Here is a 72,089-nt window from a genome sequence, read left to right as displayed (position 1 = left end):
AGTTTTAACTTCTACATTCTATTTGTGACGTGCTTGCCATTTTTAGGGGATGCAAATCAGGCTGCTGTGCGACCACCCTTAATTTCAAAACCTTTTGCCAGACGCCAACTGCACTTAGCTCTCGTGAATTGCATTATTTTCGTGTGTAAACAACCTGGTTTATTAGTGGTCTTTTTCTTGTAACTGTTCGTTTTTATAACTATCATTTTAACGGAAATTCCTGTTTTACCAAAAAGCAATTTTGTAATTTGTAGTTAGAAACGTGTCGTCCATCTTCAATTTTTACTTTGGCGGCCATCTTACCAGTGGGGTTGTTAGTTTTAATCTCTGTGTTCCAGTTGTGATGTGCTGGGGATTTTTGGGTGATAAAAACTGGCTGCTGCACATCTGCACAGTGGGTGCACCAATGTGCACCAAGGGCAAGCCTGTCTACACCCGTCCAAGCCCTCCACTCTGTCAGATCAAGAACTTTTTTTATATATATTTATTGACAGAAACTAAACAAACTCTACTTGAGGCATGCCAGCTCATTCTGAACTGAAATTAGTGCCCACCAGAATTGATAGCTTCCCAGCTGGAAACAATTTTTTAAGCTCAAGCGCATACTCTTTCAAACCTTGCCATGACAAATTGATAACCAGTTTTTTGGATATCTTAAGTGTGGTGATCAGCCCCTTAAACTCCCTTACCAAGCAGAAGGGAATAAGTAGAAAACCTAACCCTTGCTATACCCTTGAATTTTGCCTGCTAAAGTTGACTGCTCAACAACTGGAGAGTTAATGGTTGAAAAGTTATGAACTTTCACTTATGGAGGAACATGAACATTTTTAACAAGCATTATCAATCAGATATTTAGAAAGCAAAGACAGAGGGCCTGATTTAGAGTTTGGCAGATGCATTACTCCGTCACAAATGTGACGGATATCCTGTCTGCCATAGTTCGACGCCCATAGGATTTAATGGAATTGCAATACGGCATACGGGATATCTATCACATTTGTGATGGAGTAACCCATCCGCCAAACTCCAAATCAGGCCCAGAGTATTTTAAGGAGTGTACCATGAACTCTTCAAACATCTCAAAGGAGCTCTTTTAAAGGACCTCCATGGTCCGGATTTTGTGACTTTATATGCTTTACCTCTTCAAATCTTTGTGAAAATTTAGCCTAGTTTTTCAATGATAAAATTCAGAAAATGCGATCCAAGATATCAAATAGTAAAATTTCATCTCCTATTTGTTTGAATTCCCTTATGTTATCAGCTCAATTAACTGAGAAACACAAGCCATTTGAACGGTTATCAGGGAGAGACTTTTAGCAACTGTGAACACAATGCAACACTGGGTTTGTATTCTGCATGGTTGTTGAAGAGATTGACTACATTTGAATTTAATTTAGGAAACTTTTTTAAACTCTTTATTTGATGGGATGCAACGTAACATGATAATGCCATGGTAATAAGTTTGGTTTAATTTCAGCAGTTGTTTAGCATCATGATGCTTTAGCAACCATGTGCTTTATAAATACTCAACAAAGACAGGAGACCATTGCTTTATCAGATGAATATGCTGATTTTTCCTGTTTGTTTTTGAAGGAGCATTTCCTGGTTGCCCCATTTTGGCTCCTAAAATGTGAAGAAGCGATGGTTATTTTCCTTTTGTAATTTGTAAAATACATTGTTAAACATAGTGTACTGAGATATATTAGTAAAAGTACACAATGAGAGTTAACATTTATTCAAGCCACATTAATACTCGCTTGCAAGAATGTCAATGTTGTAGTATTTTAGAAATTTTATTTGTTATAATCATTTTATATTCAATGAGTTAGACATTTAAATATATGTGAACTAAAAGTATATTTGTGTTCATTTGAGTTGGTCGGAGTGAAGGCCGCATCCTTTTTGTATGTTCTAATCTTCAACGTGAAAGCTTGTTTTTCCAATGCTGCAGGTGCTGGAATTAACAGATGATATGGTCCTAGAATATTGCAAAGGACTAGCTGATGTGGTGCAATGTCTCTCATCAGGTCAGATCGGTGCCTTAACCTTAGTCCTAGCAACTGGGTCTTGGTAAAGAAACACGTCAGGAAAATGTGTCTGGGACCTTGGTGGCATGGACCTTTCCAAGTGATCCTAGTGACCACGACTGCTGTGAAGTATAGAGGTCTTTCCAATTGGATCCACGCTTCCCATGGTTGCAGAATTGAGTGTCCCCTTGATATGACAGCACCTGTCCCAGAGGAACCAGCGGTGCTAGAAAGACAACCAGACCAGGTCAGCCAAGCTGTTGGGGACCAAGCAGAGCTGGAAATAGCACTAAATCAAACTGAAGAGGGTCCTGAGCAAGTGACGACTAACTCTGAAGCTGAAACAGTAGTCATGTTTTGTGGAAAGTGAGTCAGATTCATAATCAGACCCCAGAGAAGGAATGAGTACTGGAAGAAAGCGAGTGGCAGCTGGAGATTGTTGGCCCAGGAGACAAGAATGAGGCAAAATGAATCTTCCTAAAGAGTGTGTGCCATCAGTGATTGCCGAGGAAATTGAGAACTCTGATCTGAGCAGAAGTGAAGACGAAGGTGTGGCATTAAGAAAGTCAAAAAGAATAAGAGTGCCTAGTTGTAGTTATTCTTCACCTGAGTGAACCTACTTTGAAAATGACACAGATGAAGAAATCGGGGAGTATTGAAGTCAACATACAGGTTCAGCTGAACCTCCATGAACTGAACATTGTGACTGAACTGTATCTTTAACTTTTATTGCCCATTAGAGAGACATTTACATTGATTGAGAGTTTGGAAGATTTCCTAGGCTCCAGTAGAAGAAAGAGGGTTGTTACTTAGAAGAACAAAGAGTAGGAATAGGGAAGTCTCACTCTTTCTATACTGTTGATAAATGAACTTTTGAACTTTCTTTTGCTGCTTGCATTGGTGAAATCAATAAAAAAATACTTTGCTGCTGCCATATTTGCTTAATAATAGATCTGACTCTAAAGAGGTACTGAAGCTAAACAAGAGAAATAGATGTAAATACATAGTAGGTGCTTTATTGCTGATTTCCTTTGTAATACTAATAATTTTGCTTGTAGGCGTGTTATCTCGGACCAGTCCTGTAGAAGAGGAAATATCTTGTAGTGATCCCCCGAATTGTTAATCCTGAGAAAGGTAGTAAGTTAGATGAGAACGCATTACACTTAGATGCATCTAGGGGAGATTATTCTGCAAATGTATATATTTCAGCTTATTATATGAATATGCAGAGACTATGGAAGCCGGGGATTGTTATGTATGCTCTCAATTGTCTGCTTCCGATTAAGAAGGCATCACCTATCATCATATTCCTGTGACATAGCATTTTATGTAGTCTTTTGTTTAGTTTGATTTTTGGGACAAGACATTATCAGTATTATTCCTCAAACTATGATTTAGTTCTTTCAGAGTTCTCTATTATTGACCATTTGAACCATCTTCTAGCTCCCTTGGAAATAAAAAAAATTGCAAGATTTTTCAACCCTGATTTTCCACTCTAGACACAGTTTATGCACACCAACACCATTTAACGTGTATATTATTAGATGTTGAAAAGAAATTTCTGAATTTAGTTGAGAACAGAAGAAGAGGGTGGGAAGCGAGCTCACAGTTAGGTGAGCATTTCCAAAATCAAACTAAATGGACGAAGGAAGAAATAGAACATCAGCTAGCCGGAAACGTACCTGCCTTGGCTTTAGATTAGGAACACAAATGATGTTTGTGAATTTAGATGGGAAAATCGGAGACTGATAATGTGTTTGTTGGAAAGAGTGAATTTGAGCACACTTTTTGAAGTTCAAAAGAACACTAACTTGTATTTGGATGGAGAGGACGCTGTTATCCCTGGTATTTATTTTGTTTGTTGCAAACGTGCTTATTTTAGATTGACAAAAGGATGGTATGGAAGGTGTTATTTGGGGATTGTTTTTCCCAAACTTTATCATGTAGAACATTTTGATGATCATGTTTGGACTCAAGGTTCTGGATCTAGGCGAGATGTGAGTGCAGGAGAAGTGGTGGGAGGCATTTTTGGCACTTTGATCCCATCTGTGGGAGTGGTATTGAATGATTTGAAGATTAGAAGGCTGTGCACTATAGTGGATAAACTAGCTACTAGTATCGCTGGAGTGATACTGGTCGTGAATTCTGAGATGATAGTGATCAGATCAATGGTTTTGCAAAATCGTCTTGTGTTAGACATGCTGCTTGCAAAAGAGGGTGGAGTCTGTCGGATGCTTAAGGTCAAACAATGTTGTACCTTTATTCCAGATAAAAGTAAGGATTTACAGAAGTATATCCAAAATATTCCAGAGTTGACAAAGGGTTTGAAAGAGTTGGAAGTGACTGGTGCGTGGGAAGGGATTGGAAAAGGATTTTCTGCTTTATGTAGATGGTTTGGAAATTTGGGAAGTGGAGTTGTGGGGTTCGTGTTGAGACCATTGCTGATTATTTCCTTACTGGAAATAGATCTGTTCATTGAATATGACATTTTATGAGGAATGAAGGTTCAGCAAAGCAGAAAGAGAAAGAGAGCAGAGGTTGAGTTGGAAGCTAGTCAGTTTAAATACTATGATGACATGATGCGTTTGAAAGAATCAAGATGAAAGCTGTTCAAAACTGTTTTACACAGTCTTATTCAAGAATGAAGTGGGTTTGCAATGACATTATACATCATCAGAGGTAGGGTAGAAAGAGCATAACCTGGCTGCTCCATTATTCTTCTTAAAACGTGAAGAAGAAGGGGTGGTTATTTTCCTTTTGAAACGTGTAAAAAGAATTGTTAAATGTAGTGCACTGAGATATATTCGTAAAAGAGCACAATGAGAGTTAACGTTTATGCAAGGCACATTAATACTCGTTTGCAAGAATGACAATGTTGTAGTATTTTAGAAATGTTATTCTTTAGAAGCATTTTATATTCAACGAGTTAGACATTTAAATATATTTGAACTAAAAGTGTATTTGTGTTCATTTCAGCTGGTCGGAGTGAAGGCCGCATTCTTTTTGTATGTTCTAATCTTCAACGTGAAAGCTTGTTTTTCCAATGCTGCAGGTGCTGGAATTAACAAGGAGCTCTTTGTGCTCAAAAGATAAGAGGGTCTGAGAGAACACCACCAGATAAAAGGAGTATACTGGCAATGGCAGCTATAGCTTTTGAGATTCCTGAATGTGAGGGTGCATCGAGGTCGGGAGTCAAAGGCTTTGAAAGACTGAATTATTAATTATGACTGCCTTACAGTTTTGTTTTTCAAATTAAAGTTTTTGTCATTATGTCATTACACCTGGAAAAAACATGATTTAAGAGTAGTTTAACTGGTGAGAGATTCAGACTCTCTCTGTCCCTTGCTCAGAGCAGATCTTTTTGAGATATAGACCTCATACTTTCTATGTAGCTTTATGCCACCAAACCTCTCTAAAACGGAATTTTCTTCTGAAGTTCTGTTTGCTAACCTTTCTCAGATATTCCTTTATTATTAGAATAGTTTAGGACCTAGATTCATTGGTTAGGCAAGAGAACTTAATTTTAGAATCCAGACATCAAGTGCTTATCCTGATTTTCTGCATTGTTGCTATTGAAGTTTTGGTCTTTTATATGTTGCTTTTATATAACATTTTGTGACACCTTAAATCTCCATTGGTGATTTTGTATTTCTATACTATGGTTTTGAGACTCACCTCTGTAGCTTTGGCTTTGAGTCTGTTATAAAGCCCTTTGAAACTTTAACTTGGACTCTGAGATTTAATGTGTGACTATTGAGTTGAACTATAATCGATTTGAATAAATGGGTAAAATTATCACTTCTCCCATCGGAACAGAGAAGAAAAGATCCATCTGAACCAAGATGAAAAGATAGGGCCCCAGGCTCCATCATTTTCATTCTTTATTGTTCATTATCAGCTACACTTAAAACGTCTGCCAAAACCTCATACTGATAGACAGATATGTGTAGCTTGGTAAGTAAGGCGGTTGTTGGGGTGTGAGCTTCAGATTTTCTAACAATCACACTTGCATATTATTTTAAAATACATTATGTGACAATCAGTGTGCATGACAGGGGGTTAACAGGCAGTGGAAACAGAGAGGAGTGTGGATTGATAAGAGTAGTAGGTGAGAGAAAACATAATTATGTAAAGTAACTACCATTTTTTGTAACTTTCAAAACAGAGGGAGGGAGAAAGTGTGTGTACGGTTTTGTCTGTGTTTCTATATAAAGAATTCCTGATGAAATCCGACAGACACCTCGCCATACCTGACTGAAAGCCCCTGCACCCAACTATGTATAAGACAATACATATATTGGGGGCTGTAACAACCCAAACACCTGCCTGAAGCTACTCCCCTGCTGATACAGAAAAATACCTTTAAATGTTTTATAAAAAAAGATCTGCGCTGCCACTTTCATGCTAAAACGTTTCTCTTATTTCTGATTGGAATGAGTTTTTAACCCAGTTCCAGCAGTGTTTGAAAGGTCTCACCTAGGTTATGCAGCAGAAACTGGACCCTTGACATCATTATCAAAATCTGCTCTGCTATATGGCACACTCTTTGTGATTACAGTTTCATTTTAAGTACCAGGGCAAAATTGGCTGCAAAAGACACCTGGGAGGAGAGGGCAAACATAGGATTACCATGCAGTCTCAGGTCTGTTTTTATATCTGGCTTAAGAAAACTATTTCCTCACTTACAGCCTTCACTTGAAAACTTTCTCCCAGTCATTTGTTCGTGATCCTGAGAGCGTTAAAACCGCATGAAAAGGGTTTTGAGTTCTTGGAGTATCTCGATCTCTCTGTAATTCCTTCTATACTTTTAGGTTGGCGTAGAGGCAAGTTTAGCATTCTCTTCAGTCTTATGTTTCCCAATAATTTCATAACAAAAATACACATGTGTACTCACAAACTGGAGCTCTGTGTCAACCTTCTCCCCATTTATCTGTTTAAGTGTCATTCACATTTTCATTCCACTCACAACAGCATGAATTATGACTCAATGGGGCTGATTTAAGAACCTCTAGTGCCTCCTTGCATCACATTAGCATATTTTTTTTTTACGCTAATGTGGCCCAACAAGGCCAAAATTGCCACGCCAAATGGTCAAAAGCATGCATTGTGCCACTTTGTAACTCTTTGCACTACATTATACCTGCGCCAGACATAATATATGCAAAGGGGGCGTTCCCCCATAAGGGGGGGAGAAATGCTGCAAAGAAATCTAAAAGGTTTCTTTGCGTCATTTATTTCGGCACTTTTATCAGAGCAGGCATTAAAATGAGGCATGCCATTGTTTTCAATGGGCCTCAATGGGCTGTGCAGGATTAGCGTCAATGTTTTTGACGCTAATCCTGCAAAGCTCCGAACTCGCGTCAAAAATGTTGATGCTAGTTTCCCTAATTATCGCCATGATGCACTGTGTCTTAGATACGGTGCACACATGGTGGCATTAGGGATGCACTAAGGGGCATAAGAAAAGTGGTGCTGCACTGGATGCAGCACCACTTTTCTTAAATCAGGTCATCCCACTTCATCTATTGTCTGTCTTGTACTGCATTATGGTATTTTACCTGATCGAATGTGAACAGCAGCCTAAAAAGACAGAAACGTCAGTGCCATGGTTGGTGTGCCTGTGCTGCAAGACCACTTCTTTTATTTTTGCATCCTGGCATATTTTTGCATTTTCCAAATGTTTGCAGACAAAAAAGAAAAATCAAACATTGCATGCTTGGAATATCATGAACTTTATTACGTATTTGTTGCTAACCATGGATTACTTAGTCAGATATGATGTATGTTATACAAATGGACATAATATTCACTAATAGCAAAATACTTCTATGATGTGCGAAGCATTTTTGCACTTACAAATGACACTTACAAATACTTCTATGATGTGATGATTCACAAATTCGGACGCTTTGTGATCACAAAAATGCATTGTTTTATGTACAAACCACAAATTGCAATTCAGTAACATATTACATGTTACTGAATTGCAATTTGGGTTTGTAACCCAATATCATCTTGGTATTTGGAATGGGCGTGTTTAGGGCATCCCTTTGAAATACCAATCTGAGTATATGTATTATTATTTTGTGTCTGAATTTCGGTCACAAAACATTAATGTTATACCATCTCCTCAAAAGAGCCATTTCCTTGGGGGACCACTTTTGCTTTGTGAAAATTGTCAAAAATATTTTTTGATAGTAGGCAGTGTTCCTATGACCACTGCCTAATCTTAAAAAATGAGTTACACTTTTTAAACTTTGAATGCATGCCATTTATATTAAAGAACGATATTTATAAGCAATCAGAGACATGGTGGTCTGCTGATCTAAGCAGGTCACCCTCCCTGTGATAGCTGTGATCCTAGTGGGTCGCAATAAGCGACCTACACCATTAATATTTATGAAGGAGGTCAAATTGCATTGGTCGGTTCACAAATTACAACACTGGTCACAAATTCTTAGTTGATCGGGTCCTTTGTGTTGTAATAAAACATTTGTATAGCGCTAATTAAGAATAACAATAGGAATAACGTGGGCTTTACTGTAAATACATCACAACCGGATTCTGTAAACCCTTTGACAATGCAGTAAGAGTCAGTATTGCCCGGATGTATTTTGACAACATGATTTTGCTTTACTAGATTTTTAAACAAATGTAACTGGATCTCTACAATTGAAAGGTCACGCACAGGGTGATTTAAAATGCTGTCCTCATGCTGCTGTGTCTAGAAGTCGTAATGAGGGACCATTGTCCTTGGCTGACCTCTGTTTAGGAATCTGGATCTCTACAAGTGAATATACAGGGTGTAGGGATGCCTCCACCAGCACAGAAAATGGTCTGCACTGGTACCTCATTCTATGTGAGCAGTGTTTGCTAACATTCTAAATTTCGTATGCACACACACTCACCATACTCACAGATCACACACACACACACGCACAAACACACCCCTCACACAAGCACGCGCACATTAACAATTACTTCTCGTGCCTCTCAGTTCACAACACTCTGTTATCTATCATCTCCTTCCTGCGGTCATTGACTAACACAGCAAGTGTCAGGGATTCATGTAACAGCATGGGACGAGCGCGAGTGGCCCAGTGCCAATAAATAGCTCTCCACTCGTGCAGTTGTGCGATGACAGCCTTGACATCTTGGCACTCGTCTGTATGTAGTAGAAACCCAAGTTGTTACACTAGCTCAGTTCGACTTTTAGAAACAGAATGAAGATTTCGTTTTCTGTTTTTTGCAAATTGCAGTCTCAGGTCTCCTTCAAACCTGACAGTGATGCATGCCTAGTCATTTAGAATGGGCATTTTGTTCATACTAATATTACCAAAGTGCAGCAACATTGATAACACGTCTTTTTATTCAGGTTTCATCAGAACTGCCATATAATATTTAATGTTACTGTTTTTTGTAATGGTAAGGATAGTTTTTGTGCGCAGTATTTGCTTATATAATTTGGGGCCAGATGTAGGAAGAAACCAAATTGCGACTTGCAATTTGCGAGTCTGTGCGACTCGCAAATTGCAAGTCAGTATTTGGTATGCAGAAAGGTGTCTCAGACGCCTTCTGCAACTTGCAATGGGGTCGCAAAGACTCACCTCATTAATATTAATGAGGTGGGTCGCAGTTTGCGACCCCATTGCGAGTATGGGCACTCACGGGGATGGTGGCCTGCTGGAGTCAGCAGACCACCATGTCCGTGACTGCTTTTTAATAAAACAGTTTTTTTTTTTTCCATCTGCAGCCCGTTTTCCTTAAAGGAAAACGAGCTGCACTTGGAAAAAAAAACGAAACCTTTAGTTTCGGGTTTTTTCAGGGCAGGCAGTGGTCCATTGGACCACTGCCTGCCCTGATTTATTTTATTTTTTTCCAATCACTGGGTTACCATCCACTTCAATTGGATGGTAACTGCGATTTCGCGGTCGCAAATGAAATTGCATTGCATTGCGAGTCGGAAATAGGAAGGGGACACGACTCGCAAAATGCATTTCTGCACAGCAAAGAGGCATTTGCGCCTCGCAAACGGCGTTTTTCGATGTTTGCGAGGCGCAAACACTTTGCTACATCTGGCCCTAGGTGTTTCTAGACCACTGACACGTCCCTTCATGGCGCCTCTAAAAGCAGAGTTTTGTGATCATTGGTATTATTGGTCTAATGTTGGGCTTCGGTCTCAGATGCACAGGAGACAATTGCCTTTTTTTAACTTATTGGTGTAATTTTCAGTTATTGCAGTTACAGGTCTCTTGGGAGGTGGTGGCCAAGCCTGACTGAGGGCCCTGGAGCCTTAAAGAGGGTTTATAGCAACAGTTGGAAAACTGAAGTAAAGTTCATGTTCTATGTATCTTAACTTTACATGGTTCTGCATGATTCCTATTAAAATGAAACAAAAGCAAATCCCAAATTAACCTGTGTTTACCCCCTGGTAGCTTGGCACAACAGCAGTCAGGCTTAACTTAGAGTCAGTGTGTAAAGTACTTATGCAGCACTTAAAACAGTAATAACATGAAAACACAACACATGAAAAATACCACACAAGTTTAGAAAAACAGTGTAAAACAATAAATGATTTGAGATCAAAGTGAAAATAGTGAGAGAACGTGATTTAGTGTTGACTAATTGTGTGATTAATAAATTAAACTGATGTATGTTTAAACAGTGCACAAATGAAATAACATGAGCACATGTTTGACATGTGGCCTACACTTTACTAATGAATGCACAATGTTATACAAATGTATTACTGAAATAAACACACTGTGAAATGTATTTTGTATTTTACTAACTCTGCACAATGATTAACTAATGATTTATGAAATGAAAGTGTTTTAGTTCAGAAACTGTGAAATGTTTATACTGCACATTTTAAATGAGTGTTTTCTTTCAGCTGAAAGCCATGTTAGGATAGTTAGCTCGACATGTAGAGCTAGAATTTATGATGTGAAGGGAAGAAGTTATCTCATTCTTTCCCAGGGCATGCGCAGCACATGAGAAATGATCCTTAACTGCAACATATTTGTAACTTTCAGTGTGCCAGGGGAAGCACAATGGAGTATAATCTGCACTCTGTGAACACCATGAGAAGCAGTTGGTGAAAATCTCTGCGTGAGAATAGGAGCCTGAAAAGATGCCACATAGGAAAGCTGTTACATTATGAAACTTGTATAAATTTTATTGGTCCTTTCCTGGTCATTCTTAGTAATTGTCCAATGGCAGACAAGTTAAATATTTTCTGAGACTTTAATAAAAGACCTCGAGTGATGAGGAGTCTGCAGATCAGTCTATCTCACGCTGTCTCCTGCAGGTTCAGTCTCTCTAGCACCTGCCCAGCTTTCATTTCAGTTGCTTTTTAGATTCTTTTCTGTTCTTTCATATTTCAGTTACTTTGCATTTCTTTTGCAGTATTTTCTGTTCTGTTCTTGATGCTTAACCTTAGTTTATTGCCATTGATGGTTCAGGTACTTTAAGCCCGCTTTTTACTGAACCATGGGCCAGATGTAGCAAAAATAAAAATTGCGACTCGCATTTTGCGAGTTGATGCGAGTCGCAAAATGCGAGTCGCAATTTGGAATGCCAGAAAAAAAAACGATCCGATTTTGCGACTCGCAGCCGGACTCGCAACGCATTGTGCGAGTCCGCAGATTGCGAGGTCGCTTTTTGCGAGTGTGCAAAAAACAAACTCGCAATTAGCGAGTAGATGTCGCAAATTGCGATTACCTCGAAAATTGCTTGCAGGTGCAGCAGAACACTCCAGAAAGCACACCAGAACACTCTGGAAACACTTCCTGGCACATGATGATGACATCACAGCCAGGAAGTTTACTAATACACCTGGGAGGAGGGAGGACCACACCCTTTTATAACTGCCAGTCTTCACACAGAACAAACAGCAGCTGCCATGGAGGGAACCCCACGAAAAAGAAAACTCAAATTTTCTGAGAGGGAGCTGGAGGTGCTGACAGAGGAATGCTGTCAGCACCATGATGAGCTTTTTGGGAGAGCAGCCCTCAATGTTCCTGAGGCCACCAAAAAAAAACTCTGGCAGGACATCCAAGATAAAATCAATTCCCTGGGTGTGAGCCACAGGACAATCGAGGATATTAAGAAGAGGTGGTATGACCTCCGCTCCCGGACCAAGGAGAGGGTGGCTGAAAGGCTCCGGGAGATGAGGGGCACTGGAGGGGGACCATCATCTGTGCCACCACCCACACCCCTGGAAGAAAGGGTGGAAGAAACATTGGACCAGGAGGCAGTGTGTGGATTTGGGGACCTGGACACCATGTGATAAGCCTGTACCCCTATCAATGTCAACCTCCACCCACCATGTACACAGGTGCATGCACAACCAAAATAGCTCCATTTCAGGGTAGAAATTGCCAGAATGATGCATTATGGGAAATGTAGTCAAATAGGCAGTTCCTAGACAAATGTTTAATAGGATGTGTGCAATAGATAGTAGACACTGACAGTCTGTTCCCCATGTCCCACAGGTCTCCAGCAAGACACCCCCAACACCCCAAGCACCCAGGCCCAGGAGGACACCCCAGGACCCGCCAGCACCCCCACCTGCACCGTCAGCAGCATCCCTGCAGTAGTAACACCTGCTGCAACTTTCACGCCAGAAGCTGCCCCAGCAACAGGCAGGGAGGACACAGGTGGGAGCACAGGGCAGCCACCGCTGCGCAGGCGTCGCAGGGCAAGACCATCTGGGCTGCTGTCTGCATCCAGGAGACTTCCTCCAACCAACAGTGAGGCACATCTGCTGCGGGGTCAGCGCCTGAAGAACAGAATATTGGGCAGGATTAGTGGTGTGCTGTACCGCTTTGTGAGAACCAACCATGCAAGCATGCAGCACCTCAACAGACGCATGGACATGATGTGCTGGGGACATTGCCCTTGCCATTAGGGAACTGGCGGGAGGACTGCTGGCCCAGGCAGAGTCTGGGCGGCGCAGAGATCACCAAATAATGCTACGACTGGACAGGATGGCCACATCGATCGGCAGGCTCGCCATTAATACAACAGGCCTGTCGAGGAGGACAGTTGGGCTGCAAATAGAGATGGGCCATTTTGCTGGGGATGTTGCCAGGGGCCTGGGACGTCTCACCCACATAATAGAACTTATGGAGACACGGGAAATGTCAAGGGCCACAGGGGAAACACCCCAAGACAGTGAAGAGGGCTCAACAGTGAGCAGTGTCTCTGCCACTGACAGCAGGGTGCTGAGGAGTGGTAGGCAGAGCACCATGGACGCAGCAGGGACCAGCCAGGCTGGCAGGAGGGGCAGGAGAACATAGATAACACTCAGGACCATTAACTGTGGCACATGGCGTTAATGTGCCACATGACTGGTTGCCATTTTCCTGCCCATGGACAATTTCTACTTGTATATAGTTCTTAATTACAGTAATAAAACAGTTATTTTTGTTCCACTTAACAAATGGATCTTTTGGTTAATAGGTGAGTATGGTGGGAGTTGACACGTACCGTCCAAAATATTGTGTTGCAATGTGGTCCCGTCTCAGTCTGCCTTGATTAGCTAGACTCCTATCCCCATGATGGCGATGTGGTTGTTCTTGCTCTTCATCATCAGGATCTGGGTCTGCAGGGGTGAGAGGTAGCCCACGTCGGGTGGCTATGTTGTGGAGGATGGCGCATGCAACCACAATTTTGAATGCGGTAATGGGGGTATATTGGAGGGCACCTCCACTGCGGTGGAGGCATCTGAATCTTGCTTTCAGGAGTCCGAAGGTGCGCTCTATGAGGTTCCTGGTCCTCTTATGTGCATTGTTGTATTGCCTCTCTAAATCATTGCTGGGTGATAAAAACTGAGTCATGATCCAAGGCCTAAGAGCATATGCACTGTCACCTGTTGGGCACAAAAAGAACACTGTTAGGAAGTCCTGATTGTCGTGCACAGTGACCTGTGTGTATGTCTGCAAGTGTCTGTAGCTGTATTGGAGGGCGCCTCCACTGCGGTGGAGGCATCTGAATCTTGCCTTCAGGAGTCCAAAGGTGCGCTCTATCAGGTTCCTGGTCCTCTTATGCGCACTGTTGTATTACCTCTCAGATTCAGTTCTGGGTGTTAAAAACGGAGTCATGATCCAAGGCATGAGAGCATAGGCACTGTCACCTGTTGGGCACAAAAGTACACTGTTAGGAAGTCCAGATAGTCGTGCACAGTGACCTGTGTGTATGTCTGCAAGTGTCTGTGGCTCTACCTAGGAGGTAACCGTCTCCGAATTCCCCACGTTCCAGGCGTTGATGTATCCCACTATGCCTAAAAATGTATGAGTCATGGGTACTGCCTGGAAACTTAGCTACGATGTCAGTGATGACATAATGGGCATCGCACACAACCTGTATGTTGAGTGAGTGGGTACACTTCCTGTTGCGGAAAATGTGTTCCAGATTTGCAGGGGGGCATATTTGAATGTGTGTCCCATCTACACACCCTATGACATGGGGAAAGTGGGCAATGCGGTAAAAGTCCAGCTTGGTGCTGTTCATTTCTGCCTCATTCCTTGGTAAGTATATGAAGTGAGACATGTGCATGACTAAGGCATCTAGGAAGGCCCTGAGGAACCTTGATACTGCACTTTGGGATACCCCACCTGCCACAGCAATGATCCCCTGATAGCTCCCTGAGGCCAAGAGGTGCAGTGAGCATAGTACTTGCACATGCGTAGGAATGGCGCAGCCACGCAGAGTCTGGTGTTCTAGCTGTGGTTTGAGTAAATCTATTAATTCTAGAATGGCTGCGCTGCTAAGGCGGTATTTGTCATGGATCTCCTCTTCAGTTTGCTGAAAAAGAGTCGGCCTGGTTCTATATATCTTCTCCTGTCTGTGGCCCCTCCTCCTCCTCTGCTGGGCTGCGTAGACTCTCCTCCTCACTGCTATCAGGTATATCTCCGCCATCTTGAGTAACCCAGATGGCTTCTGGGTCCCCTTTTATACTTTGGTAATGGTTACCACCTGCTCTGAGTTAGTGGTAAATGGGACATGCAAACTGGGCTTTTTGCGACTAGTCGCAATTTGCGAGTTGCAATTGCATAAGGTTTGCGACTCGCAAATTGCGACTTGCTATTTGCGGGTCGCAAAATGGGGTCGCAAGGGATGCGACTCGCAAACGGGTCCCATCGCTTTTTGCGAGTCGGAAATGGGCTTTTTGCATCCCATTTCCGATTTTGCACTGTCGCAAATTGCGATTCGGCCCGTTTGCGAGTCGCAAACCTTTGCTACATCTGGCCCCATATCTCTTATGACACTGCCCATCTGAAGCTGACCGTGAAGATGCTCTGCTGAAGAAAATCCTCGCTGCCTGCTGAAACCAATTAAGGACAGTTATAAATGTGTATCTGTTTTTCTTGTAGGTTTTTATGTTTCCCATTTAGAAGCAAACCGCTCATTTTTGTTAGCTCCATATGTAGATGTTTTCCAAATTATATTTTGGCCTGATTTTTTTCCTTTTGCATGAAGCCCAAACGTGCAATCTGATTAGGGTAATAGTTTAGGGTGCTGCATACCCCAAATTTGTCCGTTAAATGAACTGATTGCTATTGATTCATCTGCCATAACTCAATCTATTCTGTTTCAATAATTCTTTTGATATTGTTGTTATTCTGTACAATTATTCTTGAGTGTTTAATAATTTTAGTTTTGCAGAAGCTGAATTTCTTTAGGAGGTTTGGACAGCCCGTGTTATTTGTGTAACGTTTCATTACAGGGGATGACAGGCAAACAATTGACAGATTGGCTAGAAAAGTTGAGCGAAACAAGGATGAGGACACTTACTGAAGGGGAGAAATCAATGAACATGACAATGCTTAAATTCGAGTTAGATGAAATAATTGAAGGAACGATCAATGTACGTAGGATAGATACATACACTGAAGATGAACTACGTTACGCATGCAGAGTGATAACACACAAGGCAGGACTGACTCACCGAAAATTAACAGATCTGGCAGAGAAATATGATGTAGAACTTGACAAAACAAAGCAGTTGAGGAGAAGTTATCAATTAGAATTTGACTCAAAGGATTTTGAGAACATGAGAATACCAAGAATGAAAATTCTTATTAGGGAATTAATTCAATGTATCCAACTATGGGGAGAATTAGATAAGTGGGAAGGCAGATGGGTGATGAAGAGAGACAAAAAGAAAGGGGAGCCTGTAGACACGAATACTCCCTTGAATTTGAGGAGGAAGTTTTGTACATGTCCCTTGGACCAGAAGTTATATTTTGTTATTTACAAATGACCACCCGAGATTGAGAGAGAAGCCGGAGGAGTGGTACCAGCAAACAGATAGGTTTGTGAAACTTGCAAAGTGTCTGTGGGAGGACTAAAAGGCATTAATAGAGATTGTGGTTCCTGGAGACCTGTGGGTCGAATGTAAAAAGGTGTGTAGATTGACCAACAAAAGAGCCTCCATGAGATCCAGTCACAGGTGCACTGTCGCCTGAGGTAATGAAGTCGTATTATCGAGAGGTTTTGTTCCTGAAAACAAGAATTTCCCCCAAGAGCATTGATTGGCAGACAATCAATAGGACAGCACAGGAAGAGAAAGAGTCCATACATGCTTTCTGTGAGAGTTTGCTGCAAGTGTTTAAACATTATAGTGGAACCGAGGCAATTGAGCCGAAAGATATGATTCACTTTGTGTTTAGATTTGTTGAAGGTCTCAGACCTGAAATTAGCCAGATACGTAAGAGTCATTTGATTTGTTGGCAAGCAAAACCGGTTGATGAGGTGTTGCAGTTCACAAAATACTGTAGTGATGGGATTGAAATGAAGCAGAAGAAATTAAAGGAAAAGGCAATGGTGATGCAGATTAAAGCAGCACAATCAGGGACGCAGGGAAATTTTCCACAGCAGCATGGAATTTATCCTCAGCAACAGGGAAACATTGTTTCAGAATCAGACAAGAGGTAAAGGTTGTGGTGGAAATGGAGGTGGTAATCGCATCAATTAGAATGTGATGGTCAATTCAAGTGATATGCAGGCAATGAAAAGGATGTTACCTTGTCACAGTGGAAATTTCGGGCATTGGATGTCCAATGATGGTGCAGGATGATGCAGTTACACAGATGAATGAAAGCAATCTTTTCCCAAATTTGAAAGGTCCGAGAACGAGGGTTCAACATTTTAATGTTCAAAGTAATCAGATACAGATTCATCAGCAAATGCAAAATCCCCAACAGATGCAACCAATGCAACAAATTCAGATGTCACATTATCAGATGCCACAGAAACAGTTAATGCAGCCTCAGATACAAATGGTACCAAAGCATCAAATGCAGACACCTCAAGCTCCTATGATCCAGCAGCAGACGATGTTTCCTCAGCAGAACATGGGTCAAAAGTTAAATCACAGAAATCAAACTGCACAACAGTTTGCACTTCACAGTGAGGATGAGTCGAATAATGAAATGATAAGTGAGAGTTCAGATGAAGAAGCTTGTGTGTTGGCAGCTTCATTAGAATTGGATCAGAAGGGTCCCCATGTAAACAGAAAGGTAATGGGTCATAATGTCTCATTTCTAGTTGATACAGGAGCAACACGCTCTACAGTAAGAACAGCAGAAGTCCCAAATGTACCATTTTTTGGGAAAACAATCTAGATTGTAGGAGTAGCAAATCAGTTCCTTATGAACCCGATTCCTGAACCAGTCCCTATTAAAATTTGGAATTTTGAGGGAATGCATAAATTTGTAGTTTGTGATTCAAGTCCAGTCTCCTTGCTAGGAAGAGATCTATTGTGCAAAACAATATGCTCATTCATCTGTTCAAACGATGGGATTGCTATTCAGTTGAAGAGTGATGATGAGGATGATTCACCTGTGCAAACCAAATGTGATTCAGTTAATGAAGAGTTTCCACTGTTTAGTTTCTATCCTGCTTTCACAGTAAAGGATTTGCCAACTGATTTATAGGCTATAGTTAATTTGAAAGTGTGGGACCTAGCTGGAAAAGATATTGGTCTGATCCAATGAGTTGATCCAGTCAAAGTCACAGTCAAGCCTAATGCAATTTTGCCACAAACTCCGCAGTATCACATGGCACCAGATGTAACAGAAGGAATAACTTGTTTAATTGAAAAGTTTGAGAAACAGGGAGTTCTGAGAGAAGTGCTGAGCAGCCCATGTAATTAGCTTATTATGGGTTTGCGAAAACAAAGTGACAAATTCAGAATTGTTCAAGATTTGAGAAAAATGTATGAAATAGTAGTGAAATGTTGTTCAGTGGTACCAAATCCAGCAGTGATTATTTTCCAGATTCCATGTGATGCAGAATGGTTCACAGTGGTGGATCTTTCACAAGTATTATTTTCTGTGCCTCTTCATGAGGATAGGCAATTTCTTTTCAGTTTTAAATTCTATGATAAAGTCTACAGTTGCTGTAGGATCCCACAAGGTTATTCAGAGTCACCGTCAATATTTAATCAGGTGTTGAAAAAGAACTTGGAACCAATGGAAAAGCCTTTCCAATAAGCATTAGTTCAGTACATTGATGATCTTTTGGTTGCTTCAAAGACGAGAGAAGCATACAGGCAAGATACAATTGCTTTGTTGAATCATTTGGGAGAGAACGGACATAAAGTGTCCCCAGAGAAAATACAGTATTGTCAGAAAGAAGTTAAATATTTGGGACACCAAATAGAAAAAAGGTGCAAGGAAAGTTTCCAAAGAGAGGTTTACAGCCATCTTACACTTGAATCCCCTGATTATACATCTAGATGTCAGGATGTTTCTGGAAGTGGTGAGCTATTGCCGCCAGTGGATTCCCAATTTCTCTAGGATTTCGAAGCCTTTGCAAAGATTGACATACAAAAAAGTCCCAGAACCGGTCCTATTTGATGAAGCTTGCATTAAAGTCTTTACTGAGTTGAGAGAGAGTTTTGCAGAGAACCTGTTTTAGAGATGCCTGAACACACAAAACTATTTATGTTGTTTTGTCATGAAAGAGGTTTTTGCGCACTTTCTGTTCTGGTACAGGTACATGGTGGTGTAAACCACTAAGTAGCATATTTTTTTGCTACTTTGGATCCAGTTGCATCAGCTTTACCTGGCTGTTTGTGATATGTTGCAGCAGTTTGTGTATCATTGTCCCAATGCGAAGGCGTAGTAATGGGACATCCCATTATAGTTTTGGTCCCTCGCTCTGTTAAAATTTTATTGAGACGTACAAAGACCCAACACTTGACTAACACGAGGTTAACAAAATATGAGACCCTTATACTGGGCTCACCCAATGTAACTTTGAAAAGGTGTACAGTACTTAACCCAGCAACATTACTCCCCATCGAAAATGTTGAGCCTGAGAAGTTGCAAAACGTTGAACATGATTGTTTGGAAGTGACTGAACTGTGCAGACCTGATATTCAAGACACCCCTTTAGAAGGGAATGACCAAATTATTTTTGTTGATGGTTCCTGTTTAAGGGACAATGCAGGTAACCTTAGAGCTGGATATGCTGTGTGCACAATTTCTGGTATACTCGAAGCTTCATGGTTTAAAAGAGTATTTTCTGCACAAGTTGCCTAATTAGTCACCCTTACAAGAGCCTGTTGTGTCAGTGCACAATATAAAGTTAACATTTTTACTGATAGCCAATATAGATTTGAAATAGTGCACGACTTTGACCAGCTGTGGTCATTTAGAGGTTTCATGACCTCATCTGGTTCACCTTTTAGAAATGGTGATAGAATTCATGATTTGTTACAAACCCTACAATTACCTGAGAGAATTGCTGTGGTTAAATGCAGTGCACATCAGAGATCCACTGATGTCTTTTCAAGAGGAACTGCCTATGCTGATCAAGTAGCTAGATATTGTGACCTGAACTGTATAACTATTACTGAGCAATGTCAGAAAATTGAGAGTAACGAGGAAAATGTGAATTACCTGTTGCCACAGTTGACACATGGGATGAAATTCGAAATTTGAAGGAAAATGTGTGTAATGGTGAAAAACAGGGTTGGATTAAATTAAAATGCAGATGATTTATGGGATACAAACAAAGAACAAGTGGTTTTGCCAGACAGTCTACTGACGCAAATGGCAAGACATTGGGGGTCATTCTGAGCTTGGCGGGCGGCAGGAGCCGCCCGCCAAGCGGGAACCGTCAGAATACCGCTGCGCGGTCAAAAAACCGCCGCGGTTATTCTGAGTTTCCAGCTGGGCGGGCAGGCGACCGCCAGAAGGCCACCCGCCAGCCCGCCCAGTGGGAAACCCCTTCCCACGAGGATGCCGGCTCCGAATGGAGCCGGCGGAGTGGGAAGGGTGCGACGGGTGCAGTTGCACCCGTCGCGATTTTCAGTGTCTGCTATGCAGACACTGAAAATCTTAGTGGGGCCCTGTTAGGGGGCCCCTGCAGTGCCCATGCCAGTGGCATGGGCACTGCAGGGGCCCCCAGGGGCCCCACGACACCCGTTACCGCCAGCCAGGTTCTGGTGGTCAAAACCGCCAGGACCAGGCTGGCGGTAAGGGGGTCGAATCCCCATGCCATGGAGGATTCCTCAGGGCAGCTGGGCGGGCAGGCGACCGCCAGAAGGCCACCCGCCAGCCCGCCCAGTGGGAAACCCCTTCCCACGAGGATGCCGGCTCCGGAGTGGGAAGGGTGTGACGGGTGCAGTTGCACCCGTCGCGATTTTCAGTGTCTGCTATGCAGACACTGAAAATCTTAGTGGGGCCCTGTTAGGGGGCCCCTGCAGTGCCCATGCCACTGGCATGGGCACTGCAGGGGCCCCCAGGGGCCCCACGACACCCGTTACCGCCAGCCAGGTTCAAAACCGCCAGGACCAGGCTGGCGGTAAGGGGGTCGAATCCCCATGCCATGGAGGATTCCTCAGGGCAGCGGGAAACCGGCGGGACACCGCCGGTTTCCCGTTTCTGACCGCGGCTGTACCGCCGCGGTCAGAATGCCCATGGATGCACCGCCAGCCTGTTGGCGGTGCATCGGCGGCACTCTGCCCTGGCGGTAGTCAACCGCCAGGGTCAGAATCAGCACCATTATCACGGTCAAGCACACATTGGGAGAGATGCGATGATACGCACCTTTAAGAAATACTGGTTTAATCCAAAGTTTAGACAAGTCACTGGAGCAATTTGTCATTGGTGCATCATTTTTCAGAGAAATAACATGGGGAAAAGAACAGTTGTTAGTCAAAGTCACTGTGGAAGAGCTGGAGGACCATTTAACAGAATGCAAATGGATTTCACTGAAATGCCCATGTGTGGTGGTTTGAGATATGTGTTGGTGATTATGTACATGTTCAGCCATTGCATTGAAGCTTACCCTACACGTAGAAATGACATTCTCACAGTAGCAAAGCTTTTACTTAGGGAATTGATACCAAGGTTCGGTTTTCCAGCCTCTTTAGAATCAGATTGAGAAAGTCACTTCAACAGTGAAGTAATAAAAATACTGTGTTCAGCATTGAACATTGAACAAAAGCTGCACTATAATACTGACCTGAAGCATCTGGATAGGTAGAACAAATGAATGGTACACTAAAAGCACGGATGGCGAAGATTTGTGCCTCCACAAATACGAAATGGCCAGATGTGTTGCCCTTGGTCCTGATGAGCATGAGAAACACTTCTGGAAGGAGAACAGGACTTTCTCCCCATGAAATTATCATGGGTCCAGCAATGAGATTACCAGCTGTACCCACAAGTGCTCTTGTAAGCATAACAGATGATATGGTGCAGGATTACTGCTGTTCTGTAGCCATTTTGGCTATAATTGTATATATGTTATTTTAGCATCGTAGGCATGTCACTGTGCACTTTACCCTAGATATATTTTACTTGGCTTTGTTTTATTATTTTAACATTAACCACATTTGTGGTCATGTTTTATTTTCTCTATCTAGCTGTTCTTCGCCAAGGTCAGCACTGCGTTATTAAACAAGACATTTCTTTCACTCTGTGCTTTTCTCAAGGCTGCAGTAAGATAGGTTGCCAGCAAAAGTGGTACGCTTTGTCTCTAATGTTCACAGAAACATACACACTCTTACATGGGGATCCTTTCTTGGAACATCAGATGCTTTATTATAAAAACACTACTTAGACCCATGTGCGTTAGAGGGAGATTCCAGCCAGATGACCACAACTGTATGCTGATTACCGATTGCTTCGCTACAGCTGCTTATTGTGCTTCATCGTCCTAATTATTGCAATACATGCTTTATTATTTCAGATGCAGTTACTTCAATAAAACCTCATTGAACTTTACTCTGCGTCTGATTGTCCTTGCATATGTGGGACTAATGTAACTGAGAGAAACGGATGAGATCTGAGTGATCACGATTCCCCTGAGGAGTCCTGTATGTCATTCGCCCGGTTGCCCCAATCATCCTTGCTCTTGGATGGAGATGAGGCACTGCTAGTTAGCCGGAACAAACCCGGATTGGGCCGACAGGTGTCACATGGTGCGGGATCAGACACAGTCCCCAGCAGTAAAGGTGATTCTGCCACCCGAATCCAGTAGTCTCATTAGGATAGTGAGAACCTACGCAACACTGCAAGAACCTAGCTGATGTGGTCGCTCTTTCTCTCATCAGCTAGAAGCGACAAACGTGCCACCACCCCAAGACCAGTGTCACTGTCACAGTCTGCAGGCTGGCGAGTCGGTGGTGGTTAAGAAGCACATGAGAAAAACTTGTCTGGAACCTAAGTAGAAGGGGCAACACCAAGTTGTCCTTGTTACACAGCTGCTGTGAAGTGCGCAGGGATCCCAAACTGGATTCATGCCAGCCATATGAGAAAAGTGCCCTACCCACTAGAAGAAATGGAAGATGCATTGTTGAGAGTACCAACAACTGATGTGCAGTCTCAAGAGATGAGGAAAAAGACAGTAGAGATGGAGACAGAGACAGTGCAAACTGGTGAAGATCCAGGTACACCTCTGAGAGATGTAATAGAGGTTCCTGAGGTTTCTGGAGGATCAGCAAATGTAGCAGGAGAGTTATGTCAGAGAAGAACTCTCCCAGAAGCAGACGAGTGGGAAGAACAGTTGAGACGTATTACGTTTCCTGAAGCAGCTGATGAAGGAGTTAAGTTAGATCAAAGTCATGCCAATTTGACTCCTCCGGATTTGGTGGATGGTGCAGGTACCCAGGTGTCTGTAAATCGGGCAGTGACATGCGCAACGGGGCTGTGCACGGGGGCCCCTGCACTGCCCCAGCCAAATGCAAGGGCAGTGTACGGGCCCCCATTCTGCCAGCTTTTTCCTGGCGGGGGATAGCGCCAGGGAAAGGCTGGTGGACACAGGTTCTTTATCCGCTGAGCAGCGCTGCCCTGTCAGATAAGGAACTCTGCCGTCGTCAGGCTGCCTGACGGTGGCGGAGTTTCGCCTGTGGCGGGCTCATGGTGAACATTATATGGCGGTCCCGACCGACATGCCGGTGGCGGTAATTATCGCCATCGCCGGCATGGCGGTCCGGACCGCCATGTTCATAATGACCCCCTTAGTGTTTTTCTATATTCCACTTACCTCGCACATAAGTAAAGTGGCCAAAGAGAAGAAGATATATATAGGGAGGTTTCTTTGTGCGGATGCAAACATTTGGGGCAGTTTACACATGAACAACCTGATGTGTTTGCTTTCGCCAGAAAAAAAGGCTTTCTTAGATCACACTGACGAAAGGAGAAAAGCATTGAAGAAGAAGATAGAGAAGGGATTAATGTTGAGGATCTATCAGAATGATTTTGCTTGTTCGGAGGTCAAAATGCCAGGGAAGCTTGCTTCAGGTGCCCTACACATAGGAAAGCTGTGCATATTTATACCACAGACGAAGACTACTACTAACTTTGTTGGAACGAGTGAGTGCAGACATGTATTCCTTTTTAAGAATACATGGGACTTTATGCTTCATGGTCAGGACCCAGCCGTTCCCGGTGTTTACTATATATCTAAAGGATGGTATGGGGCTTGTTACCTGGGAGTTGTATTCCTAAAGACATATCAAATTGACAAAATAGATGACAAACCAAATTTGAAGGAAATCCCAAAACTAAGATCAAAAAGGGAGAGCATTTCTGTCATAATTGGAGATATATTTGGAGCAATAATGCTCTCTGTGGGAATCGTTCTGAATTCCATAAAGATTAGGAAGTTGTCTACTATTGTGGATAACATGTTGATGAAAATTACTGGAGCTGAAACGTTGATGAATACCGTGGTACGAGCTATGGTTTTTCAGAACCGCCTTGCGTTACGACGTCCTTTTAGCAAAGGAAGGCGGAGTATGTACATTTTTTAAATCTGGCTATTGCTGTACAATGATCCCTGACAATAGTAAGGGGATTGGGAATTTTATTAAGAACCTGAAAAATTTAAGTGCAGACTTAAAGGATCTGAAAGACCCAGGGGTTTGGGAGAAATTTGGAAGAGGTGTTACAAATGTGAAAAACTGCCTAAACAATCTTGGAAAGGGAATATTAGGGAAAATACTGACCCTATTCTTGATTGTGATTGCATGTGTCATCTGTGCTACATGATCTTATTATCTTTTCAAACTGATTAAAAGAAAATGGGTGAGAAATGATCTGAGGAGGGAGGTGATAAGACTTGGAAAAATTAGAAGCAAACATTATCACAATTTGAGACTTAACGACAGAAAGATGAATAAAATAAATAATAGAGATTGTAGAGAAACTTCATTTTAAACTAATGAGAATTTATACCAGTATTAATTGATGCAACTTTTGTGATGACATATTTAGTCATCAGTGGAGGGATTGAGAGAGCGTAAGTTAGTGTTGAGACTAGTCTTTTGGGACCACAGGCAAGCTGGGGTCAGGGTCAGGGCTGGGTTCAGGGCTGGGATCAACAGCATCCTTTATGATGACGCAGGACTTCCCATTGCAGCTCCACAGCTTCTTCAGAACTACTGGTGGGCAACACATCTACGACATAGGGCTTCACATTGCAAAGTCCTTGTCAACTGTATCCTCAACCTTGATACAGACTGTGATTAATAAATTAAACTGATGTATGTTTAATCAGTGCACAAATGAAATAACATGAGCACTTGTTTTAAATGTGGTCAACACTTTACTAATGAATGCACAATGTTATACGAATGTATTACTGAAATAAACACACTGTGAACTGTATTTTACTAACTCTACACAATGATTAACTAGTGAGTTATGAAATGAAAGTGTTTTAGTTTAGAGCTTGTGAAATGTTTATACTGCACATTTTATTTTAAATGTGTGTTTTCTTTCAGCTGAAAGCCATTTCAGGATAGTTAGCTCAATATGTAGAGCAAGGTTTAGAATTTATGATGTGAAGGGAAAGAAGTTATCTCATTCTTTCCCAGAGCATCGCGCAGCACATGAGAAATGATCCTTAGCTGCAACATATTTGTAACTTTCTTAGCTATAGTGTGCCAGGGGAAGCACAATGGCGTACAATTTGCACTTTGTGAACATAGTAAGAAGCAGTTGGTGAAACTCTCTGCATGAGAACATGAGCCTGAAAAGATGCCACAAACGAAAGCTGTTACATTATGAAACTTGGATTAATTTTATTGGTCCTTTCCTAGTCACCTTAGTAATTGTCCAATGGCAGACAATATAGATATTTTCTGAGACTTTAATAAAAGACCTCCAGTGGTGAGGAGTCAGCAGATCAGTCGCTCTCACTCTGTCTCTTGCAGGTTCAGTCTCTCTAGCTTCTGCCCAGTTTTCATTTCAGTTGCTCTTTTGATTCTTATCTGTTCTTTTATATTTCAGTTGCTTTGCAAATCTTTTGCAGTCTTTTCTGTTCTGCTCTTGACGCGTAACCTTAGTTTATTGCCATTGATGGTTCAGGTACTTTAAGCCCACTTTTTACTGAACCATTTCCCTTACGACACTGCCAATCTGAAGCTGACCATGAAGATGCTCTACTGAATAAAATCCTCGCTGCCTGCTGAAACCAATTAAGGACAGGTATAAATGTGTATCTGTTTTTCTTGCAGGTTTTTGTTTTCCCATCTAGAAGCAAACCACAGATTTTTGTTGGCACCATATGTAGATGTTTTCCAAATTATATTTTGGCCTGATTTTTTCCTTTTGCATGAAGCCCAAACATGCGTAATTTGATTAGGGTAATATTTTAGGGTGCCACATACCCCAAATTTGTCTGTTAAATGAATTGATTGTTATTGATTTATCTGCCATAACTCAATGTATTCTGTTTCAATTATTTATTTGATATTCTGTATGATTATTCTTGAGTGTTTAGTAATTTTAGTTATGCAGAAGCTGAATTTCTTTAGGAGATTTGGACAGCCCGTGTTATTTGTGTATCTATATCATTTTGTTCTGCGCTTGACTCACGTGAACTTAGCATTGTTAATCTAGGCAAATAAATGTTTACACTTTACTAAACTGGTGTGGTGATTCGTGGCCATATCGGTCATGGTGCGTTCAAGTTACTGACTCCCTATCTAAATTTGTGATCTTATTGATCGAAATGTTTATTGATGAGTTGTTTTGAAACCATACCCTTTCTCACTATCAAAGTCCAAAGGTCCATGCAACCTCCCCCAACGTGTCCCCTTATAAAATAAGATATCAACAGAAACATAAGGTCTGAAGGACGTTCCAGCAATAGTGCCTAGAAGCACAAAGTGCCAACTGTGGTCATCTTGTAGTGCCGGACCGGGAAAAAGTCATAAGCTCAGGCCAACAGCGATGAGCACATGCTGGCTAGGGGGGCCCAGTTAGGCCAGCTGAACAAAGTACCTTAAATCCTGCATGCATGGTTCAGCGGCAGTTCTGAGGAACTGCGGGGCTATGTTGCGGAGTCCTGTATCAATGTTGAGGATACAGTTGACAAGGAGTTTGCAATGCGAAGCCCTATGTCGTAGATGTGTTGCCCACCAGTAGTTCTGAAGAAGCTGTGGAGCTGCAATGGGAAGTCCTGCGTCATCATCAAGGATGCTGTTGATCCCAGCCCTGAACCCAGCCCTAACCCTGACCCCAACTTGCCTGTGGTCCCAAAAGACTAGTCTCAAACCCTTTGTGCGTGTGTGCAGGAAGAGCCTTTGGGATGCGCAAGCATGGTAGGTGACAGCTGCTGCCACTCATCAAATCAAAGATGCCCATCCTGCCAACATCAATGCCCTTTGCCTCACTGACTGTGAACAATACACAAAGATCAACTGCCAGCTACACCTAGTATCGTGACCCAGGATATAGGCTGCAGGCACTAAATGATCAAGAAAATGACAACTTTCTAAAAGTGGCATTTTTAGAATTGTGACCTAAATTCCAACTTTACCCTAAAAAAAGTTTTAAATTACAGCTCTGTAGACATTTCTACCTGCTCTCAATTGAAAGTTATTACTTATTGAAAATAACAAGTTAACCCAATGTTAATCTTTCACTACCAGGGCATGTAAAACTTAAAAGTACATGCCTAATTTCCTGCCCTCTGGGCTGTTTTAGAACCTACACTAGGGGTGACATATGTATTAAAAAGTGGGGTTGGGTCTGGCAAGAGTTCTATCCTACAAGTCGAAATGACAGCTTAAGACTGCACAAACAATGAAATAGCAGGCCTCACATGTGCTAAAGGGGTACTTAAATAGGTGGCACAATGGTGGCTGCAGGCCTACTAGTATATTTTAATTTACAGGCCCTGGGTACTTTCAGTACCACTTTACTAAGAACTGAAACGTGAATTAAATATGCCATTTGGGTGTAAGTCAATGTTATCATGTTTAAAGGAGTGTGTTCAAGCAATTTATGACTGGTAAGCAGTATATAAAGAGTGCAGAGTCCTAAAGCAAGTAAAAACTGAGGGCCTGATTTAGATGTTACCGGTTATCCTGTGTGCTGTATTATGATCCCCGTAGGACATAATGGGATTGTAGTACAGCAGACAGGAGATCTGTCGCGTTTGTTGTGGAGTATTTCTCTCCACCAACATCTAAATCAGACCCAAAGTCAGCAAAAACATGGGGATGGAAGGCAAAAAGATGGGAGGAAAACCACACCAAGCATGTTAATTCCAACATGGGACAAGAAAGCAACAGCACAAGTGGGACGGGTCAGATGGCTCAAGCAAGAAACAACACTAGATACAGGGCAAGCACACAACAATGCAGTAATGGGGTAAGCAACAGCGTGGGAGGGGACAGGCAATGGGACAACAGTAGGGAAGCAACATCACTAGCATTGGGAGGAGACGGCCTGAATATATATGTTCTCTTATGAAGTGCTCCAACTAGAAGATAAAAGTAGCCCAAACGTGTGAGCAGTTGAATAATACACGGCAAGGAGACAGTACTTGGGCCATGCTCTAGAGGAGGGACAAGCCCATGAAGAAGAAGTGAAACCAGCATGCGCAGACCAAAAAGAAGCAAGGAACTGAGTTACAATGAGGCCAACCAATGGAAAGCAATGGGTGGACTGTACGCCCCCTGTACGTAAACAAAATTACCCTCAAGTGACAGTACATGCATTGTTTCAGGCAAGACCTTACAAAATTTCAGTTTGTCACTTATGCCAGGCTGTATTAGATATATTTCACACCAATAACATCCACTTGAAAATCATTTGTCCCTGTTTTATGTGTGATCAGACTTCACAGTGTGAACCATGGGTGGACACCACTTGCATTGCCTTTACTAGGAACCTCATTGAGTACTCCATTTTCACATAAGTAAAACAAATTATGTTTTTAGGTACAACAATTTCTCCATCTACCTTCTGGTGCTCGATTTGCAGTTGAAGGTTCTGAATTTACGTACATTGGTAGTAAGATACATACATGCAAAGTAAATGGAATAGGGAGCATCTCACAAGCGTTTGTGAATCAAGCACATTTTGTTGGTGCAACTCTATTAATTTCCAGAAAAAACTTTGTCAAACAGCCCTTTTTAGTATTTGATAGCTCTGGTCATTACAAAGAACACTACATCTATGATTCACTCTAGGTACTGTTTACTGACTATACAGTGGTGTTTGAAGTTTCACCATTTTGAACCACGGAGGTAGGAACAACCCATGTCAGCACAAGGTTTTGCAATTCCAGCATAACAAAAAGAGGCATCCAAGCTGTGTCAAAATAAAAATAAATCATCAGACTCATCAGATAACTATTGCCTCTCTGTGTCTAAAATGTTCAATAATCGAAATTTAGAAAATGCAAGTGCATTCAGCAGGAATATTCTACCTGTCACATTTATTTATCAGAAGTACTGTTAGAAGTTTTACTAAATTAATTAGCATTAAAGCAAGCACATAAAAATAGTGCAGGTGGCACCCGTTTTCTTTTGCAGCTGTAAAGTCAGATATGATTTCCTTGCAGTCAATGTAATGATCTTTATCTTTTCAGGGACCATTCTGTTGTGGAGGTAGAATTTCACTCTCCTAAGGAAGAGGAAGGATTGCTTTCCATAACAATTTGTGACAGGGTTGGCTAGAGAAATATGCTTGACTATGTACAGCTTTGGGTACACAGCCTGAAGATCATATTTTTGCAGACAAGTGCTCAATTTAGAAATTACTAAGGGAGTTATTTAGGCCCATATTTATACTTTTTGTAGCGCCGCATTTGCGTAATTTTTTTACGCAAAAGCAGCGCAAACGTACAAAATACAATTGTATTTTGTAAGTTTGCGCCGATTTTGCGTAAAAAAATGACGCAAATGCGGCACAAAAAAAGTATAAATATAGACCTTTGTGTTTGGGCTGTAGTCCTTTAGGCAGACTGTAAATGATGTAATATGTGAGGTCATGAGCAGTGCATGTCGGGAGTGCAACTTATAATTAGCTCAATAAACTATAATTGGTAAAGTTCTGTGTTTTTTGTTTTCTATCTCGTTGAATCTGCTAACTAGAACTTCGCATTTGTTTTTTTCATTGAATTTCAGATTTTTTAAAAATATAAGCTGAGAACGTATTAATACACAACTATAACATCACTTTACCATTTTTTTTTTCAGGGTAATTTATATATACTCCCTGAAAAAAAGAAAGACTAAAGAGACGTTATATATAGGTATTGGAATGAGATATGAGCTAACGTTAAAAAAAAAAAAAAACACCACTGAAATGCACCACTTATATCTTAGTCAACTGCCTATCAGTTGTGCTTCTATCATGCACATCAACAATGCTGTAATATGCCTTGCGTGTTGTGATATGTGAGGCCATAAGCAGTGCATTATGAGGGTACAAGTTATGGACAGCTGATTAAACTATAAATAGTATATATTTCAGTGTTTTTTGGTTTTTAACATTAGTTCATGTCTCGTTCCAACACCTACCTGTAGGGCCACTTTAACCTTTGTTTTTTAAGTCAAGTGCCTTCAGACAGACCTTGTGCCCAACCCCCCTTGTGGGTCCAACACTTTGGGGGTCATTCCAACCCTGGCGGTCCGAGACCGCCATGGTTGGGGACCGCGGGAGCACCGCCAACAGGCTGGTGGTGCTCCCTCGGTGTCCCGCCGGTTTTCCGCTGCCCTTGGGAATCATCCATGGCGGCGCAGCTTGCTGCGCCGCCATGGGGATTCCGACCCCCATACCGCCACCCTGTTCCTGGCGGTCTTGGCCGCCAGGAACAGGATGGCGGTATGGGGTGTTGTGGGGCCCCCGTAAGAGGGCCCCACCATGATTTTCAGTGTCTGGCATGCAGACATTGAAAATCGCGACGGGTGCTACTGCACCCGTCGCACCCCTTCCTCTCCGCCGGCTCCATTCGGAGCCGGCATCCCCGTGGAAGGGTGTTTCCCGCTGGGCTGGCGGGCGGCCTTCTGGCGGTCGCCCGCCAGCCCAGCGGGAAACCCAGAATACCCGCGGCGGTCTTTTGACCGTGCAGCGGTATTCTGGCGGTTCCCGCAAGGCCGGCGGCATCCGCCGTCGGCCGGGGTCAGAATGACCCCCTTTATGTTCACGGCCTTCTACTGCATAGCCGGGATGGCCCTGCGCCCAACCCCTGTGTGCAGCCAACCCATGTTGCACATGGCTTTCAGCTGCAGGAAGCATATTTTGGCACAACCATTGATTCCATCAACCCTGACTGCACACAACCTTTCACTGTGAGCAGTGGGGGTTGATAAGGTGTCAGAAGAACCCCACATTTTACATCCTTCTTCCCTTGTGAGCTTTAAAGCCCCATCAGTCACCCTTCCTAATCAGCACTACAGATAGTCAGTCTGTGACATATAATTTTAAATTAATACACTGTAATAATTTAATTTCTTATTGAATAACAATAAAAATATGATTTATGAAATCATATCTAAATAAATTGTATATATTAATTTATTTACCACTTTGCCTATTGTGAGTTAAAACATTGAAACTACCCCCCCCCCCCCAATCAGCATTATTTTCTACAATATTAGTCAGACAGGAGGGAGAATGTGCCTTTTACTATTTTTTGGGGGGTGATTTTTCTGTCGTAGAATTTTAAAATAATTATGTTTATTGTATTAATTTTTGGTTTGTTGATACAATGTAAAATGGTTGTATAAATTTTGAATACTTCAACATATATGTATACTTTTTAAATTACACATATGAATACAAGTTTTATCTTTCTTTAGGAAACAGTTATAATAGTTTAAATAGTTGCACAAATTATTATTTGTTTTACAAGTTTATTTAGTGTTCATAATTAGTGGTTTTTTTTTTATAATTGTTTAAATGTTTTGCTAAACATATATTTTTAAAGTTGATATTTTGGTCAAGCTTCACTTTTTACAAAAATCTATATTTGTGTAAAAGATATTTTTGAACATACTATATTTCCTACACTCAATATTTTTGTACAGAGCATTTTGGCAGTTTACTTGAAAAGTATCTAAAGTCGATAATGTTGTTGACAGTGTGACACCAATATTTTGACTCCAAGTTGTTTTTGTGATTGATATTGTAACATACAACTGGCATGCATGGCAAAAATGTCCTACTTTCTGTAGCAGGAATTCTAAAGGAGAGCGCTGTGCTGCTACATTCAATGATCATCCCAGAGAATGGTTATTGAAGGGGATTAGTGGGTCTGGCAGATGTTAAATGCAAGATTCGGTGCCAGAATATCTTTGTTAGAATCTTGCCTCATATGCATTTCTAGTCCCACATATTGTCAGCAAAAATGTCTGATAAATGTTAATTATAGAAACTCTACATCCAACATGATATTTTTGTCAGATGATATTTTTATACAGCAATATTCTCACGCACAAGAGGAGGGCAGAGGCAGCTGAGACTCAACTTGAGTGTTTTGGGTGTTTTTCGGGCAAGGGCCTCCATAACTGCCAATTCTATCTAGTAGTCATGGGTCTTCCAACATGGGTGAGATAAACGCAAGTCCCCCATCATCTCTCCATCTGCCTCCATTTCCCTTAGTCACTGCCAAATATTTTTTTTAAAAAGCAACTGCAGGAGCTACTCACTTTGCTAAGTTGCTGTAGTTTTTTTGAGTTAAACAATGTAGCTGTAAGCTTATACAACTATGGAAACCCCACATACTGTCAGTGTGATATTTTATACTGAGGTGCAATTCACCAAGGATAATGAAAGGAAAAGGAAGAAGCTGTTCTGAATTTTGTCATGGTCCTCAAAGGAAGACAAAATAGGGCTGGGTGAACACAGATTAACTTTGAAGAGTGCAGTGACAGTATCAGTGTAGTACTTTAGAGAGGATGGTTGAGTGATCAGAGAATAGAACAGGGATGAGCTGCACTGATTTATCAATAACAAGACCAACTTATCCTCCTTTGCAGAACATGCGAAGAAGAGGTTTTGAGGTCAGGTGGCATTGGCTGATGTGCTGTATTATATATCTTGGGATTAATAGGTGGGGTTTGGTTTTGCACACAGTGGCCATTCTCTGAGAAGCTCCATCCACCTTGTGGAGAAACTATACCTCCACACAGCAGTGGCTGCTGCATGATTCTGAAAGCTGTTGAAGGTCCCTAACACCTTAGAACTTGGCAGACTGTGAAATATGACACCATGAGCTGTTGAACAGTGTGGCTACTGAAAAGGCATGGCCAGAGATGCTGATATGCTGAGGAATTTTCAGGCAGACAGAGTACATGGAGATCTGCAGCACAGATCAAGGTGACATACATTTACTAAAGCAGAGAGCAGCATTGGATGCCCTTCCAAGTTGTGAGAGACCAGCACCCTTGCAATGTTCATTGTCTGCAAAGCAGACACTCGTAATGACCCCCTATGGGCCTACAATACTATCAACATGGTAGTGATTGTATCACCACTATGATGCCTCCCAAACTCCAGCCCAAATTGCAGAGGCATATGCTCTTCTTTGAAGCAGTAGCAGGGGTTCAGGAAAAATGAAGCCCATTGGGGGGCGTGGTCTGGCCACGAATGGAGATGCCGCCTAGGAGCTGAGCTCTGCTAGGCGGCGACCTGTGGACCAGGGCGGCGGGCCGTGGGGGCGCCGAGAGCCCCCCAAACCATCAGTAATATCGAGCGCCGAGGACCGGCGCTGGGTGGCAAGCGGACGATGCGCCAACTGCGGAGGGGGCACGCTCTCCCCCTCCATGCGCACAAGGAGCAAAGAAGATGGCGCTGAGGCCTACAGCGGAGAGCTGAGCAACGGCCTCAGGTAGTTGGCTGACCCGGACCGGGGACCACGCCTCCCCCCCTTTGCTTACTGGAGGAGGTGGGAGTCTGGAGGCTTCCACCGCTCGCCTCGCTCCTCTCATCCCTTCCTTCTCCTGAGGACTGAGGGCCCCCCGCGGGCGCGCCAGAGACCTGGGCGGCCCACGGAGATAGATCGGCAGCAACATAGCGCGACCCTCCCTCCCCCCACTGCAGAACCCGGGACCCGGGGAGTCCCTTTCTCTCCTCCATCACCGACTGCAACCCCAGGGCTGCTACTGCTTTTGGGAGGGTGGTAGGCACCGCAGGTGGCACCCCGCTTGTTTCCCCTCCTCCCCCCCCACACCAACTGCGCAAAGACAGTGGCCCCAATGGGGGCAGGGCAGATTGGAAGATCAGAAATAAGGGGGGGGGGAAGGACAGAAGGGGAAAGAGGGGGAAAAAAAGGAACAATAAAAAAAAAAAAAAAGAAGACGGAGCACCAGTAACAAAACACGTCTGGCCCTGCAACGAAAAGCGAACAGAGAGGAGAACTCTTTTCTTCCTCATACCTACGTCAAATGCCCGCCGGACCCCCTACTGACAGAGGGCAGGTAGCGCAACCCCCCCGGACGGGTGAACAGTGCGGGATGGAGAGCACTGCAGGGGCCCCACAACAGCACGGAGCACCACAGGAGCCATCCTACTGGGACACTTGTCCACTCGACTATACCCCCAACTGCCATTGGGACCAGAGACGAGAAGGCCAGCCGCAGCCTCAGGTATGCAGGAGCGCGGACGACTCAAATTTTCCTTTATGGTCTCATGTGCCACCTCGCTTGGCGCGTCATAGTGGACCCCTCTCTAGACGACCACAGAGCTGGTGCCTGGATGGCATGGGGGAACAGGGACAGCACTGGGGACCCCTCTTCCCCCCTCTTTCCTTCTCCCAGCCCGGAACACAGGACCACTGGGCTTCCCCCCCCCCCGGTGACCACATACGCTCCGGGACCTCCGGGTGAGCGGGGAGACCACCGGTGCCTACGCGGAGAACTCCTATGACCACCACACTTCCAACCAACGCCCACCCGGACCTGCCGCTGCATCGACCCCTTCCCTCCATGCCTCGGACAAGCGGGGGAACACCAGGGTCTGTACCTGTGCCTGGATCTGCACGCTGCCCAAACGCCCAGAGGTTTGACTCTTGAGACTTTGTCCCAAGCACCAACCGCGTCACTGTCTGACACTTTATGGCTCCCTACCTGAACGGGGGAACCCGCAATACCCAGGGGCAAGACGACGAGCAAAGTAATGGGTAAATCAGCCTGCCAACTACTATTCTCTGAAGCCCTTCGACAGCAGAAACATCCCTCAGGAGAGGACTCCCCATCCCTTCCTCGCGCCAACATGGCGGATGAGACACAAGGTGCGACAATGGACTGTATATTGCAGGAGATATCGGCGGTGAGCCGTAAGCTGGAGGGCATGGACAATGCCATGGTGGCGCTGACAGCAGAGATGAGATCTATGCGGCTGGACATAGCCGGTTTTCAATCGCAGATGTCCGAGCTCAATCAACGAGTGGCAATGGTGGAAACTCAAGTAGCCTCCTGGACCGACAGAGACCTAGAACTCTCACACCTTCGTAGCAAGCTGACGGACTTGGAGGACAGGAGTCGCAGGAACAATGTTCGCCTCCTTGGATTCCCGGAAGGCGTTGAGGGCGCAGACATATTCTCTTACTTGCGGGACATATTACCCAAGCTAACAGATATAACATTTGATCCCCTTTTAGAGTTCCAGAGGGCACACAGGCTGGGTCCCAAGAGACAGGATGGAAATGGCCGCCCAACCCAATCATAGTCTGCATGCTGCGACACTTGCAGGCCCGCCAACTACTACAGACGGCTCGCACACAAGGGTCGTTCCGATCCGGTAACCTGGAGATCCGGATGTCAGCTGACTTTTCCAAGGAGACCGCTGATCGGAGGAAAGCCTTCCTGTCCTTCTGCACCCAACTCCGTCGCCTAGAAGTGAAATTTGGTCTATTCAAGCCGGCCAGGATGTGGATCACCAAAAATGGTGAATCACAGAACTTCTACGATCCAGAGGACCTGAGAACATTCTTAGAAGGACTGCAAGATCAAACCCAGTCCATGGAAATGACCGCCCAACTCCCCCAGACCATGCGGAGCCCACTCCAGAGTACTGGCCACCCGATACCCGCACCTGAACCTGAAATGCACCCTACCACAGACCCCCAAAGCAGGGGAAGAGACTTTGAGAGACTTGCGAAAAGCTACGACAACAGGGGCCAAGTACTTCAAGCGGTGGTGATGCACACACAACTATCAGAAAGAGACAAATCCTGCTCCCCCCTGAAACCCACGATGGACCCCTCTGAAGACAAAAAAGAACAGTAGGCCCCTCAGCACCATCCCTACAATCAACTGAGAAACGATACGACCGCACCGACGAGCCCTGGCTGCGGAGAAGACAAAAGGGAGAGATGAGTACCTGTTTTTTGTGAACTCATAGACATATTCTCATAAGGGGCTAAAGCCTCTGCTTGTTCTAGATAGTGTTTGAATATTCTTGCTTATTATTACATGCTTTAGCGTATCCTCCTTTGTTCTCCCTCTTTTTAGAGTCCTGGTAAAATGTCCTCTTTCAATAGCATAACCCCTGTTTGTCGTTCAAATAGATTTTGAGCATCTCCTCAGAATTGTTACGCTGTTTTCATCCATTAATAATTTGTTTTAATTTAGATTACCTTCAATAATGGTTGCTAAGTGTTTACTACGATTGACAAAGCATCATTGTGTTTGAGTTGAGTGATTTGCAACAGTAGTGTGGCACCCCTCTTTTCCACAACAGCAACCCACCCGCAACTCTACCCCCACGTCTCCTCTCCCCCCTTGACTCCGACAAAACTAGAAAAAAACGACAAAATTGGCTTACGCCTCCCGCCCGCTCTCTTCCCCCGGATGCAAACAAGTTACAGACACTACCTCCCAAAACTGCCACGGACCCATGCAGCGCTGGCCTCCTGTCCACCGCACCCCACATAGCACATTGCGTAAGCCATACGCATCCCGCACACAACCCTTTCCACCCCCCCTCTGCTTCTCGCCTCCTGCCCCCCTCCTCCCCTATATGCCACCTGGATCTTGGGGTAGATGGGAGAGCCAGATTATGGGGGCCGAGGCACCGCGCGCGCACCGCTTCCCTCGGTCCGGGGCCCACCGGGCGGGCAACGGAGCTCGATAGGCCTGGGTACTGGACCCGCAGGTTACAGTCTTAGACCGTCGGGACTTGTGTCACGTTTTCTCTACCTTTTCTTATTCTTTCTTAATTCTCCTTCTCTCCTTCAGCTCCGTTTACCTGTCTTTAGAAGTTAATTCCTTTCATCCTCCCTCTTCCACCTCCCACTTGTTTCCCACCCTCTCCCCCCATCCTCCCATCACTCATCCTTCCCAGCTTTAGAGTCCCTGTCAAGTCCCTTCCCCTTCTCTACCCAACCCTCCCTCGGCACCGCCTCTCTGCCCTGTCCCAAGTGCTCCTACACCCGGGTAGACCTCTATAAGGCACGAGGATGTCTGACACAAGCAGAGGACCAGCCCCACCCCTGCGAATCATATCTTAGAACGTAAATGGCCTTACCCACTTCATAAAGCGGAAAAAGGTTCTATCCTATCTCAACTCCAAACAGACTGACATTGCCCTCTTACAAGAGACACATTTAGATGGTCCGGAATCCGATAAATTGAGATGCGACTGGGTGGGCACCGCCCTGTTTAGCTGTACCCCTCCCTCCCCCAGCACAGAGACCACCCGAAGAAAATGCGGCGTGGCATTACTACTGCGCGAAACCCTCCCACATAATGTTCCTAAGTCATGGACCGATCCCGAGGGCCGTTATGTGTTTGCCAAATTAAAGATGGGTGACTCCTCACTGTGCGTGGGTTCGATCTACGCACCAACGGGCCCGAAACGCCTTTTTTTCTTACAAATCAACCGACTCTTGACCGAGATAGGGTCATCCCGCTATGTAATAGGAGGGGATTGGAACATAGCCAGAGACCCAATACTCGACAGAACAGGCCCCTTAGATGTTAGTAACAATGCGATATATTATCGGACAATGGCCTAGTGGACCACTGCAGGCTGACCCACCCCACAGAGCGAGAATTCACTTTCATCTCACCGGTACATGGCACCCAATCCCGACTTGACTACTTTCTCCTGTCCCACAACCTCGTGGCCCGAACCCACGATACTCGCATATTGGAGGGCGGCCTTTCGGACCACTCCCCGATTTGCATAGCCATCCACCTGGGCCTTGTATCCCTGGGCCGTAAACCTTGGAGATTCGCGGTCCACCTCCACCGTTCGCCCCAGGGTAAACTGCAGTTACAGGACCACGCAACCTTCTTCGCTCAAAATAATTTAGGCTCCGTGGATTCTAGCTGAATTATGTGGGCCGCAGCCAAGGCCTCGGTGCGGGGGCAACTCATGCAAGACGCAGCACTGGCAAATAGAGACAGAAGAGAGAAACAGGCGGCTCTGTAACTTGACATACGCTGGCTCACTAAACAATATACCGCACACGCCTCTCTCCTGGGGCGGCAAAACTTAGAGCATGCCCAAATGGCCCTCAATGAGCAGTATACCTCTCAGGCAGAGTATGCTCCACAGAGACTACAAGGAAGACATTACGAACAGGGAGAGAAAGGTGGGAGCCTGCTGGCAGCCCAGCTTCAGCAGAGGACAGCTGCCCTTGCCATCCCAGGCATCCGCGCCTCCTCTGGAGAAATACTAACACACCCACAAGCCATCGCTAACGAACTTGCGTCCTTTTACAAACATCTCTATACATCAGAGAATACATCCAGCCCAGCGCAGTGTACAGCTTTCCTGGCAGGTATTGACCTACCCTCCTTGTCCGAGGATGGGCGCAACCTCCTAGAAGGGAAAATAAGCAGGCAGGAAGTAGAAAGAGTCATCTCCGACCTCCCTTACCACAAATCACCGGGGGAGGATGGATTCCCGGCGGAGTTTTATAAATGGATAGGGAAGGATGCAATTGACATACTACACGCGGCTGTGAACGAAGCTTGCTCAACACAGACCCTGGGGGCCATATCCAACAACGCCATGATAGCCGTCATACCAAAACCCGGGAGAGCCCCCCTGCTGTGTGGCAGCTATCGACCCATATCTCTTTTAAACAGTGACATCAAAATCCTAGCGAGTATCCTGGCTAATAGACTACGCAAAGTCACACCGTATTTGATCCACCACACACAAGTGGGGTTCGTACCAGGTTGCACCTCAAGGAACCACTTGCGCACTCTATGCCATACCCTTAGGGCCTATAGAGACCTGCAAGAGGAGGCACTGGCCCTGTCTTTGGATGGGGAAAAGGCATTCGATCGCATAGAGTGGTCTTATCTGTTTACAACGCTGGAGAGATTTGGTCTGGGAGACAGTATTTATCTCAATGGTACGGCTACTCTACTACCAACCCACGGCAAGAGTCAATTGTGGAGGCTTCCTCTCAGACCCCTTCCCTATCTGAAGAGGCACACGACAGGGCTGCCCCTTCTCACCACTCCTGTTCCTGTTAGCAATGGAGCCCCTTGCTGCGGCTATTAGCTCCTCCCCCTCCATCACGGGTCTCACACTACCGATCGGCATTTCTAAAATCTATCTATATGCCGATGTTGTCCTACTAACTCTCACAGATCTAGAAAGATCCATACCAGCCTTGCTGGAGATTATCGATGGATTTGCAATCCTCTCCGGCTACAGCATTAACAAGGATAAGAGCGGGGCGCTCCCCCTCTCGCGGATGACTACAAGAGCAGCTTTTCTAGGCTTACCGTTCCGTTGGACACCAAAATCGCCTTTAATACCTGGGAGTGCTAGTCAATCCGGGCCTAGTGCACATGGTGGCGGACAATATTGACCCCCTCATTGCACGGACGAAGCTTGATTTTGCAAAATGGAGCCAACTGGGCCTGTCCATGTGGGGTAGAGTACAAGCGATGAGGATGGTCACGGTGCCCCAGTTTCACCTATATTCTAGGGCTTCTCCCCCTACAGGTGCCTCTCCATATGCTGAGAAACATAGATACACTCATCAGATCATTCGCATGGGGTTCATTGCGACCACACTTATCACCTGCTAAACTCCTAGCCAGACGCTCCCACGGGGGCATGGGACTACCGTTGGTAGAGCATTATTCACTTGCACTACACCTATCCCAGCTGTCACACACTCTGTCTGGAGTGCCGGACCCGCCCCAGTGGATAGCTGTGGAGACACTATTACTGTCCGCGAAGGAGGGACTCGGAGGGCCTTACCGCAACAACCTCCCATCTATCGGTTTGGTGAACCCCGTCTTGAAGGCGACACGAGCGGCCTGGCGTAGGGTCCACCGCCTGCTCGGGGTCCACCCTCTTCTTCACGCCCAAGCACCTCTGTGGCGCAACAGCGGACTCCGGATAGGCGGTGAAGTGCTGGACTGGCCGCAGTGGAGGAGGGCTGGTATCCATACCATTTCCCAGATCCTGGAAAACGACACGCTTAAATCCTTCCCCAGGCTACGGGAGGAATTCAGGCCCATATTTATACTTTTTGACGCAAAACTGCGCTAACGCAGTTTTGCGTCAAAAAAATTAGCGCTTGCTAACGCCATTCTGAAGCGCCATGCGGGCACCGTATTTATTGAATGATGTTAGCAGGCGTTAGCCGCCGGAGCCGTCTGGTGTGCGTTAAAAAAAACGACGTACACCAGGCAGCGCCGGCGTATTGGGATATGGGGCTTGGGCGTCAAGAAATGGGGCAAGTCAGGCTGAGGCAATTTTTTCGCCTCAACCCGATTTGCGCCATTTTTTTTCTCACTCCCAACCCCCATAGAAATGACTCCTGTCTTAGCAAAGACAGGAGTCATGCCCCCTTGCCCAATGGCCATGCCCAGGGGACTTCAGTCCCCTGGGCATGGTCATTGGGCATAGTGGCATGTAGGGGGGCACAAATCAGGCCCCCCTATGCCACAATTTTTTTTTTTTTTTAAACTTACCTGAACTTACCTTAATGTCCCTGGGATGGGTCCCTCCAGCCTTGGGTGTCTTCCTGGGGTGGGCAAGGGTGACAGGGGGTGTCCCTGGGGGCATGGGAGGGCACCTCTGGGCTCCTTCTGAGCCCACAGGTCCCTTAACGCCTGCCTTTTGCAGGCGCTAAAAAACGGCGCAAAAGCGGCCGTACGTCATTTTTTTTGACCCGCCCACTCCCGGGCGTGAATTTTGCCCAGGAGTATAAATCCGACGCACATGCCTCGGAGTCGATTTTTTTGACGGGAACGCCTACCTTGCATATAATTAACGCAAAGTAGGTGTCCACGCTAAAAAATGACGCTAACTCCATGGACTTTGGCGCTAGACGCGTCTAACGCCAAAGTATAAATATGGAGTTAGTTTTGGGTCGGAATTGCGTAAAAAAAAACGACGCAATTCCGGCGCAAACGGAGTATAAATATGCCCCTCAATCTCCAACCGAGACAAGAGTGGCGATATCTGCAACTCAAACACTGCATTTGTCGGGGGACCGAGGTTACCCATTGGGGATCCCGGTCTTCACCCATAGTGGCCTACTTACAACAGTGGGGGCAACATAGGGTAGTCATGGTGGGTCTCTTTGACCTAATTACCCGACAGCTCTACTCCCATCCCCTCTCAGACACGCTACGTTTAAAATGGCAAACCCGACTACAACAGACATTAGACCCAGAAGACTGGGAAGACATCCTAGAGGCTTTGGACAGAGGTACCCGAGAGGCACGTTTAAAGTTCTGCCTCTTCAAGGTCCTACATGATTGGTACTGGTCCGCATCAAAACTGCACAGGACAGGACTCCTCCCACACGCGAAGTGCGATCTAGCGAGAGTCATACTGTGATCTCAAACATATCTCAATAGATTGCCCAACGGTCCGATCACTGTGGGATATGGTGGGCTCTACCCTGGCTGAATCTATGATACTCCCGGCACCACTTCCCCCCTCCCTCATACTTCTGCACGACACGACCTCTCTCCCAGACTTAACCAGACCGCACAAGAGGTTGCTACACACAGCGCTAGCCACTACAAAATATGCATACTACGCCACTGGCGATCGGCTGCCCCTCCAGCCCCGGAAGAATGGATCATAGCTATGACCCGCATCTCCACACATGAAAGAATCATCTATAACCTGCAAGACCAAGCCCAAATATTCAGCCAGGTGTGTGCCCCCTTCCTCACTGGGGGATGTTCGTAGGTCGCCTGAAACCACCCACCACTCCCTCTTCCCTCTCCATTTTTATTTTCATTCTCCCCCCTCACTTTCCCATCCCCCACCCTCCGCTCCTCTTTTTTCCCCTCAATAGATTACACTTTCCCTCTCTTTTCTCATTAGCCTCTTTTTTCTTTTCTCTCGCCTCTTCTCTTTCTCTGTCTTCTTTCTCCCTCTCTCTCTTCCTCAGCTCCTCCAGGGGCACGATCCAGGCCTCCTTCACTCTTATCAGTAACCTTCGGTCGTAGACCCATACATCAGAGTCGGCATAAGAATACTAAGTAACAAGCATGAGCGGTGCCGAGAGAAACTAAGAAACTCAGAGCATCATATCCAGATTGACCCGTTTTTCCGGCAATTCACTATCCAGGCGCATACTACCATTCCGATAGGCCGCTTCCCACCGTAAAGATATCCGGCCGCAATTTGATAACACACTGTATGCAGGTGCTGCGACTTGCCTACAAGCCGGTTACTGGCACAGCGAGGAGTGAAATCTCCACCCCGAGGGGTTAGATGACATTATAACCTAGCCCCCACCACCCTATATAAGGGTCTACCCCCACACCCCTCTTCTTCTGCCCCCCGTACAAGGATGTCTTATAGCACAAAGTACTGCCTATCCCGCAGCCCCGACCCATATTTCCTCTCCCCCTCTACTCTCCGTTCTCTCTCCTGCTTTTTCTGATGGTTGTTATCATTGTGACTACTGCGATCACTATGGCAACGGTTTCGAAGAACAACTGACAATGTACCATTGCACCATTTGTTGCCTATATACTTTGACTTATTATGTATTAGTGTTTATAAATGTTGGGACCTTGGTCCCTCTTGGATTGTGTACCATCTTGCAGTGCTTACAATAAAACTATTATAGGGTAGAGGGCTATGTAAGTAAAAGGTAGGACAAGTACTTTTAAGTGTTACATGTTCTGGTAGTGAAAAAATCCCAAAGTTGTTTTTCACTACTTCTTTAATGTATGTTTAAACTGTAATTAAGAAAGAAGTCGCTCCTTCTTGTTTCATATCATTGGAATGATAATGAAAAATCCTCTTTATTTGTAAAGTGGGATTTAACATTACTATTTTAGAAATGCCACTTTTAAAAAGTGGGCATTTCTCTATTCTCACTGCTCTGTGTGCGTGGCAGCGTGTCTCGAATACAAGTCTGGGCTGGGTGACAGCTACATTTGTGCATTCCCCCAGACATTTGTGCATTCCACCCTCAACTGTATCTGCATTCTTCTGCATACTGATGGGTCTCTTAGGCAGGAAGGATGGGAGGGGCTCACACTTAAAACTTCAAAGGGCTGTGGCCTGACCCAACACAAAAGACTGATTACCACCCATAGATGGACTGGCAGACAGGACTGGATTGAAAGGGATCCTTGTGCACTTCAGAGTGTTCCTTTGAAGTCATCCACCTATTCAAAGGCAGTTTTGGGTATAAGTGCTGGGTCTCTGACCCCTAAAACCGACACTGCTGGACCTGGAAAGAACCCTACTGGAGTAAAGACTGCTGTGTTGAAAGGATTGCCACTCTGCTGTGACTGACTGGTCTAAGGAACTGCTTCCCTGCTTTGCTGAGCCTTCCTGCAGCGCCTCATATCTACATGATGGATGAGGTCACCACATTCCGAGCCATCTATGCTCAGCACTACGTGACTGCACACTAATTCCTGCATTCCTGCCTGAGAAGCTACAATCAGTGATTCCAGCTTGTGTGTCCATCGGAGGCACCAAATCTCCATTGGAGACTGCTGCTGTGCCAAGGGAAAACCCTGCAGCATATTAGCTGGGCTACTCAGGGTGGAGTCAGTGATGAAGTCACATGTCAGCCGCCTGCGACATACATGCTCCGACTGCAGCCCCCCTTCCAACAGACTCGGCGATGCAGGCTCTGCCTGTACAATCTGAGGCTGCCACCATGTCCTCGTATGAGATTGACAACATTAGCATCTCCATCAGAAGGCACCTGGTACAGTGGGATCCTACTGGGTGACTGTCATCCGCCAGCACTCAATCAGGGGTGGCTGTGGCTGAATAATTATACCAGCTACCAGCATTACCCATTGGATCATTAGTGACTTTTTTAACACTGTTGTGGCAAATATGCTTTAAACAAAATAATTACTGACTTTTTGAGCACTGTGATGGCAAACATATTTTAAACAAAATCATTAGTGACTTTTTGAGCACTGTGGTGGCAAAGTTACTTAAAACAAAATTATTAGTGCCTTTTTCTAGCACTGTGGTGGCAAATATACTTTGAAAAACTCAATATCTACTGATTAGATTTTTATCATTTTGGTTTTGTTTAAATCAAATAAATATTCTCTATTTTTCCAAACCTGTGTGAGGTCTTTTTGTGGTGTTTTCATTGAGTAACCGGATTTTAAGTGTTGCACAAATACTTTACACATTGCCTCTTAAGTTAAGCCTTACTTCTTTGTGCCAAGCTACCAGAGGGTGAGCACAGGTTAATTTAGGGTGTGTATCTGAGTTACCCTGACTAGAGTGGTGGTCCCTACTTGGACAGGGTACAAACCTCTGCCAACTAGAGACCCAATTTCTAACAGGACGTTTCTGGTGAAGTTCCTACAAATGAGGAAATTGCATATTAGATATGGATTACAACTCACCAGAATGGAGAGCTTTTTGAACCTGAGAAGCTGGAAAAAATCTTTGGGTCTCTATAGGGGTCTGCATTGAACATTACTCAGACTGTAGTCTGACACAAATCTGGGTCTTGACAATAAAAAGTCAGAAGACATTGCAGGAGACAGAAGATGCCACAGAATGATGAGAGAGAATGTTTGCAGACTATTATGGGGCACTGGTTGGGCAGGAAGAGGCAATTTGACTAACAGAAAGGACAGACAGGTACAAATCAAGGTTCTCCTTGAAGGTGTAGTTTATTAGTTCTGCATATGTGTTGCTCCCTGTTCATTTGCCACAAGCTTGGCTTCAGGCAACAGATAACCCAAAATGTTGGTAAGCATTTTATGGTCACTTGCTGGAGGCCGGGAAGTAGTCTTTCTGGTGAGGGAAATGGCCTGTATGCTTGCAGATTGTAACATATGGAGTTAGATTATGAAGAGCCCCATCTAGACTTCTCTGTGACATGCTTATTGTGGTGATGCTCCATTACATTTGGGCAATCTTTTGGTATGCCCTGCTTTCCTTGTGGCTATGGTTACTGATCTCTTCAATTTGTGTATGCATGTTGGCCCTGCAGGGTGAAACTGGGGTTATAGAGTTAAGGGCACTAGTTTAAGGTAATGTTTAGTAGCTGACTCTTCCAGAGATGTAATCTGTGTTAACTTTTGGTAGGACAAAGTTGATAGACACGCCCTATTAAAAGAGATTTCTGACTGTACTCTTTGGCCCCTTCAGATACATGCACCTGCTCATGCTTCCACTCCTTGGTTGTGCCCCCAGACACTGTATCTCTTCCTTTGGGATATTCTGGAAATTACCCATATCATGAGATGGAAAGTCCCAGTAGTATTGTTCCTCAGTGGCAATGGCCTCCTACAATAAATCAGATGTAAAAAGGCTATTTTATACGTGGCTCTTTACACCTGGCGGGACATCTCTCCTCTTCAAGGGATTCACTTTTTGCCTGTTCAGTTTGACAACTTGAGAAGAGACTGGGCTGAAAAGGTGACATTTGTCTGTAATACAAATGAGCCCCAGCAGCCAAATGCATGTGCCTCACTGTTCAGGAACAGTGGAGTAGCTATTCTTTTTCACAAATCTATTCCATATTGTATACTGAGGTGTGATGCTGTGAGTCGCAGCATGACCCGCTGCTCACTAAACTGCCTATCTGGCTTCCCACGATACACAGTAGAATGCCCTAAACACTTACCTGCAGCCTGGGAGTCCTGCAGAGGGCTGCACAGGACCTTTTGTTGCCTCACTTGTCAGATGGGCTTGAGGCATTCCTCTTTTTGGGGGGCATATTCTTGCTCTCTGTAGCATTTCCTTCCCAGAATTCTTTGGGCAGAGTTTTTACTTGCCCAGTCCATCGTGGAGGCTCTATCATATATTCCTGTCAGCATTTCCCAATCCATCATGACAGCCTTGCTTCTTCCTTGACCTCAGTTCCTGTTTTTCGATATACATGGAGCAGAAATGTTTTTCTCCCTGCGTTGCAACACTCCTTGCTCCTGCTGGTGTTTCTTCACTCCAGCTGGTGCGTCCTCACTCCTGCTGGTCATTCCTACTCATGTTGCTTCACTTACTGACCATTTCTATTCTTCTTGTTCTTGGCATTTCCACTTGCCTTATCTGCAACTTCTGGGCCTTGCTGCAGTCCTGGTCTTCAACCTCCAGTACCACTTCTCATTGGCCTCCTGGAAGTCTCCAATCCCTTTGGGGGTTTTCCTCTTGGGGGCTCCTTTCAGAGGGAACTATCTGCCTAGACGTTCCATTGTTGGTGGAACCCCAGAAGGGGTTGCCCAAACCTTTGGCAGACAAGGACAGTCAAAACCTGGGCTTGCAGGTGTTCCCATCATTCTAAGGCTGCAACTAGAAGTCTTTCCACTGAGGAACATGACAGATTTCAATGCCCAATTTCCAGACTGGGTGGTAGAAGCATGAAAGCTTCACAAGAATTTCCTCAGGCTGGGCAGGTGGTTTCTACCCAAGCTTTGGTTTAGACAGTTCAACAACAAGCTAAAAAATTGTGAGAACTGTGAAATGAAAACGTGTCCCTATGGCCAGTGCTTGCTGCCAGAGCACCAAAGCATCCAACGTGCCAACCATTTCTCCAGGAACCACTTCTTTTTTCTGGTGATCCAAACTGTTAGACTTGGCATCCTTGGTGTGGTATCCCCTAACATTTGCCTCTGTTTCCCAGGTTTTTGATGTGTGCTGGACTCTGTCTTTGCTGTTTTTATTACTCTGTGCACTTTACCACTGCTATCCATTGCTAAAGTGCAAGTGCTTCTATGTAAAATGTATGTGTAATTGGATTTCCATGATTGGCATATTTGATTTACTGGTAAGTCTCTAGTACAGTGCGCTAGAGGTGCCCAGGGCCTGTAAATCAAATGCTACTAGTGGGCCTGCAGCACTGGTTGTGCCACCCACGTTAGTAGCCCTGTAAACATGGCTCAGACCTGCCACTGCAGTGTCTGTGTGTGCACTATTAAACTGTCAATTCGACTTGACAAGTTTACCCACTTGCCAGGCCTAAACCTTCCCTTTTGTTACATGTAAGACACCCCTAAGGTAGGCCCCCATGGGCAGGATGCAATGTATCTTTAAGGTAGGGCATATACTCATGTATTTTATATGTCCTGACAGTGAAATACTGCCAAATTCCGTTTTCACTGTGCAAGGCCTATCTCTCCCATAGCTTAACATGGGAGCTACCTTTAAATATGATTAAAGTGTAGATTCCCTTTGGGAGCAGATGGACATATGGAGTTTGGAGTCTCTGAAGTCACAATTTAGAAATACATATTTTAGTAAAGTTGGTTTTGAGATTGTGTGTTTGAAAATGCCACTTTTAGACAGTAGGCATTTTCTTGCTTAAGCCATTCTGTGACTCTGCCTGTTTGTGGATTCTCTGTCTGGGTCAGTTTGACAGTTGGGCTGTTTGCACATCTCTCTAGACAGTGACACAAAGGGAGCTGGGGTGTAGCCTGCATATCCTAATGAGCTATCTGTGCTAGGAGGGAGGGGAGGAGTGGTCACTTACACCTAAAAGGGCTGTGCCTGCCCTCACACAATGCAGTCTCTAACCCCCTGGTGTGTGTCTGGGGCCTGGCCTGGGCAAGGCAGGATCTCACAAACAAGAGAGACTTTCCTTTGAAGTAGGTCTACTGCAAATGCCAAAATGTGTATAAGAAGGGCACCCCAGCCCCTGAAAAATTAGATCACTTCTGGAAATCAAGAGGAGCCTCTGCCAAGGAGAAGACTCGAAGAGCTGAGGAGAAGTGCTGCCCTGCCCGTTACTGTGCTTTGTGGAGCTATCCTGCAGTTGCTGCTTCTGCCTGTGAAAGGGGACAAAGACTGGACTTTGTTGTGCATTCCTGCTTGTGAAGAAATCTCCAAGGGCTTGACCTGAGCTTGCCTCCTTTTGTTGAAGTGTCAGGGCCATCAAAGACTTCCCCTGCCAGCACCTGGATTCTCTGCTGAGATGCCTGCCCTGCCAAGTGGTGCCCTACCCAGTTCCTGGGCCTTTGAAAGGTGAAGCTGGCAGACAAAGACTGAAAATCCACGCACAGACCGTTGTGCGGGGAAATTTTCGACACACCTTCCGAGACGTGGCTGAGAAATGACGCGCCACCGGCTTCGCGGCTAAAATCTATACTCCACCTGCATTGCGGCTGGAAGATTGACGCAACGCGGCCGGATAAATGACACACAACACTGGCTGACAGATGCTGTTAATGTCACAACCCCACATAGTGCGGTTTTCTGATACTGTGCGACCAGATTTTCGACGCAAACCTCCCTGAGTGTAAAAACCCAACGCAAAGCCTGCCTGGACCCGAGGTACCTGTCCGGATTGACGCATCGCTCTATTGCGGAGAGGAAAAATGAAGCACGCCAACCCGACCGGAGGAGGAACAACACACGGTCTCGCTTGTGAGGGAGAAATAGACGCATTGCTGGCCTTTTCTGATGCACCCTCACCCGTGCGGTGTTATTTTGATGCTACCCAGGTACTTTTGAACACTAACAGTGTTGTCACTGTTTTGTAAAGGATTTAAGACTCTTTTTGCTTGTTAATTCATAAATTGACTTGTGTATGGTGGATTTTTGTCATTTTGGTCTAGTTTAGCCTAGATAAATATTACATTTTTTTCTAAACCTGTGTTGTGTCATTTTGAAGTGTTTTCACTGAGGTACTGTGTGTGTTGGTACAAATACTAGACTCTGAAGTTAAGCCTGTCTGCGTGTGGTAAGCTACCAAGGGGGTGAGCGGGGGTTAACTAAGGGTGATTCTCCTTTACCCCGACTAGAATGAGGGTCCTTGCTTGGACAGGGGGTAACCTGACTGCCAACCAAAGACCCCATTTCTAACACAAGCAAATTACAAGAATTTCTAGACTCCCTGACAGTATTGTCCGCCTTCTGCCCAGACCAGTTTATCCTGTATAGACCCAAAGGGGGGTATCTGACCAGCACCTTATCAGGTCCTGCATTAACTTGGGTGACCCCTGTAGTAGCTGCAGAAGACCCACGCCTTTCTGAGTATGCAGCCTTTCTTGCAGCTTTCAAGCGGGTGTTTGAGTCATCTACACCAGATTCCATCCTGTGTAAGAGGGGAGAGGATAGAAAATTCAGGAAACACTTCTATTTGTTCCTCCAGAGAACTGGTTCCTCCCCTGTTCCTCTTGCCCATTCTTCTGGAACTTCCTAATGGGCAAAATGAAAAGGTGTTGGCTTTATTAGACAGGGGAGCAAGCAGGTTGTACCAGGATGAAAAATGGGCCCAAGAAAGACAAATACCCTGAGTTCCAAAGAAATCCTCAGAACAGGTCCACACAGTAGATGGAGCACCATTGGTCTCAGGACTGGTTAAAGAGATGACCACGCCTTAAAGGTTGACCTTTAGAAAACATCAAGCGATCCTTTTTTTTTTTTACCTTATTACCTTTCCCAACCTTGTTAGATCTTAAGACTTCCTTGGCTGGTCAGACACAATGCGTACATCAACTGGGAGACTCAAGGCCTATCCTTATCTTCCCAATTTTGCCATCAATTTTGTTATGTTACAGAGGATTGCTGGGCTCGAAAGGAAACTTCCATGACCAATGAAACTGAATGATGTACTGTTAGCGTCTTGCAGGGAGTCCAAGTTCATTATCAGAAGTATGCAGATTTATTTCAGTACCCTAAGAAAGTCTCCTTATCTCCTCACTGTGAATTCGACTACACTATCCCCCTTGAACCTGATGCCACGGTTCCATTTGGAAGAATGCATTCACTTTATGAAATAGAATAGAAGACCCTAAGGCAGTATCTTGTGGAGAATCTTGAAAACTGACTCATCTCCTGTTAGGGATTCTCTGTTTTTCATTCCCAATAGGATATTTTAGAGTAGTCAGAGGAGCCCAAATATTCACAAAGTTAGAATTTGGGGAAGCCTACCATCTCCCTAGTATCAAAGAAGGAGATGAGGGGAAGACTGCTTTCAGAACCCCCTAGGGCATTTCAAATATTGTGTTATGCCTTTTGGGTTAAGTAATACCCCATCCATTTTTCAGCACTTCATGGTTGCATGTCTGTTAAACCGTTGTGCTGCTGTATTTTTAGAAGACATTCTACTTTATTCCTCTTATCCCTCCTCCCACCACAATCATGTTTGTCAAGACTTTGATAGATTACACAATAATAAACTGTTCTGTAAGCTGAAAAATGTGAATGTAACCAGCCTGTATTGAGTACTTGGGATACCATCTAAATAAGACAGGAATCACATGGACCCCTAGAAAGTATCTTCCATTCTTGACTGGCCTTCTCCTTCCTCTTAAGGAGACTCAAAGCCTCCTTGGTTTGGCAAATTTATATTACCAGTTTATTGAGAATTTTGCCACACAGGCTGGCCAGATCTCTCAAACTCTCAAGAAATAGAACTTTAAGCACATATTTAAATAGACAGAACAGATGAAGCAGCCTTTCAAAATTTGAAAACAGCCTTTACCCAGGCTCCAATTCTAGATCATCCTGATGCCTCCAAAAAGTTTATAGTTGAGACGGACACCTCAGATAGAGCTTTTGGGCCGGTGTTGCTTCAACACTAGAGCACTATATTTTTCACCTGTCACATTTCTTATCTGATTCTGAGAAGAACTACTCAGTTCTGGAACCACCCAGCAGTGCCCCATCTGTACTGATAAAACCTCCACCCACTTGTGTGGCTGGGCCTAGTGCCAGCAACAGGAACGGATTCTACTGTGATCAATTGGAGTCTCCATGCAAGGGCTCCCATTGTCCTTGGTTGGATCCACACAAGTGGGTCAGCATTTTTATTGCCACAAGTTGGCAATACTCAGTGGTAGGAATTTGGTGGATTCCTGCGTATTCCAGAAGTTTCTATCACAGAAATGTAAGGAAAATGAGTGATTTCAGGCAAAAGTGGAGGTTTGCATGCCATTGTGGGTAAAACAAAACTAATGGGACCCACGCAAGGCACACCGTCCTGGATTCCCCTAGGTGTCTATTTTTCAAAAATGTACATGTTGGCTAGGTTTCACTAGGTGTTAACTGAGCTAGGGTCCAAAATCTAGAGCTACCCTCATCAGAAAAAGAGGGTCAGTTTTAGCTGGAAAAATGTGCTGCTTCTATGTTGCGTTTTGGGCCATTTCCTGTTGCAGGCACCAGGTCTACCCACACAAGTGAGGTACCATTTTTATTAGGAGACTTGGGGGAATGCTGAGTGGAAGGAAATCTGTGGCTTCCTGCAGATTCCAGAACTCTACATCACAGAAATGTGAGTAAATAGTGTTTTTCGTCACAGTTTGAGGTTTGCAAGGGATTCTGTGTAAAACAATGTGTTGAGAGCCACGCAAGTCAGCCTACTCTAAATTCCAATAGGTGTCTAGTTTAAGAAAATGTACAGGTTGGCTAAGTGTCCCAAGGTGCCAGTTGAGCTAGGGTCCAAAATCTAGAGTTATCCACGTCGGAAAACGTTTTCGCTGGAAAAATGCACTCTGTCCATGTTGCATTTTGAGCCGTTCCCTGTTGTGAGTACTAGGTCTAACCGCACAAGTGAGGAACTGTTTTTATTGGGAGACTTTTGGGAGCACAAAGTAGTAGAACATTTGTTATTACCAATTGAATTTCACTGCATGTGTGCCTTTAAAATGTAAGCCAGTCTATAAGGAAGATGACAATTTGAAAAATACAATCCAAATCATGCACTAATACGGGCACCCACACATTCAGAGACATAGAAATAGCCACTGCTCGTAAACTCTATATATTGTGCTCATTTCATAAATACATACATTTCATTAATACCCATTTTTTACTCTGCCTATTTTGCTATGAGAATTGGTCTACATTTGGTACTCAACGAAAAACCATTGTACGGTGCAGCTCAGATGCTTGCTCTGGGTACCTTGGGTTTTTGGAGAACCTACAAACCCTATATGCCTGCACAACCAGAAGGGTCTAGTAGACATAATGATATATTGCTTTTCTCAATCTGCCATTGTGAAAAAACCTTACAGATGAAAATGTTGTCACATATGCTTGTTTTTTCCTACTCCTTTTCAATATTTCTTTTTTCAACAGTTATTTTCTTTTAAAAAACCTTGAGGAATTAACACATATGACCCCTTCTGAATTTGGAATTTTGTCTAGTTTTCAGAAATCTATAGATTTTCTGGATCAATCATGGGTTCCACAAACTGGAAGGAGGTTGAGAGCACAAAAAAGAGGGAAAATAGGCTACCTCTTAGAAAAATGCTGAAACTATGTATTCAGCTCTACATATTCGGAAATCTGGGAAGATGGTGGCTTTACTACAGAAAACATTTGGGGGAACCCATTTTTAAGGTAAAAACAGACACTTTTATCTGGAGCACTTTGTCCCTGCTTTTCTAAAAAAAACTCAAAATGTTGCTATATTTTGCCTATTTTCTCAGTCTCCTCCACGAAAATCGACAAACCCTAGGATTTTGGAAAAAAGGGCACACATTTGGCGTGGATAGCTTATATGCACAAAAAGTTATGGGGGCCTAAGCGTGCACTACCCCAGATACCCAACAAAAGGGCTCCGCACTGGGGGGAAAGGGCTTAGCAGAGAAGGGGTTAATCTAGGGGAGATGAAGCAGAGGATACAAGCATCCTCTGATGCTCCCTATTGACAGTCCCCGTCCTATCAAGTAAGTGACAAGGTTTGACTATCTTCTAAATACTTGCCTTATCATCTCTTGTTAAACATTTTTAAACCACAATTTTACAGGCCCTTCAAGATAATGCTTATCATAAACTTAGTGGCCTTCCGACTTCATTTGCCACGTTCATGGAAGGTGCATCCTGTCTTTCATACATCTCAATTGAAGCCCTATGTTCCTGATCCCTGCCACTCTGTATTCTCTCATCCTCCTCCAGTCTTGGTGTACCATATTCCCTGGTAAAAGGTTCAGGACATTTGTGACTCTTGGTTCCTTCAAAACAGTTTACAATTTCTGATTCATTGGAAGGGTTATCCTCCTAGCAAGAGATCTTAGGAAAATCTTGCCTCTGTTCATGCTCCGATCCTGGATTGCCAATTCTTTTGGCAATTCCCTGACAAGCCCAGGGCCTCAGGAGGGGGGCATTCTGTCATACTGCAGGTGCAGCATGACCCACGGCTCACTCAACTGCCTTCCTGTCATCCCGTGTTAAACCACAGAACACCCTAAATACTTACCTGCAGCCTGGGGAGTCCTGCAGAGGGCCATTCTTCACCTGGCTTGTCAGGTGGGCTTGTGGCATTCCTCTCCTTGGGGGCCATATTCTTGCTCTCTGTAGCTTCTCATTCCCAGAATTCCTGGGGAAGGGTTTTTACTTATCCAATCCATTATATAGGCTGTATCATGCATTCCTGCCAGCATTTCTCAATCCATTTGCCTTATCTGTGCATTCTGTGCCTGGCTGAAGTCCTGGTCTTCAAACTTCAGTACCAGACCTCAGTGGCCTCTTGGAAATCTCCAATCACCATCAGACATTTTTCCCTTTAGCGTTTCAACACTTGGAGGCTTCTTCTGGAGGGCACTATCTGTTTAGATGTTCCATTGTCGTCAGCACTGTGGCTACCAGAATTGATTGCCCATATCTTTGGCAGTCAAAATCTGGACTTGCAGATTTTACTATTGCTCTAAAGCTGCAAATAGAAGTCAGTCCACTGATTAACCTGACTGAGGATGTGGAGGGACCATGACTGACTTCTGTGTTCATTAAGATTATGATGCAGGGAACACTTGTAGTTGGGGGCTCAGTGTATGCTCCTAATTGCAACAAATCAGAAGTTTTGAGTAGATGGTCTAATTTTGTCAGAAAACGAATGTGATTGGTGGAGACTGGAATATTATAGTAGACTCTTTTTTACATAGATGTAGTTGGACCCACCTCTTTTTGTAGGATCTCACCTAGATTTCTGACTTCTGTTGCTGAACCCATTTTTGTTGGCGCAGGACTGTGCACTTTTCCAGTGTGGTAAAGTGTTTTGCTATCCCCCTAAAATACAGTACAATTTGCATATACCTGATTGGTGCATTTAAATTACTTCGCACTTCATGTACACAGGGCTTATAAAGTAAATTGTATGAGTGCGTCTGCAGCACTCATTATGCAAACCGCTAAAATAGCAGTTTAAAACATGTTTCAGGCCTGCCACTGCAGCCTGTAGTGCAGTTTTAAACTGTCATTTCAACATGGTAAAGTAAGACATTTTGACATTCCTAAATCTTTGTTTTTAATACTTACAAGTCACCCCTAAAGTAGGCCCTAAAAGGGGACCAAGATATGCCTGTGTGAGATCTGGCATTCTGAGGGTGGTCTTACCCCAAACATTTTGCCTTCCACCTCCTGTTTTTCGCTGTACCTTTTTGTTGGCCTTAGGACTGCTAACCAGCGCTAAAGAGCATGTGCTTCCCCCCAAAACATGGTAACATTAGGATATCCACAATTGGCATATTTAATTTACTTGTAAGTCCCTTGCAAAATGGTATACCCCATACCCAGGGCATTTAAATTAAATGCACTAGTGGGCCTCCAGCACTGATTGTGCCACCCATTTCAGTAGCCCTTAAACATTTCTCAGGCCTGCCATTGCTGAGCCTGTGTGTGCGGTTTCACTGCCACTTCAACTTGGCATTTAAAACCTTATACCCAGCCTTAAACTCCCCTTTTACTATATATACAAGTCACCTCTAAGGTATGCCCTAGGTATCCCAGGGCAGGGTGCCATGTAATTAAAAGGCACAACATATACTTTTATGTTTTACATGTCCTGGTAATGGATATCTCCCAAAGTCATTTCATTACAGTGAGGCTTGCTCCTCCCATATACCAGTATTGTGAATTCCTTAATATACTTTTAAGCTGTAATTCCTGATCAGAAAGGAGTAGCTGATTCATGTTTCATATCATTGGAATGGTAATGATGAATCATCTTTACTTGTAAAGTCGGATTTATTATTACTATTGTAGAAATGCCTCTTTTAGAAAGTGAGCATTTCTCTGCGCTCACTGCCCTGTGTGCCTGGCAGCCTGTCTCCAATACAAGTCTGGGCTGGGCGGGGTGACAGCTACGTTTGTGCATTCCCCCCAGGCACTCATAACACAGGACACTAAACTGTATGTGCATTCATCTGCATACTGATGGGTCTTCCTGGGCAGGGAGGATGGGACGGGCTCAGACTTACACTTCAAAGGGTAGTGGCCTGAGTCCCAAGAGCTGATTACCCCCAACTGATAGTCCTGAGCCAGAGTTGGAATCAAAGGGGGACTATAAGTACAGGGGTTCTGACCCCCTGAAATCAGTACACTTGTGGAATTGACATGAACTCTGTATAACTAAAGACTGCTGTGCTGTAAGGATTTCCACTTTGCCTGGACTGACTGTTCCAAGGAACTGCCTCCTTGCTTTGCTGAGCTGCCTGGCTCATCTCTGCCCTCCTTCAGACAAGGACTGGACCCATCTTGCTGGCCAGAGAGACTTCAAGGGCTTGCTGGCTTTCCCCCTGTTTTTCTGCAGTCTCAGCGATATCAAAGACTGCCTGCAACTCTCCTGGTGCTGCTGGACTCTGCCATCTGTGAGCTCTAACCTTGCCTGAGGTGGCCTCTCTAGTCCTTGGCCTCAGAATTGGGTTCTGCAGCTGGATTCTGGCAAAAACCTATGCATCTCCTCGAGTGCAGGAGAAATTCTGACACATCACTCCCTTGACACTGACACATTCACAGTATGCACGGCCTCACGATGGCGGTCTGTGCGGCTTGATGACGATGCATCACATTCACATCACATTCACATTCCACTTTCAGTGGAGCCCGATGACGGCGTGGTGACCTGACTGCATGGAAATACCAAAGCATTGTGTCTTCAATGTTGACTCTGTGCTCTATCAAAGGTACTGTTTCAGTGGACCCTGCGTTGGTTCAGTAGCAAGCCTACCCTCCATCGCGGTTGGCCTGAATTTTGGATTTGCACCGGTCCCTTGCGACGTCAAGTAAACTTTTGATCGCTAGTGACTTCTAAGCACTATTTCACATTTAGCTGGTCATTATGACATTGGCAGTGTACTGACCGCCACTGTTAAAGTGGCGGTAATACTACCAACAGCCTGGCAGTAATTACCGCCAAATTATGACCATGGCAATGTACCACACCAACCGCCAGGGCGGTAACACCATGTGGAAGTCAAGGTACCGCCCACAATATTAAGACAGGATTTCCAACGGTACCAACGCCATCAAAAGCCTGGCGGAAAAACATTACAGAAAACTAAAGACTTACCATCAGGGACACAGAAGACTTCTCGGCCGCCATGGAACCGAAACTCCAAGTCTTCCCGAAGCTCTACCACGCCATGGCCGTCCAGGAGCACCAGCGCCGAAGAAGATGATGACAGTGAGTACAGCCGCCTATTACACAAAGGAGAGAGGAAGGAAAAGGAGAGTGACAAACACACGCACAACACACACCATACACACACACCACATACACAGAACCTGCTGCAGAGTAAATCAACTGTCACAGGACCCATGAGCAAATAATGCAAGGACAACAATTCTGAAGTACGAACACTGTAATTTACTCCCAACAGCCACCATAATGAATCATGAAATCGAAATGCAGATGTCAATGTACAGATTGGGCCAATGGCCAGTCCAAAGTACCAAAGGCCACATGACCACAGGGCATAGTCCAAGCCCCAACTTAACATCTGGACTCCACTGTTAAGGTGCATCATGTTGGAAATGGGCAGGCACCTCAGGGGGTAGGGGTTTGGAGGGCACCTCAGCTAGAGTTGGTTTCATGCCCACTTGTTCTGGAGGGGGCTCCTTGCACAATAGTCTCTGGAAGGAAGTGAAAGGCCACAGTCTCTGGAGTTGGTATAATGCCCACTGGTTCTGGAGGGGGCTCCTTGCCCAATAGTCTCTGGAGGGAAGTGAAAGACCACAGTCTCTGGGGTAGGTATCATGCCCACTGGTTCTTAAGGGGGCTCCTTGCTCAATAGTTTGTAGAGGGGAGTGAAAGGCCACAGTCTCTGGAGTGGGTATCATGGCTACTGGTTCTGGAGGGGACTCCTTGCCCAATAGTCTCTGGAAGAAAGTGAAAGGCCACAGTCTTTGGAAGTTGGGCTGCAGGCCCTCATATGGTGGTGGGGGCTCCTTGGGTTCCTTTGCTGTTGGAGGGGGCTTCTTGCCCTCAGATGGTGGAGGGGGCTCCTTGGGTTCCTTTGCTGGTGGAGGGGGCTCCTTGCCCTCAGATGGTGAGGGGGCTGCTTGGGTTCCTCCTTTGCTGGTGGAGGGGGCTCCTTGCCCTCAGATGGTGGAATGGGGCTCCTTAGGTTCCCTTGGTGGTGTAGGGGGCTCCTTGGGTTCCTTTTCTGGTGGAGGGGGCTCCTTGCCCTCAGATGGTGGCGGGGGCTCCTTAAATTCCTTTGCTGGTGAAGGGGGCTCTTGCCCTCAGATGGTGAGCTGGGGCTCCTTGGGTTTCCTTGCTGGTGGGGGGGGGGGCTCCTTGCCCTCAGATGCTGGAGGTGGCTAATTGGGATTCTTTGGTGGTGGAGGGGGCTCCTTGGGTTTGTTTAGTGGTGGAGGGGGCTCCTTGGGTTCCTTTGGTGGTGGAGGGGGATCCTTGGGTTCCCTCTTGTGATGGGCCCCCTGGGCCTTTGTCATGTGACTTGTGTCCTTGCCTCCAGGTCTAGGAGGTGCCTCCACTGACCCCGTCCTCTGTCCCTTAGGTTTTGCCACTCTAGTCCACTGTTTTTGAGGCAGAGCTGTGGACTTACTGGGAGTGGCTGTCATCACCCTCTGGGGCCCCTTAGTGCCAGCAGCAGATTTCTTGGTGGGAGCAGTGCCAGACTGTTTGGCTGAGGTGCTGGGCTGGGTCATTGGGACCCTGCACTTACGGGCAGGACGGCAGAGAGAGAGAAGGAAAAGGTCAATATGGGCAAAGAAAAGCTTCTTAGGGATGTTGGGGTGGGATGTGGGAGGAAGGATGGGGATGGAGGTAGAGGTAGTGGTTGTAGGGGGTGTACGTTTGCCGGACTTGGGTGTAGGTGCATGGGCAGTGTATGTGTGTGTGAGGTGAATGGCTGTTGGGTGTCTGAGTGCGAGCATTTATGTCTCTTAGGAGGGAGGAAGACATGGTTGGGGAGGACAAACAGAACGTGTGGATGGATGTTGTGGAGGTGTCAAGTGAGATGGGTGTGCTGCATGATGTAGTGTTGGTGGTGGTGGCTGCTGATGCAGTGCATGCAGGTGTGATTGTGGATGTGACTGTGAGGGAGGAGGAGGAGAAGAGGGAGACATTGGAGGCTATGGATGCAAGTGTCTAGTGTTTGTGTGAGTGCTTGTGTCTTGAAGTTTGCTGCCTTTGTTTGTCTGTGCCACTCTTGTGTGATGTTTTGTGTGCATGCTTGTCTGTTTGTGTGCATGGGATGGGTTGGGGTTGAGGAGACTGGGACTGAGAAGTGGTAGTTGGAGGGCGGACGTTAGGACCATGGACACTAGCTGCCATAAAAGAGGAGGCCAGAGCCTGAAACAATCTCTGTAGGACTGCCAACCCACTGTGGATGCCCTCCAGGTAGGCATTGCATTGCTGCATCTGGGATGCCAGCCCCTGGATGGCATTCACTATAGTTGACTGCCCTACAGAGATGGATCTCAGGAGGTCAAAAGCCTCCTCAATGAGGACAGCAGGGCTCACTGGGGCAGGGCCTGCGGTGCCTGGGGCAAAGGAGATGCCCACCCTCCTGGGTGAGCGGGCAACTTAGTGGGGAGCTACTGGGAGGGCATTGCTGCTACGGGGTGGCGTATGTGCTGGCATTAAGGGGCACTCACAGACTGAAGCCCACCACCAGCATCCAATGCTAGGCAACACAGATGGGTGTTACACACACTGTACCTACCCCCTTCTGGCTGCTGTGATGCCCTCAAGCGCCCATCCAGCTCTGGATAGTCCACCACCAGTATGTTGGCCATCAGGGGGGGTCAGGTTCATTGGGAGACCATCCCTAGCTGGGCCTCTGCGGTCTTCCGGGCCCAGCATCTCAGATCGTCCAACCGTTTCCTGCAGTGGGTGCTCCATCTGCTATAGAACCCCAGGGTCCGCACGTCCTTGGCACACCCCAATCACTTCTTCAGATGGGTGCTGACCTGCAGAGGAAACACAGACAGGAGGACACCATTAACCATATAATCCAGCCTGTCACACATATGGCCACCAAAAACCATTTCCCCTCAACAGGCACACACATCAGTTGGAGCCCTGCATGTACACCACCACCAGCCATACCCCCACCCAAATGACACACTGCTAGCACACACACATCTCCATGCAACCATGTTGCATGCATTGTCCCCACGGTGTACTCACCTGTTGCTCTGGAGGTCCATACAGCTGCACATACAGAGCTAGGAGCCCATCCACCAGGTGCTCCAACTCCTCCGAAGTGAAGGCAGGGGCCCTTCCCCTGTCACACGGGTCATGGCAGGTTCCAGACACAGGTCACAGCAGCACATGCAGTGGAGGAGTTGTCCTGTGGAAAGTCAGGTAGCAAGTGAGTTTATAGTCAGAAAATGTCGGTCATGTCCACGGCGGTGTACACCGTCACCCCCACCAGTGATCCTCTTTGGACACTGTACTCCAAAGAGCCCCATTTTAGCCAATGAGGAATAGCACGGCGGTGCAAGACCGCCTTCTGCCATGATGCCCAACACCAGCGGAGTTACATCACTTCCACCTGTCCCTACATACAGGACAGGCAGTCGCCATTTTATGGTGCTGGTCAACATTCTTAAATTGAAAACTGCGTCATTGCTGTCAATTGTACATACATTGCCATTTACGTAGTCCAGTAACATACATGGTCAATGTACACTAAAGTGATGGTTCCATTATTCATTTTGTCACTCCCTTCTCACTCTTGTGGCCCTTAGGTACCTATCACTGTGGAGGAATAGGAGGAGGAGGAGGCAAGCCCCTGTGTACAGACCCCCTGTGTACTTAGCTACACTGGAGGACAGGCACATTATATTTACCTATAGACTGGACAGGGCCACAATCACAGAGCTGTGTGCACAATTGGAGCCTGATCTGATATCCCTCAACCCACTGGGATTCCCACTATTGTGCAGGTCCTATCAGTACTCCATTTCTTGAAAAATTGCTCTTTCCAAGTGACAGTAGGCTTGGCTGCAGGAATGTCACAGTCAATGTTCTCAATAGTTCTGCAAGGGTTTTGGCTGCCCTGTTCAAACACATGTGCAGCTACATTGCTTTCCCCCAGGTGGATCATTTGACCAATGTGAAGGCTGGTTTCTATGCAGTGGCACCTATTCCAAATGTTATTGGGCCTATTGATGGAACACATATACCACCCCCCCACCACCCACCGCAGGCTGATGAACAGGTGTTCAGGAATTGGAAGAGTTTCCACTCACTCAATGTGCAAGTGGTGTGCCTGGCTAACCAGTATATCTCCCACGTCACTGCCCAGTATCCTGGGCCGGTGCATGACACCTTCGTCTTGAGGAATAACAGCATACCACATGTGATGGCACAACTACAGAGGCACAGGGTGTGGCTTATAGGTGAGCCTGAGTCCCTGCCCAATGTATGTCAGTGTATGGCTTCAGAAGTCATCCCCCATGCCATTGTGCAAGGCTAATGTTTGTCCCTCCCTTTTTGCAGGTGACTCTGGCTACCCAAACCTGTCCTGGCCCTTGACCCCCGTAAGGAATCCAAGGACAGGGTCTGAGAATAGGTATAATGATGCTTATGGGCGAACCAGGAGAAAAATTGAAGGACATGTTCAGATGCCTTCCTCTGACAGGTGGATCCCTCTGCTACTCCCCTGAGAAGGTCTGCCAGATAATTATTGTATGCTGCATGTTGCACAACCTGGCCATCAGACGACATGTGCCCTATCTGCAGAAGGAGGAGGGTGAAAATGCTCCTTTGGCAGCAGTGGACACTGAGGACAGTGAGGATGACGAGGCAGAGGATGAGGATGTGAACAAAAAGGGCATCAGTTATACTGCAGTACTTTCAATGACACACAGGTAAGACAGTGGAACTGACCATTTCTCTGATTATTTATTTTTGTATGTGGCAGTAGCATGATGGAAGTCGCTTCCTTAGCATCCCAACTGACTGTCACCTATGCCTTCCCATTTTGCAGATGTTGGTGTGGTTACAACTGTGTACTAATGTGATGACTACAAACTGCTGCAACCCTTTTTTGGATGGAATCACAAAGGTCAGGACAATTGCATAAGATGAAACAGTTCAAAACATTGCACATTTTTGTCAGATAAAACACTATCACTCAAGTTGTGTTCAAGGGTGTTTAATTAAGTGAAAATTTTGAAGGATTAGTGCAATGGAATGGGGTGATGGAAGAGGTAAGTCCAGGGTATTGGTCCAGTCTGTTTGTACCACAGCTCCAGTGTCCAAGGGGCCATAGGAAGGGGAGCAATGGCAGTTCAAAGTGGACAAAGTGACAGAGTGGAACACAAAGGGGACATTCAGGAGGGTCTCATTTCCTGGCGGTGGTCTTCGTCTTGGCAAGTGTCTCAGGTGTTTGTATGGGTCGCGGGGAATGTTTGCTGTATGGTTAACCTTTTGCAGAGGGAGGAGTGCTTGTGGCCTGTGGGTCCTGTGGCAGGGCCTCCTGTCCACTGGCTGCAGCAGATGTGGAGGGCTGTTCAGTTGACTGGCTAGTGATAGGGGCCAGCTGGTGTGCTGTGTAGTACCTCATCATGTTGGCCATATCACCCAGCAACCCGGCTATGGAGACCATGGTGGTGTTAAGGGCCTGCAATTCTTTCCTGATCTCCTGGTGGTGTTCCTCCTGCAGCCGCTGGCTCTCCTGCATGATGTCTATCACCTGACCCATCTTGTCCTCGGATTGTTGGTAAGCCCCTAGGACATTGGTGAGTGCCTCCTGGGCAATCGGTTCCCTGGGCCTGTCCTCCGCCTGGTGCACAGCTGTCCTCCATGTGTCCCTGTCCCCCTGTACCTGTGTCCCTGAAGGGTGTGCCCACTGCCACTGACTCCAGGACCCTGATTGTCTTGGCTGAGAGGTGTGGATTAGGGTCTCTGTACAGGTGGCCACACTGCTAATTGACGTGTGCTGGGGACAGAGGTGTGGGGACGTTGGGTGGCTTCTGTGGTGTTGGATACTAATGGGGGAGGCTGTGTTGTGGACTGGGTGTGGACTGGGGTATCCGACTGACCAGTGGTCCCTGATGGGCCAGGGAGTTCATCCCGATCCAGTAGTCCAGAGTTGCTGTCATCACTGGGAGCATCTTCTGGTGGCGAACTGGGTAGCCGTGGCACCTCCTGGCCTCTGGGATTGGCTGGGGCACCTGTGGGGATGTAAGTGGTGTATTATGCTACATGTCTGTGACATATTCTGCATCCCTAGCTTCCCCTATATTGTTGCTGTTGCCCTGCACCTTTGTTTGTGTGTGGTGATGTATTGTGGGATTGTTAGTTCTCCATGCTGTGCATGCATTGGTGGTGGGTGTACATGCAGGGCTGGGAGGGATGTGTATGCAGTTTGTATGGCATGCAGGGCTTTGCATTTAGGATTGTTGTTTGTGTTGGTGCACTGTGTGGGATGGAGTGGAGTAATGGGTGTCAGGGTGACGGGTGGTGGTGGCATGCAGGTTTAGGAGGGGGATAGGTAGTAAATACTGACTCACCAGTGTCCAGGCCAAGACGTGCTTCTCCCATGCTGTCAGCTGTGGGGGAGGAGGTAGGGGTCCACCGCCAGTCCTCTGGATGGCGAGCTGGTGCCTTGCTGACATGGAACATACCTTCCCCCGTAGGTCATTCCACCTCTTCCTGATGTCACCTCTTGTTCGTGGATGCTGTCCCACAGCGTTCACCCAGTCCACGATTCTCCGCCATAGCTCCATCTTCGTTGCAATGGAGATTTGCTATACCTTTGCTCCAAACAGCTGTGGCTCTACCCTAACTATTTCCTCAACCGTGACCCGCAACTCCTCCTCAGTAAAATGGGGTGCCTTTGTGGGGACATGGGTGTTGAGTGGTGTGTGTTGTGCAGTTGGTGTTGAGTAATGTGGTAAGGTGTGGGTTGCTTGACGGATGAATGGGTGTTTGTGGTGTGTATGTAGCTGTGCCAATGATTTGCGTGTCTATCTCTTGGTTATTTTTCGTGTTAGGAAAGGGATGTGGGTAATGTGGGTGTGTGTTTTATAGTGCTGTGGGTGGGTGTGTGTGGTGTGTGTATCAGTGTTGGGTGTGTGTTTTTAGTATTGGCCAATGTTGTGTTGTTTTATATTTGGGTGGCCCTTCTGACCACGCTAGTGTATACTGCCAACGGTTTAGTGCTGTTGAATGTCCGCTGTGGTGATTCGTGGGTCATAATGTGGAGGGTGTTGTTTTGTTGGCGTAACAGTATGGGTGTTCGTACCAACACTTTAACACTAAACTTTGGTCTGGCGGATATGTGTTTGTGGCAGTATTCTGTTGGTTTAGTGTGTGTGTGTCATAATATGGCGGACGCATGTTCGCCTCCGCAACGGTATGTTGGTGGCCGTCACCGCGGCGGTAAGCGGGATTTACCACCAAAGTCATAATGAGGGCCTTAATATTTAAAAATTCATATCTTGACATCTACTGATTGGATTTCTGTCATTATGGTCTTGTTTTACTCAGATAAATATTCTCTGTGGAGTCGTTTTATGGTATTTCCATTGTGTTTCTGTGTGTGTGTTGCACAAATACTGTACACATTGCCTCTTAAGTTATGCCTGACTGCTCTGTGCCAAGCTACCAGAGAGTGAACACAGGTTAATTTAGGGAGTGTAATTTACTTGCCTTGGCTAGGATTGTGGTCCCTACTTCGACAGGGTGCAAACCTCAGCCAGCTAGAGACCCAATTTCTAATAGCCTATATGAACAAACTGGTGTCTGTTGGAAAGGTAGGAGGAGAACACGGGAAGGACATTGCCTGTGAATCCCATTCGAGACTTAGATTGGAGTGCAACAGTAAATCTAACCCCTCCAAAGTCAGATACTTTCCCAGCTTGTCTGTTAGAGTTAGAATAGTAAATCTAACCCCTCCAAAGTTTAAGAGTTTTCCTGATTCTGCTTATGCTAGAGTGGGAATAGTGAATCTAATCCTCTCTGAAGCTCAACACTTTCCTTTCTTTTGCTTACACTGGAGTGGGAATAGTAACACTTTTTCTTCCTGTCTTAAGCTGGTGTTGCATCAATTAATGTGACTCCTTTTAAGTCCAACGCTTTTGTTAGTGTTTTATTTTTGATTGTTGTTATTTTTTTATAATCTGTACTTTTCCTTTAATGTTTATATTGTTTTTTTAATGCCATTTGTGATTTAAATGTTACACTTTTATATTATTTGTTTTGTATTTAAGTGTTTTAACAGTTTTGTTAATTTAAATTTTTATGTTATCATTAATATTTCGTATACAGTATTACTTAGAAGTAGTTATTTTTGTTAATTTTAACATTTTAATTAGGTTATATATGTTTTGCTTATGTAGTTGCTTGCTAATTTTTACTTTCAAGTTGTTAATGTTTTTAATTTTACATATTTTAAAAATTGTTCAATTATTGTTTGTTGTTTTTTAAATAACATATTGTTTACACTAATTATTTCAAATATATATTTTTAATTATATTACGTTCAATTGTTTTTTGGAATAACAGTCTAAATACATTACTTATAGTGCTATATATTTTAATTTTTTGATATACAATTTACTTATGTTTTTTGAATGATGTTCTGTTCCACTAAGTTTGTGACAAAATATTTTGGTAGTTCACATACAGAGTAACTTTGGTACACTGTATTTTTGATACAATATTCTAGTGTCATAATTTTGTTGTTCTTGATATTCTGCCAAACATTCCTTAATAAGGGACCACGAGTTTGTGTTTTGTCATAACTGGTCAAATTAATGGACCCCAGGGTGTTGCAGTTCAGTGCAGTCTTCTCTCTGATATTTTCCAGGCTTGGTTCTCTGGCTGCTTGTTCATCAGTGTTAATGAAGAACTGGGGGTGCTTAGCCAGCATGTCCTCCCTTACAACAGTGGCATTGAATTGTTCACCATTTCAACCTTTTCATGCACTTAATGGTTCATTTGTGTTGAAGTAGATAACATGTATTGTAGTAGGTATGTGGCTCATGGTATGTGAATTAACACAGTTGGTTCATATATTCATGATTTGGTGTGTTTATAAGCTTGTTATGTCTTCAGTTCACCACTTTATTGACAGCCTCATGAGTTCCCAATGCTGTGTATGTAATTGCTCTCCTTTTCATGGCAGTCTCGTGAAAATTCCCACTTGTGACACCCATTCAAACTTCCACAGTTATTTCACGTTTCTGTTTTCCACCAGTGACTTGTGCTCGTGCAGTGTGTGTTACACATGACGTAAGCCTACTCCTAAGTAGTTCAGGCTTTTCGGAATTGGGGTTATGTGATTTTTGCCAGTACATTTAAATGTAATCTTTTAAATCTAAACATGCAATAGACATGGCCTACTTGGAGTATTTGAACAAAAACATCTGAGCGTGTTCCTTACACTAAAATACCGGAAGAAAACAAGAGCTCACGATCGTGGAACAGGAAGACTTCTTCGCAACCGTTATTTAACACCGTGAAGAATCAAATATTAATGAAAGGAAGTTACTTTCATTTTGTGAGCAATTTAATTCAATTAAAAATAAATGGCTCTCCTTGGCTTAGCCGGCTGAAACACTGCACTGCCTGCCCTCACGATAACGATGCCTTCGTTGCGTGTACCCTGGGCCCTGAGGTAAGCGATCCGGGGGTGAGTGGAACATTCTCTATTTCCACTAAACAGCGTACCTTCAACACAGCAAGGCAAGGAAAACAGCCACGGAGCCCGACTGACCAAACTGTTTGTTGTTTAAGTTAGAGTTACATGTACAAAACGAGAAGAGATGAGGATTGATTGTGGAGCTGGCGTTGCAAGGATGTAATGCCGTATAAGATTGTAAACACGCACAAACAAATGTTTTGTCGTATTAAAAAACTGTTCTCCAACTCCTTCCCACCATGAAAAATTCCAGAGATGTAATCCTGTCAAGGGGACCAGATGTATCCCTTTCACATGTAGAACAAACATTGGTGATGGCACTAGGTCTGGCTTATGAATGCACTGTCAAATCAGATCAAAAACTAATAACCCATATACGTGGATGACAAGCCTTGGCCCATATGTGCTGCTGTCAATTACAATGTCATGTTTGTGCCTCTGAAAGTTCAAGCTCAGGCAGCTGGATAAACAAAATGGTTACAGCTGTGAGGAGGGCACTTTTTGTGGAAGCACACAACTTCTGCCCAATCAAATCATGTACTCCTGACTCACAGCATGTAGTCGGAGCCAAAGCCCCTCACCTGGTGTTTCTCACATAACTGCCTTGTGACAGCTGCACTGTCAAGCCAACCCAGAAAAAGGAAGTGACATCTCTGTAATTAGTGGGAGTTTAAGAGGTAAAGAGTGTACCCACCAAGAAACCTTTTCTCTCAGGACGACACAAAAAATCAAATAAACACAAGTATTTATTGGCACTTGTGAGGCTAGCTTTCCATTGTAAAAAAAAAAAAAGCACATCTATATTTAGGAATGAGTAAATAAAATTCACAAACATTTTCTGTGAGCATTCTGGGAAACCTGAGTCTGTGGCAGTTTTCAGGCACAACTTGGGTTCCGGGTTTGTCATCTCACAACATTCAAGGTAGCCTGGCTGATGAGGGATGATACCCCGAAACTGGTTCCAGGATGCTTTTCTATGGTCCAGGAAGGACCTGATCTGGCAGTTCAGTCTGGACTGTTCACATGGTGAGCAGGGTCAAGACTGATTTGCATATGGCTGGGTCCAAACTGGAATGGCGTGCTGAGCAAAAAAATAATGGATTTAGGCCCAGACCTCTGACTGAGGGTGAGTGTTTGACATTGTTCAGCATTCCATCAATTATCTGTTCTTTTTGCACTTGAAAGGATGAATGGCTGAGTTGGACATGCCAGAATCTAAGCGTGTGTTTTTCAGTTCTCACACAGATCTCACCAGTACTTAACTCATCACTTTGATATAGCAACGATTCCTTAAACCTACTTCTCAACCAATTAAGCCTCGAGGAACAGTGACATTCAATGTTGGTGGTGGGTGAGTCTGCTGAAGTGGATAGGTGATTGCAGTCCTAAATTGTTTTTTTTTAAAGCACAGGTGCCCAAAGTCACAACACTCCTTACTAATCTTACATTTATAGTTGCATCTGGCAGAGTTATCAGGCGTAGCTTCTTTCAAGGCTGATCTACTTTCTTTATTTGTTCTCTAGCTGCTTCAGGGTATGTACTATGCATCTTCTACCCTCCATAAGTCCATCTAAGACGGATGCACTGCCACTGCAGACTCTGCCCCAAAGTCCTGTGTCTCACTGATTTGGCATTCCCAGTTTGCCAGGGTACAGGGTTCATCTTGTTCTGTTTTCTCACTGCTCTGAGGACGACCTCTCAAAATAGAGATTCAAGGGATGACAGGGGAAGTGGGAGCATTGCTCACACTAGAAACTCTCAACCTTCATGAAGGCACTGGGCCAGACGTATGGTCGGGCGGCAGACAGACAGGGTAGGAAGGCTGCAGGCAGCAGAGCTGAGCAGGTGCCGCAGCTCGAAGGCATACTACTGATCCAAACCATCACCACATGTGGACTACAGTGTCAGCACCGGGGTGCTTTGTGTAAACTTATGTACTATGGCCAGTCCCATCCAGCTGCGCAGTCCTAGGCCTATTCGTCTCATTATGACTGGGTGCAACATACATCAAGAATACAATGGCCTAGGTAAGAAGGCATTGGGGAGGAGCCACCATGGAACAAAATTAGGATGGTGTAAGACGCAGTGAAGAGCTCTGGTCCCACAAAATAGGTGCCCACTGGAAACCACAGGCACAAACTGTATTACCTGACCTTTTTAAGTCAATGGAAAACATTTAGCTTGTTGGAAGAGTGAAAACGTTTCTAAGGGAAGCAACCTCTCCAATAAGGGTGACTTGAGAGATATGCCTCAGTAATACAAGGTCACTTATAGAGTATACGTGATTCCAGATAGTATTGAGATTTAAAAGTAAGTATGCCTTCAATGTTTAAATATTTTAACAAAAGGTTTATTTGCGGAAGGGCTTGACTTTCCGCAAACAATGGTGGACACACTCTGAGAGCACTCCACCGAGCCCCCTTGAAATTCACCAAGAACAGCCTACAAAGCATCACTGTGGCTGCAGAAGGCCACCCTTGGGACCTAGGACACTCAGAGGAGGTGGCGACTGTTAGGATTCTGGCCTGCGCTGTGAGGTTCCAAGGAGCAGCTCGCCTCCTGCTGCTGGGCCTGGTCCCTTAGGAGGTGGGCCATAGGGGCCACACTTGGCGCAATTGGCTCTGTGCAGCATTGCACCTGGAGTTGGCTGGAGCTGCGTGCAGGGAAGAAAATGCAGAGAGCAAGTCCCAACGTAATACCTTGCCCTTTGTTGATATCTCTGACGGCATGGAGGAGCCACACCCAGAAGCTTCCCTGGCCATGTGGCTGAAATCTTTGCCCTCCTGTTTTATCATTGAGAGGGCCCACCGATCCCTGGCAGTGAAGCTGCCTCCTGCCACTCCCCCCCATAGACACTCATTGCTCAACTACACAGACAGACACTATACTGTGGCAAGCCCTGTTGCACACCACTTAACAGCTTGACTCCACTCTAATCAGAATATACCATGAGTATACCCTTCACATACAACAGCAAAGGAGGTCCTACCTGGCTGTCACACAAGACTCACGGCCATGCTTATGTTCCTGGACAAGTTAAAAGTCATATGTAATGGCAAGGTCCACTGCTTTGACACTCTGAAAGCAATGCAGGATTGGCTAGAAATATGGGACCCGCAACAACAATGACAACTTGCAGACAATCATCTGAGGGGCCTGAGGAGTCATGCAGCGACCTTGCGATGAGCTGCTGGATGGAGCAGGTCCAGGAGACCACGGTGGAGGTCATGTACCTGGGGTGGCAGTCACGCAGAAGGCTCTCCACACCGCAAGAGTTCAGATGGAGGGGGCGGCAGTGATGGGGGCTGCGCCACGGCAGACTCTGACGTACATATTATTCCCCCAAGGAGAGAAGGACAATGCCACCAGCTGACTCTTGCTTATCCTTTTGTTCAAGACATTGAATTAATAAACCTGAGGGGGAGGCGTGGATTGACATGCTCGAGGAGAAATTCTTCTCACTATAATTACCCTCAATTGTCTTACACAACAGCTGGGTTGGCTTTCAATATACTCTAATAATACTACCACTAGGCCCACAATTTCGCAGAGACCACACACATCAGATATTTATATACCAGTTGGGGATGGACAACAGATACTTTATGTTTGGGAGTGTAGGGTGGGGTAGTTGGGGACTCATTAAGTTCTGTTAACAAAATGTTTAGTTCAACACACTACTGTTGGAGGCACAGATGTCCCACACGTGTCCCAATACCACCATGACCAACTATGACAGCTGTACACAACTGCTTTTGAATCCTTTAGTTAAATGTTAATGGCTTAAATAACAAAATTAAGCAAGGCACCATTTTCCAGTACTTTAAGTGTTACTCACCAGAGCTTGTCCCGCTGCAAGAGACCCAGCTTCTAAGAAACCAATCCTACTTTTTAGGCAGAGGCGGATTCACTAGAGTCTACCATACTTGCTACACAACCAACTCTAGGGCAACCGCCATTCTCCTTCACAAGCACTTCTCACTGCAGGTCAAGACAGCACCCTACAACATCCTGGGCAGATATAAGGTCACAGAGGGGCACATGCGAGATAGTCTTTGGACCTTTTCAGCAGTATAAGCCTCCCTATGCCCTGGTAGAAGACACATTTCAGGTCCTCACTCCCGTGCTATTGCACTCTCCTCCTGGGAGCGCTGTGGTGGGAGGGGACTGTAACACAGTCATGAGCCCCACAGCTGCCACAAACAGTGCCCACGCTTGGAAATCACCCATTCTGAACACATAGGCAAGCTCCATAGCCCTCACTGACATATGGTGCCTAGTCTACCCTGACACTAGTAAATACACATACTACTTTCACTCACATCGCTCCTGCTCCAGAATACATTATTTTTTCATGCCCTCAAGGGAGGCCACCAAGGTAGTCGAAGTGAAAGTTCTGCCACGCACACTGGCACACCATGCACTCCAGCTACTAGTGATAAAGCTACCTACAACTCAGGTGCTAGGGTTATGATGCCTAAATGCCTGGTGGCTGCGAGACGCTTCTTTTGCTGACTTCCTTAGGCAGCAGATTGTCGACTATGTGGAGTTTAACAGGGGCACAGTGGGATCCCAGACTGTGCTCTTGTAGGCACTTAAAACTGTACTGAGAGGGCAGTTGATATCACACTGATCAACGGCCAAAGAACAGAAATTCCAGGACATCACTTAGCTTGAGACAGCGATACACCACGCTGAGACGGAGCGACTCGAGCTCAGGGACAATCGGGCACAGCATGATTCAGAACTACTAGAGCTATCGTTCAGGCAAAAGCTACTTGACACAGCAGCCCTTGCCCAGCTAGCAACACAATATATGATTTACGAGATGGGAGACAAGGAAGGCAAGGAAGCTGCTTTACTGGTTGGCAAACTGAGAGCTGGAATCCCAGTTAGTTCCTAGCATAACCTCATCGAACAGTTCCTTGCTGACAGACTCATCAGATTCCCAGCAAATTCGCACTGTTCTATGTGCGCTTGTACGTTGAGCAACACCGTCTCCAGAAGAGTGTGATCAACCTATCATTAATGATCTCATAATGTCTGGACTCTCTAGCGCAGACAGACTGACGTTGGAGGAGCCAATTATGGAGGACAAGGTCAGAACTGTAATCAAATCACTCCCAGCTGGGAAAACTCCTGGCCATAACAGTTGCCAGCTCAAATTATTTAAGAAATACTCAGTACATCTGTTGTCGCTGCTTCAGGTCATGTATGCCAAGGCCGTTGCCCTCAGCGAATTACCACACTATCCTCAGGGTGCGACTTTATCGGTGATCCTCAAATCTGGGAAACCACCAGACCGCTGCACGTTCTATAGACCCATTTCCCTAATCAACATAGAGATACTGGAAAAAATAGTGGCAAATAGGCTACCCAATAATCAGAAAAGTGGTTAACTCAGATCAGAATGGGCTCATGCCACAGCACAGCACCCATCATTGTTTGGTACACCTTCAAATAGCAATGGCCAGGTCTGCTAGGGGACAAGACTGAAGGGCCCTAGTCTGCCTAGACTTCAAGAAGACCTTTAACTCCGTTAGATGGGTGTTCATGTTTCAAGTGCTAGAATAAATTAACTTTGGCCCCCACTTCAGACACTGCTTAGCGACATTGTACTCTAAGACATGGGCTAGAGTATGGTTCAGTGGAGTGCTGTCTTCCCCATTCACCATCAAATGAGGAATGGGACAGGGATACACCCTCTGCACCCTCCTGTTCACCCTGGTTATAGAATTGCTAGCCGAATGGATCAGACTTGATGCTCAGCTGCACGTCTTCTGCTGTTCGGATGGTACAGAGGATAGAATTTCGCTGTATGCCAATGATGCCCTAATATACGAGTGCTCCTGGAACCTCCCTACCCTTCCTGAAATATATGCTCCAGATTTACACGGATGAATCAGGTCCCATGGTTAACTGGTCCAAACCCACATACATACCTTTAAATGGGCCGCAAGATGATATACACAAGCTACCTCCCTTCAATTGGTTGACCAATATTTCAGATATTTACATATGCATATAAAACTCACCAGCCAGGCTGCATGAGAAATGAATGTTACTCCTCTGATTGCCTATGTGACATGGGACATGTTTACATGGGGACACCTGTCCTT

The sequence above is a fragment of the Pleurodeles waltl genome, chromosome 5 (genome assembly GCF_031143425.1).
Source record: "Pleurodeles waltl isolate 20211129_DDA chromosome 5, aPleWal1.hap1.20221129, whole genome shotgun sequence".
Taxonomy (NCBI): domain Eukaryota; kingdom Metazoa; phylum Chordata; class Amphibia; order Caudata; family Salamandridae; genus Pleurodeles; species Pleurodeles waltl.
This window is presented reverse-complemented; position numbering follows the sequence as displayed.